The sequence below is a fragment of the Tursiops truncatus genome, chromosome 16, assembly GCF_011762595.2.
Source record: "Tursiops truncatus isolate mTurTru1 chromosome 16, mTurTru1.mat.Y, whole genome shotgun sequence".
NCBI lineage: Eukaryota > Metazoa > Chordata > Mammalia > Artiodactyla > Delphinidae > Tursiops > Tursiops truncatus.
Genome location: NC_047049.1, coordinates 23,219,796 through 23,291,884, shown reverse-complemented (window position 1 = coordinate 23,291,884; position 72,089 = coordinate 23,219,796). Strand labels below are relative to the sequence as shown.

At 41.2% G+C, this 72,089-nt stretch overlaps 1 long non-coding RNA gene and 1 pseudogene across 1 annotated transcript; both read right to left on the bottom strand.

Moving 5' to 3' along the window:
• Positions 1-35,928: 35,928 nt before the first annotated feature.
• LOC141276740 (uncharacterized) lies at positions 35,929-55,025 on the bottom strand. The gene is made up of 3 exons (XR_012326729.1): positions 54,964-55,025; positions 54,367-54,440; positions 35,929-35,963 (listed from the first exon to the last, which is right to left on the bottom strand). It is a non-coding gene; the product is annotated as an uncharacterized lncRNA (long non-coding RNA).
• LOC101320495 (cytochrome b-c1 complex subunit 8 pseudogene) lies at positions 54,003-54,347 on the bottom strand (annotated as a pseudogene).
• Positions 55,026-72,089: the final 17,064 nt, after the last annotated feature.

Below are 72,089 nucleotides of genomic sequence, written 5' to 3'. Positions count from 1 at the left end.
GCAGAAAACTATAAGAAACTGATGAAAGAAATTAAAGATGATACAAAGAGATGGAGAGATATACCATGTTCTTGGATTGGAAGAATCAACATTGTGAAAATGACTCTACTAACCAAAGCAATCTACAGATTCAATGCAACCCTAACAAACTACCACTGACATTTTTCACAGAACTAAAACAAAAAGTTTCACAATTTGTATGGAAACACAAAAGACCCCGAATAGCCAAAGCAATCTTGAGAAAGAAAAATGGAGCTGGAGGAATCAGGCTCCCTGACTTCAGACTCTACTACAAAGCTACAGTAATCAAGAAAGTATGGTACTGGCACAGAAACAGAAATATAGATCAATGGAACAGGATAGAAAGCCCAGAGATGAACCCATGAACATATGGTCACCTTATCTTTGATAAAGGAGGAAAGAATATACAGTGGAGAAGAGATATCCTCTTCAATAAGTAGTGCTGGGAAAACTGGACAGATACATGTAAAAGAATGAGATTAGAACATTCCCTAACACCATACACAAAAATAAACTCAAAATGGATTAAAGACCTAAATGTAAGGCCAGACACTATCAAACTCTTAGAGGAAAACATAGGCAGAACACTCTATGACATAAATCACAGCAAGATCCTTTTTGACCCACCTCCCAGAGAAATGGAAATAAAAACAAAAATAAACAAATGGGACCTAATGAAACTTAAAAGCTTTTGCACAGCAAAGGGAACCATAAACAAGATGAAAAGACAACCCTCAGAATGGGAGAAAATATTTGCAAATGAAGCAAGTGACAAAGGATTAATCTCCAAAATTTACAAGCAGCTCATGCAGCTCAATATCAAAAGAACAAACAACACAATCCAAAAATAGGCAGAAGACTTAAATAGACATTTCTCCAAAGAAGATATACAGATTGCCAACAAACACATGAAAGAATGCTCAACATCATTAATCATTAGAGAAATGCAAATCAAAACTACAATGAGATATCATCTCACACCAGTCAGAATGGCCATCATCAAAAAATTTAGAAACAATAAATGCTGCAGAGGGTGTGAAGAAAAGGGAACCCTCTTGCACTGTTGGTGGGAATGTAAATTGATACAGCCACTATGGGGAACAGTATGGAGGTTCTTTAAAAAACTAAAAATAGAACTACCATACGACCCAGCAATCCTACTACTGGGCATATACCCTGATAAAACCATAATTCAAAAAGAGTCATGTACCACAGTGTTCATTGCAGCTCTATTTACAATAGCCAGGACATGGAAGCAATCTAAGTGTCCATCATCGGATGAATGGATAAAGAAGATGTGGCACATATATACAATGGAATATTACTCAGTCGTAACAAGAAATGAAATTGAGTTATTTGTAGTGAGGTGGATGGACCTAGAATCTGTCATACAGAGTGAAGTAAGTCAGAAAGAGGAAAACAAATACTGCTAACACATATATATGGAATCTAAAAAAAAAAAAATTGTCATGAAGAACCTAGTGGCAAGACGGGCATAAACACACAGAATACTAGAGAATGAACTTGAGGATACCGGGAGGGGGAAGGGTAAGCTGTGACAAAGTGAGAGAGTGGCATGGACATACATACACTACCAAATGTAAAATAGATAGCTAGTGGGAAGGAGCCGCATAGCACAGGGAGATCAGCTCGATGCTTTGTGACCACCTAGAGGAGTGGGATAGGGAGTGTCGGAAGGAGGGAGATGCAAGAGGGAAGAGATATGGGGACATATGTATATGTATAACTGATTCACTTTGTTATAAAGCAGAAACTAACATACCATTGTAAAGCAGTTATACTCCAATAAAGATGTTAAAAAAATATGCAGAGTTTAAACTCCTTTTTTTTTAAATAATTTTTTTTTAATTTATTTATTTTTGGCTTCATTGGGTCTTCGTTGCTGTGTGTGGGCTTTCTGTAGTTGCGGTGAGCAGGGGCTACTCTTTGTTGTGGTGCACACTTCTCATTGTGGTGGCTTCTCTTGTTGCAGAGCATGGGCTCTAGTTGCTCAGGCTTCAGTAGTTGTGGCTCATGGGCTCTAGAGTGCAGTCTTAGTAGTTGTGGCTCATGGGTTTAGTTGCTCCACAGCATGTGGGATCTTCCCAGAGCAGGGCTCGAACCCTCGTGCCCTGTATTGGCAGGTGGATTCTTAACCACTGTGCCACTAGGGACGCCCTAAAATCCTTTCTTAAATGAAAATATTACAATGTTAAAGCACCTAGTTCAACACCTTGAACAGAGTAGGGGCTCAGCAGATGTTCATTGTTCTTCTTTTCTCCTAAGATTTTTCTTGAATTTCTTCGTAGGCCATCATTGTGCCCCATTTGAGTTTTCACTACTATTCTCATTGGGTTTCTGCATTTTCCCATCTGAAAGCAAAGACTGAGACATTTACTATGTCTCTCAAACTGATTGCTGAATAAATACATAAGTGAATTTTTGGACAAGGTTTCTGACCGGGATCTAGATCTCAAAGTTTCCTAGGTGTTCTTCTATTCCAGAAGGGACTTTTTTCAAACGAAGTTCACTGATATGCTCCCCAGCTTATTCGACGCACCCTTCTGGATATCCCCACTACTATCATAGCTAGAGGGAGAAACTAAAGTACTATATTCTTTCATACACAAAATAGTCATGTGAAATACAAATTTATTTGCCTGCTAATAAATGTTTCTACAAACCACTCTTTCATACCCAAACTGAGGCTAAGGGTTGATAATAAAGAATGAGACAGACAGATAGAGGAATTTCAAGTCACATCACCTGGGGTGGCTGCCGTTTTCCTCTCAATCCTCTTGCCTGGGCAAGGCCTATAGGAAGTTACAGTTCTGTGCATAATTTTCTCATCTCATATTTTGGTGATGCTGATGATAAACGCTTCAAAATCCTTGGCCTTTCCCCAACTGTTGTCATAAATGGGGGTTGTACATCTTGTCTTGCACTTAAACAGATTAAATTACTGATATTTCAAGAACCAGAATAGCTTACTCCTGATTTACTTTGCTCATAAATTCCCCACATTTGGGGTGTTACAAAGGCAAACTGAATTAAAGAAGATATAAAGTGGAAAAACAAAACCAAACAAAAAGTAACCTGTGGGTGAATCAGGGCATCACTCTTCTCTTTATGGTGACTGTGGGATTTATAGGCAATAAAAGTATAAGGAAAATCTCTCCCCATTTACTTACAGTATAATAATGTGTGAGCTGAATTACCCTCTCTGAGTATCAGTTTCCCTCTTTATAAAATGGTCTACAGCATTGTCCCCAACTCCCATTTGCAGAGTGTATGATTCTTCAAGATGCTGCCCTGAGGGAATTGTTAGAGTACCATTAAATAAGCACAATGCAGGCCCCCCCCCCCCCCACCAGCTGGCTCTGAAGATGAAAAGAGCCTCAATAGGAAAGTCCCTTGAAAAACGTTAAACATTTAAAATAACCACCCTTGTGAGGAGAGTTATGTGGCTCTGTGATTAGAGGCTGGAGGTAAGAAATCAGACCCCCTACAAACATGAAACTGCTCTCTGCAAGGAAAACCACTGGTTGTTACCATCGCTGTGATACCCTCTCTGAAGGCACTCCCTGAGGATGGATATTTCAAGAAACCTCTCCTTGCTCTTTTTTTTTTTGCGGTACGCGGGCCTCTCACTGGTGTGGCCTCTCCCGTTGCGGAGCACAGGGTCCGGACGCGCAGGCTCAGCAGCCATGGCTCACGGGCAGGCTCAGCGGCCATGGCTCACGGGCCGAGCCGCTCCGCGGCATGTGGGATCTTCCCGGACCGGGGAACGAACCCGTGTCCCCTGCATCGGCAGGCGGACTCTCAACCACTGCGCCACCAGGGGAGCCCTCTCCTTGCTCTTTTTATGCTCCCTCTCTCCCCCTTCTCCATGTCTAAGGATCTCATACTCCAGTATCTAATGAGGAAGTTAATGTTGCAAGCTGGTGGCATCAGACCTGTAAAAGGTCCACTAAGGATGTGTTTCCAAACCCTTTACGACCTTAGCGAGTGGTGTGTAATTGTTGCTATAAAGTAAGGCGTGGCAGTAACCTTGGAAATTTGAAATCAGTACGGGAAATTGAAAAGTAAATTCCTCTTAATAAGGCAGAGCACAGCAAGATGCCAGAGAAGCAAGAAATTAACTTGTGCAGAAGCTGTTGCTTAGGCAAGAGAGATCTCCACTGCCAGGAGCCATCACGGAAGGCTCTGGATACTTTTCCCACCGACAGTCCCCTGCCCCGTTTCAGAGGTGGCCTTATGACATTCTGGATGAAGACTTTTGAAAGCAAAATGATTCCTCTGGCTTAAGTAGCAGAGGCAGCGAGCTGGGGTGGCGAGGGGTGGCGCAGGGGAGATAAAGGCTTTGAGAAGCAGAGTCTAGTCTAGGGCTTTCCTCTCTGACTTGGTCTTTGATGTTGAGGACTCAGCTCATATCCCACCAGCCTCAATATCCCCGGGACTGAGTCCACCATCAGCATGCATGGCGACTTTTCTTTCCCCAGCACCTGGGGAGAAAGATAATGTCTGTTGTGTTAAACGTGCGAAGTCCACAAGAAAGAAAACATGTAAAGCTTGGGCAGAGCGGCAGGACATCAATACAAATTACAATATCAGTACCATACACTATCAGTATGGTAGCACTGCTGTTTGAAGCACTTTGCATCATGTTAGTCATTAATGATTTTTTTTTTTTCCATTAACAACTGAGTGCAGACAACCCGTCTAGGCAAAAGAAGGTGAAAACACCACTCAAGCGGAGTGATATTGCCCTGAAAGCACATGGTTGTGAGGTCCTGCTGGATGCATTTGCTGAAGGATTTGATGTGGTGAAAGACCCAGCCCCAGGGAAGGTTGATATTAGCTGGAGTTTGTTGTAGCCATTGCTTTTCAGGGACTGTCACATCCTTGATTATTCTACTGACTTGTGATTACTCATATTATCACTTCCCATCCAGACCGCTGTGTCTTCCGCGCAATACCTTACTAAAGTCTGCCAGTTTCTCCTGTTGAGCCAACACCTCTCTTTTCCTAGCCCTGATGTCCCTTGCCCTCCTACCCTAACCCGTTGGTTTTCTCCTGTTCTACACTGTCTTAGAAGCAACAGAAGGTTGGCTCTTAGTATAGGCTCTGGAGTCTGACGGGATATGGCCGAGTCTCAGTTCTGTTTTGTATAAGCAAGTTACTTCATTTCCTCCAGCCTCAGTCTTCTCATCTTTAAAATGGAAGAAGGATTGCTAGCAATATTAAATGAGTCCACGTATAGAAAGCATTTAACAGAGTGGCTGGTTTAAAATCAAAGCAATACACTTTTACCTATAATTGTTTTTGTTCCCGAGTACCTATTTGTACTGACTTCTGAATTGCTTTTGGAAGTTCTACCTAAAAATGTTCACCTACCCTACTTTCTGTCTCTCCTGATTTATCCAATAAGCTCTTGACTCAGACTAAAGTTACTGAAACTTTCTAGACCTCTGTTTTCTCATCTGTAAAATGGAGACTAATAACAGTTATTCTTTCATGGTTTTTGCCCAGTGGTCTCATCAATAACCCCCACCACAAGCCCCAACCTGACCTCATGCCACCTCTTCCAGGAGATTCCAAATACTACAGACAGCTTGTCAATTTCCCTGAATCTTATCCCCCCTAGAGTAAACAACCTAGTTTTATTTATTCATTTAAGTTGTAACTGCTCCTCATATGAAATTATTTCCAAGCTTTTACCATCCTGGCTTCTCTCTTTTAAATGATCTGATTGATTCATTTGTGACCTCACTATAAGGTGACAAAAGCATGTGGAATAACTTTTTCCATAAGCGGTCAGCTCAGATAAAGCAATGATGTCTCTTATCTCCTTTGTTTTTTACATTTTTTCCCAAATTCTACACATCTCAGAGTGAAGCCCAGATCTCATTAAGGTTTTTACATGTCACCTTCTACTGTTGCCTCATCTTGAGTTTCCTTTCCACAAAATTCCTTACATCAAAATACTGAGTGTCATCTCCCCAATTCTGTTTGTATACAGTTGATATCCCTAACTCAAAAGGCAAGGCTTCACTTACATTTGCATTACATTTCACATTATTAGATGCAGACCTTCGTTTCAGTTGGTGGGAATTTTTGTGAATACTGATTATGTCAATCAACATATTAACGCCTCCTCTCAGCAGCTTTCATCCGCAAATATGATGAACCCTCCCTTTTCATATGTTCACCTAGATCCAGTGACAAAATATTTTAGACAGGGCCAAGCTATTACAAACCTTCTTCCTGTTTGTGAACCACCAAAGAATCCTCTTTGGGTCTATTTCTTCAACCAATGATTAGTCTACCTAATTGTTCTTACATCTTGCCACCATCTCTCCATCCTGGGCCCAATTACTAGTGCATGACACAACTTGTGACTATTCCCATTGATTCTCACCACACCCACCATGTTTTGCTAAGGCAATAAGTCATCTGTAGTTATTATAAACTTGAGCACTGGCGTCAGACGGACTTGTGTGGAATTCATCACCCACTACTCACTAGCTGTATGACCATGGGCAGGTTACATAAGCATTCTTTCCAAAAGTCACAAAGGAGAAAACTGAAGGGGGATGGGAATACCTATTTGATAGGGCTCATACGGTATCTGTGTAGATATTATATGTGAAAGCATATCAAGTGCTAATAAGAAACCACTTGACACAGTAAGGACTCTAAACGTTAGCTCTTTTTACGTCTATAAACATTACAACTCCACTAAAGAGGATAAAAGGAAAAATGAGATTAACCTGGCCAGATCTTTGCTGATTTCTACCACATGTTTGTGACCTTATTTTAATGTCTATGTTCCTTTCCTTAACAACCCTGGTCTCTGTAATCACACATGGAATGTTGTGATATTTATTTACAATTATCTCCCTCGTTGAATGAGAAGCTCCATGAGGACACCACCCATGTCCACTTGTGCTCAGCCCTGCAACTCCAAGTACCCTGTACAGTGTCAGGCAGGTGTTCAATGCATATCTCTTAGATGAATGATCACAATGCAATTTGTACTAACGATGACTGAGGTAAAGAGACAAAAAAGTCAGCAAAAGTCATTGTTAACCACCTATGAGAGCTAATTTCCCCACCCACCAAGCCCACCCCATGGCTCTGTGCAGAAGAGCTGGTTCTGGTTGAAGACTAGCTCAGGGAATACATTTTACTGCTGTTCTGAGGAGCCTGTCATCAGGAACCTCACTGCATCACAACTTGGCTTTCTGTCCAGACCCAGATGAAGGTGGTTGTTCATAAAGGCCAGAGAGAGATTAGAAAGAGCGACTCTGACCCCAGTGCTGGTCAGAAGCAGGGCTGTGTTCATGCAGGGCTGGAAGACCTGGGGAGAGCAGAGGCAAAGGTAAGAGCAGAAAGTCCTGAGCAGGAGACGTAGAGCCGAGGTAAATGGAGACATTAAGTTAAGAAGAGCAGAGGATGTGAACAGGGTGCAGGCGATATGCCTAACAGGCACACCGCGGGAGACGGCATCATGTGTGATCAGGTGTCTGGTGTCTAAGTGACCAGGGTTTGAACTGAGAAGACAGTGAAATCCTGGCCCCACAACTTCCTGCATTTGTGACCTTGAGCAAGTCACTTGGCTTCTATCAACATCAACTTTTTAATCCACACGAGGGAAATAATATAAACCTCACAGAGTTGTTATATAAATAAAATTATATCACTGAAATCACTTAACTATCAAATGGTGAAAGTGGGTTCACATTTTGGGTGCTGATTCTTGGTTGTTAAAAATAAAAGGGGGGTGATCCTTCTAGTAGAAATTTGAATGTCCCTGGGATGAAACAGCACACCAAGAGAAAGCTGGAGATAGGTATCCACTGAAAACCTAGTCAATAGCTACCCCTGTGAGAAATACAGAGCAGCAGCATTAGGGAAAGTCACTATTGAAAACCACCTGAAAGATCATTTACTTAGTATTTCCCCCAATTCACTGATTACAACAATCATGAGGTTAAAACAAAAAGTCCAGACTTCTAGTAAAGAACAGCTAAGGCATCATCCCCAGGGCAGAAGCCTAGGTATTGAGATTAACAAGAGTACCAGGTGATTCTTATGATTAGATGAAATTGGTAAATCCTGCGTAGGTAGTTCAACCTTTGATAATTATTTGAATTTCTTTAAGCTTTCACTGCTCAAAGCGTGGTCCTTAAGCCAGAGCCTCAATATCACCTGGGAGGGTATAGAATCTTGTAGAACCTCAGATCCCACCCAGACCTACTGCATAGAAATCTGCAGTTTAACAAGCCTGCAGGTGAGTCGTATATGTGTTAAATTGTGGCAGCGCCGGCCTGAGACATCTTCACCTCCTCTTGGAAACAGTCAGTAGCAGAGAAGTCTCTTCACCAGGAAACCTTTTTCTACCGCTTGGCACTTCTGACTGTTTAAAATGTAGGAGCCACAGCCTTCCTTACAGAGTCAACATCATTAAGAGTATTTTGGGATCTGAGCCACCTTTGCATCACAGACCGATAAGAGCTGACAGTCCCAGATGCCAAATAAAGGTAGGTCGTAACTCTCTTCTACAATATTAATCCTCAAAATCTAAAGATGTTTGTGTTTCCGGTTTTGGGGAGATTTAAAAAAATATGGTAGGGGCTTCCCTGGTGGCGCAGTGGTTGAGAGTCCGCCTGCTGATTCAGGGGACACGGGTTCGTGCCCCGGTCCGGGAAGATCCCACATGCCGCGGAGTGGCTGGGCCTGTGAGCCGTGGCCACTGGGCCTGCGCGTCCGGAGCCTGTGCTCCACAACAGGAGAGGCCACAACAGTGAGAGGCCCGCGTACCGCAAAAAAAAAAAAAAAAAAAAAAAAAAAAATGGTTAAAACATATGCAAATTCACCATCTTAATCAATTTTAAGTGTACAGTTGAGTAGCGTTAACTATATGCACATTGTCGTGCAACAGATCTCTAGAACTTTTTCATCTTGCAAAACTGAAAGCAAAACGCATTGAACAGGGCTTCCCTGGTGGCCTAGTTGTTGAGAGTCCGCCTGCCGATGCAGGGACACCGGCTCGTGCCCTGTGCCGGGAAGATCCCACATTCCGCGGAGCGGCTAGGCCCGTGAGCCATGGCCGCTGAGCCTGCGCGTCCGGAGCCTGTGCTCCGCAACGGGAGAGGCCACAGCAGGGAGAGGCCCGCGTACCGCAAAAAAAACAAACCATTGAACAGCAGCTCCCCATTCCCCCCCTCCCCCAGTCCTTTGCTGTCTTTGGAGACATAAGCTGCCCTGTTGTGAGAGGGTCTATGAAAGGTCACCTGACAATGAATTGCAGGTAGCTTCCAAAGGAATGCAGCCCAGCTGACACCTTGATTGCAGTCTTAGGAGACCCTATGTTGTATATTGGGTGTCATTTTAAGATACTAATTTTGTGGGAATTCCCTGGCGGTCTGGTGGTTAGGACTTGGCGCTTTCACTGCCAAGGGCCTGGGTTCAGTCCCCGGTTGCGGAACTAAGATCCTGTAAGCCGTGCCTTGCAGCCAAAAAAAAATACTAAGTTTGTTATGCAACCACAGAAATCAAATACATCTGTGGAGTATTTGATTTCTGGAGCAGTACTTAGAAACTGCCAGAATGTCCCATTGTCTAACTTTTTATCTAATAATTTTATTATCTTGTTCCCTTTACATGAATGTTGAAAAAATTATTCTACATTCTTCTTGTTTTTGTTTTAGTTGATTTACGGTATTATGTTAGCTTCAGATGTGCGGCGAAGTGATTCAGTTATAAGTATATTTTTTTCAGAATATTTTCCATTATAGGTTTTATAAGATATTGACTATAGTTTCCTGTGCTGTATGGTAGGTCCTTGTTTATCGTATATACAGTAATTGGTTAATCCTAGACTTGTCATTTATCCCTCCCCCTCCCTTTCCCCTATGGTAACCATATTTGTTTTCTATGTCTGTGAGTCTGTTTCTGTTTTGAATATAGATTTAATTGTATTATTTTTTAGATTCTACATGTAAATAACATAAAATATTTGTCTTTCTGTGAGTTACTTCACTAATTATAATATTCTCTAGGTTCATTCATATTGCTGCAAATGGCAATATTTCATTCATTTTTAAGGTTGAGTAATATTCCATAGTGTGTGTGTGTGTGTTTGTGTATCACATCTTCTTAAGACAATTGTCTGTTGATGGGTACTTGGGTTGTTTCCATGTCTTGGCTATTGTAAATAGTGCTGCTATGAATATTGGGGTGCTTCTATCTTTTCGAATTAGAGTTTTCATCTTTTTCAAATATATGCCCAGGAGTGGGATTACTGGATCATATTGGTAGCTCTATTTTTGGTTTTTTAATAAAACCTCCATACTCTTTTCCATAGTGGCCACACCAACTTACATTCCCACCAACAGTATATGAGGGTTTCCTTTTCTTCACAGCCTCGCCAGCATTTTTATTTGTAGACTTTTTGGTGACAGCCATTCTGATCAGTGTGAGGTGATACCTCATTGTATTTTGTTTTGGGTTTTTTTGCAGTACGCGGGCCTCTCACTGTTGCGGCCTCTCCCGTTGCGGAGCGCAGGCTCAGCGGCCATGGCTCACGGGCCCAGCCACTCCGCGGCATGTGGGATCTTCCCGGACCAGGGCACGAACCTGTGTCCCCTGCATTGGCAGGCGGACTCTCAACCACTGCGCCGCCAGGGAAGCCCCTCATTGTGGTTTTGATTTGCATTTCTTTCATAATTGGAGATGTTGAGCATCTTTTCATGTGCCTGTTGGCCATCTGTTTGTCTTTGGAGAAATGTCTATCTAGGTCTTCTGCCCATTTTTTGTTTGGGTTGTTTGTTTTCTCAATATTGAGTCATATGAGCTGTTTGTGTATTTTTGATATTAACCCCTTGTCAGTTGCATCCCTTGAAAACATTTTCTACCATTCTGTAGGTTGTCTTTTCATTTTGTTGATGATTTCCTTTGCTGTGCAAAAGCTTATAAGTTTGATTAGATCCTTTTTTTTTTTTTTTTGCCGTATGTGGGCCTCTCACTGTTGTGGCGTCTCCCGTTGCAGAGCACAGGCTCCGGACGCGCAGGCTCAGCGGTCATGGCTCACGGGTCTAGCAGCTCCACGGCATGTGGGATATTCCCAGACCGGGGCACGAACCCATGTCCCCTACATTGGCAGGCGGACTCTCAACCACTACGCCACCAGAAAAGCCCGATTAGGTCCATTTTTAAATTTTTGCCTTATTTCTATTTCCTTGGGAGACTGACCTAAGAAAATATTGGTGTGATTTATGTCAGAGAATGTTTTGCCTATGTTCCCTTCTAGGAGTTTTATGGTGTCATGTCTTATATTTAAGTCTTTAAGCCATTTTGAATTTATTTTTGTGTATGGTGTGAGGGAGTGTTTCCCAATACGACTTGCTGAAGAGACTGCCTTTTCTCTATTGTATATTCTTGACTTCTTTGTTGAATATTAACTGACCATAGGTGTGTGGGCTTATTTCTGGGCTCTCTGTTCTGTTTCACTGGTCTGTTTTTGTTCCAATACCACACTGTTTTGATTACTGTAGCTTTGGAGTATAGTGTGAAGTCTTGGAGGGTTATACTTCCAATTTTATTCTTTTTCCTCAGGTTTGCTTTGGCAATTCTGGGTCTTCTGTGGTTCCATACAAATTTTAAGATTATTTGTTCTTGTTCTGTGAAAAATGTCATGGGTATTTTGATAAGAAATCAGCTGATAGCCTAATGGGGTTTCCCTTGTAACTGACTCTTTTGCTGCCTTTAGAACCTTCTCTTTAAATTTTGTCATTTTAATTTTGACATGTCTTGATGTGGAACTATCTGGGTTCATCTTGTTTGGGACCCTCTTTGCTTCCTGTACCTGGATATCTTTTCTTTCTTTGTTGTTTAAATTTTTTTAACGTATGTATATTTTAATTAATTAATTAATTAATTTATGTTTGCATTGGGTCGTTGTTGCTGTGTGCGGGCTTTCTCTAGTTGCGGCGAGCAAGAGCTACTCTTTGTTGCAGTGTGTGGGCTTCTCATTGTGGTGGCTTTTCTTGTTGTGGAGCATGGGCTCTAGGCACGCAGGCTTCAGTAGTTGTGGCACACGGGCTCTAGAGTGCAGGCTCAGTAGTTGTGGTGCATGGGCTTAGTTGCTCCACGGCATGTGGTATCCTCCCGGACCAGGGCTCGAGCCCACGTCCCCTGCATTGGCAGGCGGATTCTTTACCACTGCACCACCAGGGAAGCCCTTTGGTGGGAATTTTTAGGACTTCAAGCCCAGGAGGCAGCATCTCAAGTAACCGTGAGAGAACTGCTCCAAGGAGGTGAGGGGGAAGCTAGGATATATAGGGGTTTTGTAACAAAGGGTAGGTAGTCAGAACATCAACAGATTACTGTTAATTACAGAAAACTAGATTGGTTATCTGTTTCTTTCTTTAGGTTTTCAGCCATAATTTTATTCAATATATTTTTGATCCCCTTTCTTCTCTTCTCTTTCTGGAACGCCTATTATATGTAGGTTGACACACTTTATATTATCCCATGTATCTTGTATATTGCTTTCTTTTTTTTTTTTTCATTTACCTGTCTACTGTTCAGCTCACTTATTTGTTCCTCTGTGTCATTTAGCCTGCTATCTATTGTTACTAGATTGGTTTTCATCTTGGCAATTGAATTGTCTAATTTTGATTGGTTCATCTTTATAGTTTCTATTTCTCTGTTACAGTGATCTGCATTTCTATTGATAATCTTTCTCAATTCCTTTAGCATTTTTATTACCTCCTCTTTGAACTCGGGATCTTGTAGACTGGTGGGCTCTGTTTCATTATTTGTTCTTTCAGGGGATTTCTCTAGTTCTTTTCATTGGGAGTAGTTCCTTTTTTTTAAACGTAACTTTCTCTGTCTCTATGAATTTAGAAGAAACAGTTATCTACTGTGGTCTTGAAGGGGTGTTTTTATGTGGGAGCATCCCTGTGTAGACTGTGTGTGTGTCCAGTATTTTTGGTGCAAGGGCCGTTTTTGGTATGGATGCCTGCCGTATCTTTCCTGTGTGCTGGCCGTTATCCCTTTGATAGAGGGTGTAATTGGTATTGTAGTGTTTAGTGCCTCTGCTGAATGTGTGGGGGGCTTCCTCTTTACTCTGTGGTTGTCACTGCTCTGTGGCGGGTGGGGTCTGCTCCCAGTTGTTGGAGTCGAAGCCCTGAGGGTCGGGTTCAATCAGGCTTCATTGCCTTTGAGCGCATGCCCTGCTGCAAAGGAGGCGATTGCTGAAGCTAGTGAGGCCCTTGCCATCACAGTGAACCTGTGTACCGCCTGTGTAGGTGTCTGCAGTTCCACCTAGAAGCAGCCCAAGATTGCTTCCCTTTCTCTGTTGTGTTCATCCCAAATCTAGCACTAAGCTGTGGTGTGGCTTTGTGGTGCTCTCACTGGGAAAGGAATTGCTGAGTACTGCCTGGGACCCGTCTGCCCAAGATGCAGCACTATGCTGCTGTTGCGCATTCTTGCGGTGCCGCCTGTTGTGCACGTTGACAGTGTCTCCCCCAGCTGGACCCACTGCCACCCGCCTGCATGCACTGACGATGGGCTCCGGATCACACCCCAGGCCCTCCGGGTTGTCTCTGAGGAGCTAGACTCAGCCCTCTCCCAGGGCCTGTCTGCTCGTGATTCAGTGCTTAGCCACTCCGGGTTCTGGTGGTGCCGCCTGCCTGGTGTGTGCACTGATGGCATCTGTCCAGCTCAACCCGCTGCCCCTGTGTGTGTGCTGACAGTGGTCTCCACGGTTCTGCCTGGATCACACCCCAGGTGTCCCCGTCTCTCTCTGTGCAGCTAGACCAAATCTTTTCCCTGATCGCATGCCAGGCTGTGGTGAGGAGTGAGTCGGGCTGGAGCATTTGCCCCTTAGGACTGGGAAGTGTGGTGAAGAGGCAGCGGCCAGTGCATGGCTCTTTCTGTCCCGATTCTTAGCGAGCCAGCATGTGGGCACTCCTTGCAAAGAGTCTAGGCTTCTCCAGATCTTCCGTTGGTCTCAGCAGATTTCCCAGCAAGCAAGGGGGCTTATCTCCTCTGTGCAGGATCCCCGGACTGGGATGCCCAGATTGTGAGTCGATCCGTCCCCTCCCCAAGGTGAGGGTCCACATGTGTGGACCTTCTGTTTCTTACAGATCCCTCCCAAGGGTGCCAGACCTGACCTGATGCCTTCTTTTCCATCCGACCTGATTATCTGAAGATCTTTCTTGCACCTTTGGCTGCATAAGAGATCTGCCAGATTCCAGTTAGTTTTCTGTGAGAATTGCTCCACGTGTAGATGTATTTTTGATGTGTTTGTGGGGGGAGGTGAGCTCCACGCCCTGCTACTCCACCATCTTGATCCCCCTCTCCTAGTTCTACATTCTTAACTGCCGATTTTCCGAGTGCAGAATTGGGAGAAGTGTCACCCCCAGTGATAGTAACTGGCTGTTTCCTTTTATTGTTACTACGGGTTTTTATCTACTAAATATATTGCATATAATTACAGTCATTCTTTTTGTTTCACATAGCTTTTGAAGCATCATATCAGTCACTTAATTTAGATGATATGTTTATTTAAAAAAAACAGAAATTGTTCACTTAATTTGTAATTGAAGTCATAGTTCTTGTACTAATTTCTCTTCCTAGAAGAGAATAATGTACATTTTCTATTATTTAGGAACTCCAAGACTCTGGGCTCCATTTGACCTGCTAACTTCCTCTAAATGCAGGCAGACTTTTAGCAGATTTAGATATGAATCTAGCTATTTTGCATTTGTTAATGCAATTCTTAGTGTTGTACTTTGAGGAAGGTGAATAACTGTGATCAGATCACCTAGAGCAAATCTATAGGTCAGGATTTCTTTAAACAAGTGTTTCTCACAGCATAAACACTCCTACCTAGTTTCACAGAGCATAACTTCACTTTAAAACACACAGTAAGAAGTGGAGGATTGATTCCTATAGCACTAAACTTTGCATTGTTTTCCTTTTATAAAGGAGCCCCATTCGGAGCCTTAGTTCTGCCCTGTGTGGGTGCATGTTTTCTGGAGGTCTTCCTTAGACTCCTTGAAACACTGCCCTCCTTAAATTTACCCTCCTCTGCTCTTTCTAGCCCTTGTGTATTCTGCCCAAGGGAGTTCTCCATGCTGGAAAAGGGAGAAACTGGAAAACAAAACTCAGTATTTGCAAGTAGACTAGAAAACTTCACGAATCATTAACGGTCAAAATGCAGTAGGCAGTTTTGCACCAAACACAATTACTGTGTGTCTTGGGAAGCAAGCCTATCCTATTGTTAAACTAAGAAAATACTCACTTGTAGTTTCCGTGACAGTAGAAAGTAAACACTCTACGAGCTCAGAAGAGAGATGTTTCCAAAGAGATCTGAGAAATGCTCATAGAAGAGAGGAAAAAAATATATACACTATCTTCGCAAAATGTAAAGTCATTGAGAAAATGGAAAAGGAGATTCTTGTGATGTTTAAGGGATTTGTACTTTTTTTTTTGTTAAGTGAAAAGAGGCTTGGAGACCCAAAGAGCTCAGTAATGTCCCTACTGTTGATTAATGTGTCTAAGAAAGAATAGAAATGGTAGAAATAGTAGTAGAAATTGTCCTGGGCTGCGATCTAGGAAATCTTAGTTCGATCCTTGGGTTCCTATCTCTAGTTTAGTATTCCTCTCTTTATAGAACAGTATTATCTTTTCTTCCACTGTTCATTTTCATAAGCCCACATAGAAATTATTTTGCTAGATCTGTCAAAATAGTAAAACAAACAGAATTTACTGTGGAATAATAGAGCATTTGAAATAGAAAAGGTCTAATAAATCCATGAGTCAAATACGTGGTCCCTATTGGTATTTAATTTTTAAAAAATGGGTGAAGCAACTGGGTTTATTTTACAGTGGTCACTTAAATTATATTATTTCATTGCCTACATATATATACATATGGAAGAGTGTTCTTTATTTCCACAGTCATGCTATATCTAACTTTTCTTGAAATATATGGTCACTCAGACCTTCTTTGATGTTCTATCTTTGAATAGAGTCCTGGGAAAAGAGCCAAAATACCTTGCCTGGTATTAAATGACCTTGGTGTGCAACCTCAGAATCCAGGAGACGACTGAGGTTCAAGATAAACATACACTAAGCAAATGTGTGATAAACCTAGAACATAGAAAAGTAAAGGAAGCAGCAGCCTCTCCTCAGCTCAGCAAAATGTGGTGTAAAATTAGACATCTCTTGAAATTTTAAGATAAAGCCAGAAATCCAAATACTGATATAAAAAGGCCGTATTTTTTAAATGTTGACAATTAATTTCACTTTTTAAAGACACTGGGGAGGCCAATATTGCACAAGCTGGATCCTATCCAAGGGCAATTAACTAGAAATCTGATTTAATTTGCAGGTCATTGTCCCATTTCTGAAACGGAAATGTCCTCAATGAGTTAACTACAAAACCTAGAGCAAAACTTACTTCCCCAAACTCTCTCTGCAGGAAAGCGTTAAACACAAATGCCAGCTCAAAAGAAACAGTGTGAAACGCGTCCCCCGTGGACTCTGAATCTTGCTGGATGGTTTGTTCTTCCACTTTATTTTTGTTTGGAGAGATAATCTGGTAGATCGTGGAGCACAGGTTTTATTCAGTTTTTAAACTTTAATGTTGGTTAAAAAATAATAATGCAGGGCTTCCCTGGTGGCGCAGTGGTTGAGAGTCCGCCTGCCGATGCGGGGGACGGGGGTTCGTGCCCCGGTCCGGGAAGATCCCACATGCCGCGGAGCGGCTGGGCCCGTGAGCCATGGCCGCTGGGCCTGCGCGTCCGGAGCCTGTGCTCCGCAACGGGAGAGGCCACAGCGGTGAGAGGCCCGCATACCGCAAAATAAAAATAATAATAATAATAATAATAATGCATCTTTAAGGCATGTGTTACGGTGGTAAGCATTTAAAGTCTCATACATCCACCATGACGGGGATTCCCAAGTCAATAAAAATGGATAGCAACACTGAAATGTGCATATCCCCTTTGGAAGGGTGATCTAAGAAAGAACAGCCCTCTCTCGAAATCCTTCGTTCTCTTTTGCCTTAGGTCAGAATTCCTCATTTTTCTAGGTAGAAGCAATCTTGAATGTTCATAAGAGAGCTTCCAGCCTTCTTAAACGCTCCCCAATCTATGGAGTTTTCATGATAAAACATAGTAGGTGAGGCTTCTCAAATATAGTCCATAGGAAAGACTGATAGTCATTCATTGTGTTTTCCCTTATCCTTTTCATCTGGCCCGAAGGACACTTACATCGACATTTCTGCCTCTTTCCAACATACTGATCTGTGTATAATTCATGGTTTACTTCCATTCAGAGCTTGGCTTAAGTTAAAATTAATAGTATATGAACATACACAATATGATTTACATATAATTTTTTGTATATTTCATATATAAACATGAAATATTTAATATATACTTATATTTTTGCTCTGGTTTTCCTGTATATAGTGCATGTCAGTGTGTCTTTCCAAATGTTTCTCAAGTACCAACGTGAACTGTGGTGATTGTGGGGTACCTTAAGGAAGGGATATTCCTTTATGGCTTATTGACCGTCATACATGGTTCTGTACAAACTTAGAATCTTCCTGATAGGAAAAGTGATTAGAAAATGTGATAGAAGAAAATGTAATTGTTCCAGGCAACTTTTGAGGTATCTGTGCAACTTATAGAAACCATCTTCTTTGGAAAACAGTTCCCCCACATCCTGAGCCCACCACATCCTGAGCCCACCCCATCTACCAACAGGGATGAGCAGGGGCAGCCATAGACATGGGCCGTAAGTGGAAATTTAACCAAGTGGAAATAGAATTTCTCGCTTTGGAATTTTGAAGTGTGTTTGCTTCAACAGCAGTTGTATGTATCTGGGAGCTGTGTGGCATTATTCTCCACCATGGTCATGGAGAAGCAGACACAGAGAGAAGCAGAGAGCAGAGTTCTGAATGTGAAGCTGAGAGGCCTCGCCAGCTTCGTTTATGAAATCTCTTTGACTCCTTGTTTTAGTCTTTTGCTAAGGCCGGCAATATGCCTTGCCCTTGGGCTTTGTGAGATAGTCATTTGATCTTAAACATCTAAGTACAGAAATATATTTATTTGCTTAAACTTCCTTGAAATCACTTCTTTGTTTGCAACCAAAAATACATTAGGCCGCAATTACATATTATGTTTTATTTTTTAGGCCATGAAGACTATAGAATATCATTGTAGGGGTTCATAACAGAATTTGAAAAGTCTTCAGGACCTTGCCTTTTCAAAAAAGATACGTTTGTCAAAATGAAGTGAAAATAATCTGGGAAAGAACATGATACAAATTTAACATTTATATAGCAATGGGTGACTTAAAAAAAAAAAAACTCTCCCTAAGTTTCCATTCTAACCCTAAGTGTTCAAAATAGTTATTCCCATTATATAGAGGAGAACATTATGGCTCAAGGATGTCACATGAAACCCACTGCATGGTAGCTGCCCCTATGTAGGGTCTAATACAGAGAAAAGGTCAACATACATTAAGCAAATGCACAGCAAGCCCTCTGTATAATTATGTACTTTATTGCTTTTTCTTGGGTGGGGCTGTCGGAGGTAAGATGATGATACTCAATGGTTTTGTTGGCAGGAAGCCAGGCGGATGCAAGTAATATACAAAGCGGCAAAGAAAGATTTTTTTTTTAATCCTGTAATGTATATCTATTTGTAAATCAATAATCAAATAGTAAATAGTAATAAAATGGAAAATGTAGAAACTCATTTTTTAAATTACTTGGTACAAGGTGTTGTGTGCAAAAAACAACTTCTATCGTCACAAAAGATAGCAAAACATACAAGGCGTCATAGGTTAAGCCCTGGAGTTGGAGACAGAAGTAAAACGTTGCCCTACTTCAGACACACATGTCCTTCAGTGTACACAGGTAGAAGTATAAATTCAGGTCTGCCTAAACGAAACTTTTCAAAATAGTGGAAGCCTGTCCGTTGCATATGCTTAGATCTCTCCTTATGCAGAGTTGGCCAGTGAATGTTTGCATTTGCTGGGAAATCAAATGTTCACTTAACTTCTTTATTGTAAGGAACAAAGTAACATTTGTGTGCATGTGAATGAGGATGGGCCTTTTCTGGCAATGTGGCTTTGGCTCTGAGAATCCATGTAAGCTTTGTGGAAGTTTCCTTTCTGATGCACGGACTCCATGTGCTTCCACCAGCCATACATTCACTTATCTGAAAATGAGAAAAGAATATGGAAAGTTCCTGGTTAGGTTTGAACAGTGTAGAGCATAACATGGGTATTTGAGAATTCAGTGAGAGTGGGTGTAATCCAAACGTAACAGGAAAAACAGAAACAAAGAAAAACAACAACAATTTTTTTAAAAAGCCCAAAACACAAGAAGGAATGAGTGAGGGAATATTACATAATCTACGTTGTCTTCCAAGTAGTAGATATCAACTAAGAGTCCAGGAGTTTGAATTAATGATCTCTGCCCACCCTCCCCACCCTGCCCCAAAAAACCCAAACAACAAAAACCCAAAAACGTAACTAAGAACTCAGTGTGTGTGTGTGTGTGTGTGTGTGTGTGTATGTGTGTGTGTGTTCTTTGAAGCATGACTAACCTATAAATTGCAGAGGCTTTGATTGTGGGAGATGCATGGTAAGGCTTAGGAATAATGCCCAAGGATCCCATCAGGTTGACTGGATACGGCTTAGAAAGGGAATGAGGTAGAGGATGATAGAAAAGGCAGAGTGAGAAAAACTCCATTTCCTGGGCAAACATAGATTCTCTGACATGGTGGAGAGTCTGAATTGGAAACTATGTTCTTTGAAGACATTTTTTCTAAAACCAAACCCTCTACATATTTGAAGTTGAGAGATTAATGGACTCTAGAAAATAAAGTTAAGTGGGATTTTTAAAAAGTGTAATATATAGGAGTCCTATTGGATGTAATGATAGAGATTGACAATACGACATCTCTTGCTCAGAATTAATCTCTTCCCCATAGTCTTTTGTGGTACTTTGCACTTATGTTATGAAACTCATCATAATCTGTAGTATATTATAGACAAAAGGAGAACTGTTATTTGTTTGAGAGATGATGATATGCCCTGAACTTTCTTATATTGTCTCATTTTAAGTTACTCATAAAACAGGATATCTGGGATATTCGACTTAAAATTCCTATTTTACAGAGAAAGCAATTGAGGTGTGAGTGGTTAAAAAATGTCTTAACTAGTAAGTTTCACTGCCAAAACGTAAACTCAGTTTTCTCCGTTCCCGTTGTTCTTCATGGTTCTGCATATGCATGAGCATCTAGAGGGAGACAACTCATATATTCTTCAGCTTAAATAACCTACTGTGCTAAGGAGATGCTCAATACGTCTTGGGAAATTGACTCTAGTGAACACATGGCAACTAGATGTGTCATTTTTCAAGCTGAAGACTCAAGTAATAACCTTTAGAAGCTTTATTCAAATTGCAATCCAGCAATGAACTTCAAATTAGGATCAGCTCACTTTTTGGGGGATAGAAAAAATTCTGAAGGTTCACAAGAGGAATAATTATTCAGAACTTCTCAACATTTAAATCAAGAATGAACTTGCCTTACAGATAAGTAGAAGAGGCATTATCTGTTTCCCACTTATTTTGATGAGTTTGGAAATGTTTATCTGTCTCAAATTCCCTTCGTCTATGATCCTAACACCAATGGAATGCCTAACATTTCCACTGTTGGAGCTAATGCCTTATGCAAAATTATAGTCATCCCAAGACTTCAATTAAACTGCTCATCTGCACTAGGAATAAATAAAACATAAACCTCCATTTTATGGTAACACACACACACAAATCAAAAGATTAATTTACCCTAAAGAAGATCCAAGGATCATGGGAATTCACATGCAGATTTGGAGGGGAGAGGAGTGAAAGGGTTAGACAAGAAAGAGAAACTTACCAAGTTCACAGTGTTGCCCAAGGCAACCTTCTGAATTAGAAGCACATTTACCATGTCTGAATGATGTAACTAAGTAGAATCTAAATCAGTGTGACTTTAATATAAATGGTGTTCTGTGCCTCCTATGTAATACTATCAGAGTGCTAGGCCAGGCAAGTCTCCAGGGCCAGAAGACCTATTGGGTTCCTGAGTCGTCTTTGAGCTGTGGTTCCATTGGGAAATAAAGCTTTGGAGGTTAATAAAGACTGGGACCCTGAATGTTTCAGCGTTCAGCAAGTCTTCTTAGCAACCAATGTCCTAGCAAAAGTCATAAGCAAAGAAAAATTGTGAAAGCTGTGGGAGAGAAAAAAGGAAGAGACAAGAATTTCCCTGAATTTGAGACATAACCTAATTAGGTACAGACTGAGAGAGAGAGAGAGAGAATGAGAGGTACGAAAAATATTGGGACAGTGCCTTAAAATTACAAAATTATTTTATGTTTCTTCATTGGACCTTCATAGGAACTTCAAGAGAAAAATATTGTTATGGCAGAAAACTAGACCCAGAGAAGTTAAGTTGACCCAAGACAAACAGCTAGAACGTGGCAGCTTGAAACACACTTTCCCCTCCTGGGTCCACATCTCATGTTTTCTGGTGGCTTATGCTTTCTGCTGCATAGGAATGAAGAATATAGAACATTCTGTAATGTAGGTGCTACGTTCTGTCATGTGGGATATGACACATGAACTAACGTAGTCAAGACTGTCTTCCAGGGGAAAGTGAGATTTGAGTTGACCTGTGTGGGAATTGGGGGGCGAATGGTTGAGAGTGGGGTTTTGAACTAGATTGCCTGAGTTGAACTTCACCACTGCCACTTTTCAGCCATGTGAACTTGGCAAATTAATTACCTTCTTTGTACCTCAGATTTCTGATCTGCAAATCTTGGATGACTTTTTTGTATCATAAATGGGTTAAGATTTGTTAAGTGTCTAGAATAGTTCTCGACAATTGTACACCCTCAACATGATAGCATCGTTGTTAATCTCTAAAGGGAGAGTCAACTCCTGTATGAAAGTGTTTGTTTATGCACCCACCCAAGTTGTTTAGTATTTATTGAGAGTCCCTGGAAAGGCTAGACGAGTATCCTTGACCTTTATGGGAGCTAGCAACTTATATCTGTGACCTCATTTTATTTGAGAATCTTAGAATGCTTTACCTACAGAGAGGAGCTTATCGATGTAGGAGCCAGAAGAAAGATAAAGAAAATGAAAGAAAGACTGGAAGGTGGCAGGAGGAATGGGAAACACTGAATGGAGAAGTGAGGAGACACACACACACACACACACACACAACACAATGTAGAGCAAGATGGGAGGAATGAGGGAGGTATATAGGGGAAGAAGAGGATGAGAGATAGAGGTTAACATAAAGGTGAGGGCAGAGAACGTGAGCTCCAGGATTCAGATTCCTAACGCTTACTCTTTGCCAAGCAAAGAGAAGCAGAGTTTACTAAGGAGGAGGAAATAGCATGAGCAAGGTCAGAGAGAAGATCACAGCAAGGGGCAGGCACTTTTCTAGGTGCTTTATTTATTTAACACAACAATACCATAGAGTGTATATTATTCTCACAGTTTGGAAACTGAGGCACAGGATAATTTGACAACTTGCCTAAGGTCAAAGAGCTAATACGTGGAAGTCAAGGACTCAAACCCAGGCGGTCTTGTTCCAGAAGCTGCACTCCCCATTGCTGGATTGCCACTGTCAAAGGGTCACTAGGACATGGTAGTTCCTAATCAGACTACGTAATGTAGTGTGGGTTAAGTGTTGCAAGTTTAGATTTGCTTTTCTAACGACACCACTCCCCATCCCTGCCGTTCCACCCTATCTAGGAAGGCAGAGCGTGGGTGCCCAATGTCATAATGGGTAAGCCAAGTTTAGTTTCTTCGGCAGTCTGAGAGAAGACACACCCACCACAAGTATAGAACCATGGAGCGCCGGTGCTAAAATGTACTCCGATAATATATAGTCCAACTTCTTTTTAACACAGAAACCAAGATCCAAAAAGGTAAAGGGACTTATTCAAAATTAGGTGGCAAGTTAATGATACAAATTTGGTGAGAGCCTATGTTTTCTGACCAAGACATTTCCCCACAGGGCAGAGTCAGATATCCTAGGTACATCCTAAGTTTCACTGTTAAAGAAAAAAGAACCATATGATTCAGCAATTTCACTTCTGGGTGTATATTCCAAAGAATTGAAAGCAAGGTCTCAAAGAGATACTTGTTATACCCATCATTTATTTATTTATGTGTGTGTGTCTGCATTGGGTCTTTGTTGCTGCGCACAGGCTTTCTCTAGTTGCGACGAGTGGGGGCTACTCTTCGTTGCGGTGTGCGGGCTTCTCATTGCAGTGGCTTCTCTTGCTGTGGAGAACGGGCTTTTGGTGCGTGGGGTTCAGTAGTTGCAGTGCACAGGCTCAGTAGTTGTGGTGCATGGGCTTAGCTGCTCTGAGACATGTGGGATCTTCCCAGACCAGGGCTCCAAACCGTGTCTCCTGCATTGACAAGGTGGACTCCCAACCACTCTGCCACCAGGGAAGTCCCTGTTATACCTATTTTTATAGCAGCATTATTTGCAATAGCGAAGAGGTAAAAGCAGTGCAAGTATCCATGGTTGAGTGATGGAAAAACAAAATATGGTGTGTACATACAATGGAAGGAAATTCTGACATGTGCTACGACATGGGTATTGAGGGTATTGTGCTAAGTGAAAGGAGTTGGTCACAAAAGAACAAATATTGCAGGATTCCAATTATATGAGGTACTTAGAGTCGTCAAGTTCATAGAGACAGAAAGTAGAATTGAATTGTGGTTGCCAGGGACTTGAGTGAGGTGGTAATGGGGAGTTATTGTTTAATAGGTAGAGTTTAAGTTCTGCAAGATGAAAAGGGTTCAGGGGATGGTGATGATGGTAGCACAACAATTTAGATATACTTAATGCCACTGAACTGTGCATTTAAAAAGGGTTAGGGTGGTAAATTTTATGTTATATGTATTTTGCCACAATTTAAAAAAATATGGCCAGACTAGGAACTCCAAAAAGGTTAAGGCACTTTAAAAAGTTAATACATTTCAAGAGTCAAACCAAAGCCAACTACAAGAATTCCAGCTTTGTCCTGATATGTTACCTTGATTGCATTCAATTGCATCAGAGAAACAAAGGTTGTATGTTGAAAGAACTACGGAAAGTCATTCAACATCTGTAGACTACATATGCCTTTGGTCATTCCTACCATAAAAGGTAAAATGTTACCTTTTAACAAATATCTACAGGCTTTTGAAGGTATTTTTTCCTCTAACTGGAAGCCACCCCTTCTCTTCTGAAATGTGCTCTTGGGAAAACATACAAACAAACATAGAAGACCATATTGTCTGTTCCAAACTCCTATCTATCCCTCAAAACCCTACTTAAAGCCTTCTAAATCTTTCTGAGAAACCAGAAACCTTCATTATTACTTGCCTCAGATCAGGACAATCTCACCCTGCCCTGTGCCTCCATTAATGCTCTTATCTCAGTAAATTTCAACTTATTATTGATACGTTTTCTTCAATAATTACACTGTGAGCTCTTTTGAAGTAGATACTGGCCTTTGTCTCTAAATCTCTAATATTTAAAAAACTATACCTCATAGGATTAGTTGTAGCAAATTAACTGAGTGGATAAATGAAGGAAAATAAATTCCGAGACTGGGCATTGCATGTCGCCTTAGTGTCTGGCACTCACAGCCCTTAAAATGCTCTTGTCCTTTGAATCAATGCATTGGTGTCAGTTGAAATTATCTGTGACATCTAATAAACCCAGCATCCTGCCCTGTGCTCACTCAGTGCTGCCTTCAAATATGTAAAAATGTCGTGAAAGATCGCTTGCCCTTCTGGAAGAGGATGATTAAGTGTGTAATTAAAAATTGCTGCAATTTTCTCTGATGCAACAGTATTTTGTTGTTTCTCTTCCTGTAGCATATAAATGGAGCTGAACACAAAATGGATTGGTTCCCAGTTGCTGGTACCCCCTGCTCTCCTTTCCTATGCTGGAGGGAACAGAGACCTTGACTTCTCTCTCTCCACTTTTGGAAAGAACCATTCAGTTATTGGTTTGCAGGATCTCTGCTCAAATACAGCCTTATTCTGTACATGTGTCATGAGATGTGAGGTTTCTAGACAAGCATTATGCTATTTGCAAGCCACAGAGAGATGGGCAAGCTTTGTAATGGGCAAGGTAGAAAAAGCACAGCTTTTCTTTCCAGGTAGCCCTAATTGTTTGCAACATAGGTGTTTTTATAATTTGAAACTGGTAAATCAAATGTTGGGAATCCCAAGCATATAAAAATATAATAAAGGAGGAATTATTTAGATATAGACGTTGTTGTTGTCACATTCCTTCTATTACCACCTATGTTTTCCTTTTCAATTCAAGGTTTTTATCTACCAGATTCCTTTAAAGAAGAGAATATTTATTTTTCACTCTTGGAATGCTATAATCTGGGTAATAAAAAGGCAGAGATGTGGAAAACAAGGGTTAGGATAAAGAAATCATTATAATGAAAAAGTAATATCAGAATCAGTTAGAGAGGTTTTGTCTTCAACCATAGGATTCTGCCAGTGAGTGGTTCATTCATTGTCAGGATGGGGTTTCCCTCCCTCCTTCCTTCTGATGCTGAAAGCTCGGCCTCTGTGCACCAGTGCTGAACTGAATCTCAGAGACAGAGTTTTGGGTGAAGTAGAAAAGAATAGCTTTATTGCTTTGCCAGGAAAAGGGGATACACTGGGCTTCTGCCCCCAAAAGCTGTATGTCCCAACCCCGGAGGATTTGGTGAGGAGTTTTATAGCAATAGTTCAGGGGTGGGATTGCTGACAATATTATGGTGTGTGCAGGGCCTGCACCCCTCTCTTCTGGTCTCAGGTAATCTTCTTGATGAGCTTCCCTGGTTCCTTTAATCTGTTCTCAGGTGGTCTTCTCTGGTATGAAGAATGCTGACAACTTCCATTTGTTGGGTTTAATTCTATAAAGAGCTTAAAGACATTGTTATGTGTATCCCTTGAGGTGGAACCAGGACCCTGTCCAAAGGCTGCACTATTGTTTCTTGACTGCTTGACCCTGCATCCCCTCCCTTCCCTGATTAGCAACTGTTTGAATCTGCCCTTTGGAGCTCAGGGGAGGTCATGGAGGCTGGAGTCTGTTCCCTACAAGAAAGGTGGGACACGGAAAGGCTTCTGTGCCCAGGAGCACCACAGGGTCCTGCTCAGTTTCATTTCCTCCCTCCCTTCCTTCCTTCTTCTTTCCTTCCTTCCTTCCTTCCTTCCTTCTCTCTCTCTCTCTCTCCCTTCCTTCCTTCCTTCCTTCCTTCCTTCCTCCCTCCCTCCCTTCCTCCCTCCCTCCCTCCCTCCCTCCCTCTCTCTCTCCCCCTCTCTTTCTTTCCTTCCTTCCTTCCTTCCTTCCTTTCTCTCTCTCTCTTCTTTCCTTCCCCTTTATGCCTCCCTCCCTCCCTTCCTTCCTTCCTTCCTTCCTTTCCCTTTCTTCTTTTCCTTTTCTTTCTTTCTTTCTTTTCTCTCTCTCTTTTTTAAAATTAAAAAAAAATTTAGGTATAGCTAAGGTATGGGCTATCCTAGTAGCCTATACTTCAGTTCATCTCGTGTTGTTTGTATAAGAAACTAAATGAAGTACATAAAATGGTAGAAAAATACAGTCGAAATTAGACCTTAAGACTAACTTCTAACTCCAAATCTTGTGATATTTTGTATGCATATAATCCCTTAGGGCCTCACTTTCCTTGCCCATCAACTGTTGAATAACATGTTTGTCACACACATGAGTTTTGGTGATAGTCTTGATCTGAGAACACAGATACTAAGGAAGCTATGCTGAGGTGGCTGTGACAGAGGAAGGGGCATGACTTGCAGGTGGGACCTCAGGAGGCCCTTCACAGGGAGGCCAGCAGGGAAATTGGGCTTCCCCAGCTGGATCAGCTGAACAGAGGTGGAGAGGAGATAGGAGATGGGAGAGCACATTTCAAGGGCTGGAAGAGTAACTTCGGATACCATTGAAAATAGGCAACCTAGGAGTATGTTTGAGAATAAGTTAGTTTAAAATAAGAAAATGATGCTATACATATTTGCATGCCAGTTTTTCTTCTCATCTATTAAAAAAAATAACTCACTGTAGCTAAAATGAAAGAAATCACGCAGCTCTGTTATTAGTTCAACATATAAGGAGGAAAGGACGAAAAAGAGTATCATCTGGAAGCTCTGTCTTTAGTACAACATATGAGGAGGAAAGAATGAATGCAGTTAAATTGTCAAGAGAGCCCTCCCTGCATTTGGCCTTTCAGTACATCCCTCCCAGCCCTGCCTCTCTCTGCAGCATTGATTGGGTATAGTTAACCTTTATCTACCTCTTGTTTACGTTTCTCTTAGAGCCAAACATCAAAAGGAAGCTTTTAGAAAGGACAGCAGCAACCAACAAAGAGACATTGGGAAAAGGTCAATATCTCAGAGATGAGGTGAGCTGTTCTCAGCCAGGCCTGGGGAAAAACGCTCGGGCTAGGAGAGCAAGGTCAGGGCTCAGCAGCCAGCAGCCCTAGTGCCGGCCTTTTGGGAAGAAGTACCACGGCAGTACTTATCAGTAATTATCAGGCAGTAATTATCAGGGCCTCCTCTGTCAGGGCAGCTGTCAAAAGCAAACGCCCAGCCTAAAGAAGAGGGAAAAGCAGAGAGGGTTCATTGTCTTGAATGGGTGTGAAGGCGGTGAGGGCCCTGGATGGGGACTCAGGATGGGGGGAGGGACAGCAGGTGAGCCATGCCTACCACCGCCTGGCCCTTCACCTCTGCCCCCTTCGTCCCACCCCTGCTCTGTTCTGCAATGCTGGAGTGCAAGTTTTCATTTCGAATGGGAGGAAACTGAGGCCATGGGAGGTTAGGTGACTCGTGCAGGTCCCGCGGCAGCAATGCTACACTTGGGTTTCTCAGTTTTGAGAACCCACATCTGCACCTGAGAAACATAGAAAACACCTCCCATTCTGCATAATCTGGTCTGTGCAATGTCTCCCCAGAAACCATGAACATTTGGCAGAATTGTTCTTCTTTCGTGTATTAAAAAATACAGTATTGGGCTTCCCTGGTGGTGCAGTGGTTGAGAGTCCGCCTGCCGATGCAGAGGACACGGGTTCGTGCCCCGGTCCGGGAAGATCCCACATGCCGCGGAGCGGCTGGGCCCGTGAGCCATGGCCGCTGAGCCTGCGCGTCCGGAGCCTGTGCTCCACAACGGGAGAGGCCACAACAGTGAGAGGCCCGCGTACCGCAAAAAAAAAAAAAAAAAAAAAAAGGAAGAGTATATTTTTCTTGAAATCAGACCCCAAACAAACAAATAATCAACCAAATACAGAAAATACAAAAAGCCCACTTACGTCTGAATTAGGGTTACTGAGTTCTTGTGCTAGGTCCACCAGAAGATTCTGTGTGACCAAGCCACTCTGATCCTCATTTTCTTATCTATATAATGGAAGTGATAGCTTTGCCCTGCTTACCACATTAATTTGTTGTAATCAAATTTATATATATATATATATATATATATATATATATATATATATATATTTGTTTGTTTTTTTTGCGTTACACGGACCTCTCACTTTTGTGGCCTCTCCCGTTGCGGAGCACAGGCTCCGGACGCGCAGGCCCAGTGGCCATGGCTCGTGGGCCCAGCCACTCGACGGCATGTGGGATCTTCCTGGACCGGGGCACGAACCCGTGTCCCTTGCATCGGCAGGTGGACTCTCAACCACTGTGCCACCAGGGAAGCCCGTAATCAAATATATTTTTTTAAAAAGCATTTAAAATGCTCTGTCTCCACAAGATGCGTGACCTTGGGCAAATCATTTTACTGACTATAAAAATAAAACTACACTAGAAGATTTTAAAATTATCTTTTCCCTATTCAACATTATTGGGGGCAAAAACATCCCTTTGTTACATGGCCTTTGCTGAGATGTTTGCTGACATGGGACCATGCCTTTGTGTCCTGAGCCTCCCTGTACGGCTGGTAGCACACAGCCAGACTTGTCTATCCAGGGGCTAATCTGGTCAGGTAAAGACAGCTTCTTTACCTGCACGTAAGTACAGGAGAATCCCATGTCCACGCTTTTCCAGGAAAGTCTAGATTTCAATTGTCCTACGCTTATGTCACATAAATCTGCTACTTGTCTGATGATGTGGTCTGATTCTGAGTCTGGCTATATTTATATTCCTGGTTGTAGTGATGGCACTGTCTGGTAGCTCCCCGGGTCATGGGAGGGCCATGTGTTTGGTTGAAGAAAGAAATGACCAGGAAGAGCTCTTCCTCTGGCCCTCATCTTATATGGACAAATGTCCAAATACGTCTCATAGGTATATATTTCAAGTTGGCAGGGGTGTGCTACAGCTTGGTAACAGGTTTCTTCTTTTTTTAATTTTATTAAAAAAAATTTTTATTGGAGTATAGTTGCTTTACAATGATGTGTTAGCTTCTGCTGTACGGCACAGTGAATCAACTATACATATACATATATCCCCTCCTTTTTGCATGTCCTCCCCATTTAGGTCATCACAGAGTGTTGAGTGGAGTTCCCTGTGCTATACAGTAGGTCCTCATTAGTAAACTATTTTATACACAGTAGTGTATATATGTTAATCCCAATCTACCAATTTATCCCACCCCTACTTTCCCCTCTGGGTGTCCATACGTTTGCTCTCTATGCCTGTGTCTCTGTTTCTGTCCTGCAAATAGGTTCATCTGTACCATTTTTCTAGATTCCACATAGATGCATTGATATACAATATTTGTTTTTCTCTTTCTGACTTCACTCTGTATGACAGTCTCTAGGTGCATCCACGTCTCTGCAAATGGCACAATTTCGTTCCTTCTTCTGGCTGAGTAGTTAACAGTTTTCTTCTTGATCAAAGAAGGAAGAGAAGAGACTGCTTATAGACTTCTTATGGGTGTTCTGGCTTCTAAATGTTAAACTTAAATGTCTTGGGGATAGTTGGGTAGGTGATGGTTACGACTGCTTCATAATATAGAAAGATACAGCTTATAAATGCTGAGCCCTGAAAAGCCACCTTCACACACCTATCCTTTGGTTAAGGCACTGATTAAAATGCAAATATCTCTAAATGGGAAAATATAATAAACTGTGCTGGTCATTAGCAATTTAGTGCTAATGTGGCTGTGAAACTGCTTTTTCCTTTCCTTACCTAAACAGCCAGCTGCCATTAGCTTTCTATTAGGAATAAGACATATATCAGGTCTGATGACTATGGGAAAGGGAAAGTGAGAGACCAGAAATTCAGCCCTGTCTGAGAAGCTCTGTCATGAGCATATTGATAGAGTATCCTGGGGCAACAATAGAAGGAAGGACATTAATGTTTTTATTCAGATTGTATCAGTGCCGAGAAATGTACTGGTCCCTCTCCATTCCATCTATACCTTCAATATGTATTTTTGAGTGCTTGTTACTTGCTATGTTGGTCCCTGAGAGTCCAGTCTAAAAAGTATAAATTTCCCTGCCGCTATAGACGTAATGGCTTTCCCCTGAAATTCATATGTTAAAGCCCTAACCGACAATGTGGTGGTATTTGAAGGTGGAGAGTTTGGGAGGTAATTAGGGTTAGATTAGGTCATGAGGATGGAGCCTCCACAGTGGGATTAGTGTCCTTATCAGGAGACCAAGGGACTAGAGCTTTTTCTGTCTGCCAGGAAATGTCCATCTGCAAACTAGGAAGTGGGCACCAGACACTGGATCCGCTGGTGCCTTGATCTTGGGTTCTCCAGCCTCCAGAACTGAGAAATAAATGTTTTGCTGTTTAAGCCACCCAGTTGTGTGCTGGTCTCAGCCTGTTGATTACCAGTATGGCTGGTCCAGCCCTTGTGGTTCTTATTGTGATTGCAAGTGCCCTCAGCAGTAACCATCAGGAAACTGGGCTGGGGAAAAAAGTTTACTACTTAACAAGTCCTGGAATTTATAATGCACGTCTGGGAGCACACACCAAGGTAACAGGTGGAGAAAGAGAGTATGAGGGTCTGAGGTTCTGCTTTTATTAGGCTTGAGGGTGGGGTGCCTAGGGTTTCACAGGCTCACTCTTTTTGGTGTGTTTGAAACCTAAGAGCAAGACTTTAAAGCTTGGGAAGAGAAAAACAAGTGGCCCAAGTAGTCAATTATTGAGATCAATCAAGATCTCTAAAGCAAAGGAGTCTGGGGTGCCCAAGAAGGGGTTGGGGGGCTCTTTATCTAGTGGAGACTGGCAATGTGTTTTTTCAGATAGACTTCTTTGACGTGGATGCCTCTTTGAAGTGGATGTCTCAGCAATCAAAGCTTAAGTCAGGTACTGGCATTGCCAACAGAAAAGCCAGCTATACCAGCCTATGGTATTTTTGTTATAGAAGCCTGTGCCCTCAGGGAGCTGAGTGTCATGGTTGTGATCATAAGTACGCAACAACTGTGATAAAAACCGGAAAGAGTTCTCATTGGGGTAGAGGGTTCCATGAAGGGCCATGGGATGGGTACCTCGCCATGCAGCTGTAGGGAAGTTGCAGAGTCATAATGCATTATTTCAGTTAACCTTTACACTAGTTCTATATGGTAAAATTTTAACCTCAGTTTTACGGTTTTACAAATGAGGAAATCCAGGCGCAGGTAGCATGCATAGTTATAACAGCAAAAACAGAGTCATCATTCTTTAATTACCAGACCCACGCCAGGTGTCAGTGAGACGCCTAAAATTACAAAGGCAATAAGGTAGAAAGTCTAGATTTGAATTAATGGTGTACCTGACTCTAAATGATAAATGAATACTTGATCCCCTCAGTCTCTACTTTGAAGAGGAGAGTGAAAGGGAATAGGCAGGGGGAGGAGGCTGAACCAGAGAGCAGAGGGGTCATCTAAGGTCATCATCATTCTTTAGCCCTAACGATAGTCTTAACGAAAAATACGGACAAAGGGGACTCATCACCGGTCAACTTTTGTGCGGTGTGTTTTAAACAAAGAGCACGGCAAGACCACATTTTCAAAATGTCACAGATTCCCTCCCCACCCTCCCTCTGGCAAGAGCTTTGCTATTTTCCTTCATCTGCAAAGCCAATTGCCTGATTGGAGCTGGTTCCCCTGCTCCTTCATCTTCTCAGCTAAAGAGGCCAGGGGAACTGCCCTTTTAAAGTCCTTGAGACAAGGATTGGAAGGAGATATAAAATTTTTATCCTTTGCACAGAAGACATGGATTCAATAAAGGGTTTGAGAGTGTTTACCTGCCCCATGGACCACCCCAAGCCAGACACAGGAAGCTCTACATTAAAGAGGTTTTGCTGAGACTTTTTCCCAGACTTCTTAGCGATAGAATTTCTCTCTGGGCTGTTGAGAATCAAGTCTCAGGAGGACAAAGAACACAGAGTTATTATAAGAGGATTTGTGGATCTTAAGAGAAGAAAACCTGACCTCCCTCCTCTCTGGACTCAGAGGAGGCCCTATCCTTGTAGATTGCTGTTGATGAAGGAAGTGGAACCATTAAGTCAGTTCCTGCTGACAGAGGCAGGATGGCTATACTGCTGGTCTTTATGTGACTTAACTGGCTGGTTTCTGCCGTGTGCTTGCTCCCCAAAGCCAGCAGTTTTCCAAGGGTGGAATTTTATAAATCACAAATAAATAAACGCAACAAGCTCACCCAGGAGGCTGAACAAGTGGAGTTGTAGTTTTAGGGAGGTGACACAAGTGACTGCAGGTGTGCAGAGCTCTGTCCCACCCTCATCGTTATAGGCGTAGATCGTGCTCAAGGCAGGTATATTGGGGAAGCTCAGCTCTCATTCCCCCTGCACCCCTGCCTCACTGCTGCTCCATCTTCCTGTATGGCTCAGCATTGAAGACTGTAAAGAGTCAAGAAACAGGGCCATGAGGCTCATTTGGGTCTTCCTTGAGCCTGACAAAATAACCTTGGTTGCGGACCCATCTAATAATCATTTTAAATCATGGGAGGCAGGTCTGAGGACTGCAAAAGCAGTTACATATCAGGGTTGAGGCATCTCATTAAATTATGGGAAGCAGCCTTCTGCTACCCTGGGCTGCCTGACATACTTAGGCAGAATGTCACTCTCAGCCTGGCACGTTCATCAAAGGTACCATAACAGACAACATCAAATACAATACAGGAGTCTACAAAAAGGGATCAGTGTATAAGGTCTTGAGGCAAATGGCTGGAAAGATATTGTTCTCTTTGATTTTTTTGGTACCATCCTTCCCTCTTAATTCCCAAATCCAAAATCCAATTAACAGAGGGGCAGAGCCATCTGTTGGGTGGAAACCATGAAGAGTAAATAGCAAGGACTAAGGGATACACAGTCACTTTATGAAGTCATCTAGAGGTGGGGCCGTGTCCGCTTGAGATAAGAGAAAAAAATGCAAAGATTGTCAGTTTGGTAAAAGAGAAAGGGATTGACTGTTGAGAAGATAAACCCTGAAAGAAGGCTGGCTGCCTCTGGTTTCTCCTGATTGAACAAAAGCATCTTGCTAGTGGGGTTAATACTGGATTCCTCTCCTAGTGAAGAATTAGAAAATAAGAAGCTTCTGGGACTGAGTCAGTGTTTGCAAAAATCACGAATACAAACACAATCAAATTCATAATGCATTGAATATATATAGCCCTTTTATTTTGGGGAGCTATAGAAAGTCACAGAGGGTATCTCTTTAATCCTTCCTCTCTCTTTTGTAAGATCAGGTGATTAGCAGAAACGGAGCAAAGAATTGAAGTTCAAGCCAGTGGAAGTGTCTGTCCCCACCTTCATGGCAGAAACAACTAGAAAAGAGGCTTTTCTGGGTTTTACACTTTTGCCCAACGTAGGAAACGCTTGTATTCATGCCTCGAAATAAATGCATTTGCAGACAGCTTTCTCCTGTCCTATCATATTTTCATCAAACTGTAGCAAATGGAATAAACATATTGCTTTATAAACTGTAAAATTCTAACATTTCAGGAATAGGTTATTAAATATATGCAGTGTTTCTACAATAACCAAGGAAAATATCCCATAAGTGCATCTTGCCATAGGAAAATGGCAAATACACACCTGTCAAAGCTTTGGGGCTTTCCTCCCACCACCCCCTAAAAGAATAATTTTAAACAACTGTTTAAAGAATTTGAAGTGGTATATCCTGAGAGTTAAGTTACACAGAAATAGGATTACTTGACCCAAGGGAAAGAAAGACAGGAGAAACTTTATACTGTAGATCTTATGTGGAGAAAGATTTTACAGAATTAATAGCGATCAGGAATCCTTTATCCTTACTGAGCAAGGGACAAGGGATCAGAAAATAGACTTTTCCATGGCTGTGCGAAATATTCAAATGGCAGTGAGCTTATGGTTATTAATATTAAGATTGTCCATTTCTTTCCATCACCATCATGGCACCCTGAGGTTCAAACTACCACCATTGGTCTCCTGGATTGCATTAACCTGATAAATGGCTACTAGGCTTCCACTCTTTTCCTTTTCCATTCTCTGAATAGCAGTTGGAGTTGTCCTTTGAAAACACAATTCTGATCATTTTATTTCTTTCTTAAAATCCTTTAAGTGTTCAATTATTTTCAGGGCTTGGGCTAACATGTTGAGTGACAAATGGCCTTCAAGGTCTGACCTACGCCAGCATCCTCTCCATCCAAACATAGCACTTTTCTCCACGCTTCTTCTCTGTGCTCTAGTCATATTGGAAGTGTTTCAGTTCCTTAAGTATATCATGTACCTTCCTTTTTCAACTGCTTTGCATATGCTGTTCCTTCTTCATGTAATACTCTTTTATTTTTCAACTGACCCACTGCTACTCGCCCTTCATACTCCAGATAGATTTGATATCCCTATCATATGCTCCCATGATATACTTCCATGATATCCTTCCTTTATCTTATCTAACATTTATCATACTTGTAATTACCTGTCCAGTGAAATAGAAGCTCCTTGAGGACATATTTGTCTTATTTGCCCCTTTATCACCTTAGAATCTGGTTGGTGTCATGTCTCATAATATGATTCTAATAATTATTTACTGAATCAAGATGTGAATCGAGTTGATGCTCAATATTTGTGAAATAAGTGAACGGATTAGAGAGTGGGATTAGCAGAGAATCACAAAAAATCAGGTCAGTTGGATGTCCTCCAAATATACGAACTTGAGGTTGTTCTATCCAGTTCTCAGTCATTTATTTCTAACCCAAATTCTGTACATGGGATTCAAAGTAGACTGGTTAATGTATATAATTCATAATTTACAAATAAATATGTAGTAAATGTACATTAATTTCAAATTTGCTAGTTCAACTTTTATGATGATCCCAACCCTTTCACCATTTGTAAAAGGAAAGTTTCCTGGAGGGTTTCATTAATCGGGCCCTTTAATATACTGCCGCTGGGAGTTTGGATTGGTACCATCTCCTTGAAAAGTAGGTTGGGAATATCAATAGCATTAAAGAAGTGGGACCTGATAACCTTATTCTGAGGAAGCTCTCCTAGTAAATATTTTAATCAAAAACGTAGATAAAGATTTTCACATTATCGTGTTCAGTGCAACCATTTTTACAATGACTGAGAAGTTGAAACCCCTGAAACGTCAAACAATAGTAGAGGCTGTTTTAGTAAATTATGGCACATCCACATTGTGACTGTCAATAAAACAATGTGTTTAAATAATTTTCAAAGCTGGGGAGAGCTTATGATACAAATATTAGGTGAAATAAGAAGAATGCAGCATTATACATCAGAAAGACTTTGATGTTGCAAAAATTATACAATCATAGAAAATATTTGGAAAGAAATATACCAAAATGCTTATATTTGTTGGGGAGAGTTCATGGGTAGCTTTGACTTCTTGCTTTCAGATTTTTCAGTCTCCACTTTGTCAACTTCCACACCAGCCATTCCCTGACAACAAAATTTTAACAAATGAATACTATGTGCCTGGCACTGGTGGAAAACCATATGTGTTAATTCACCTTATCCTGACCACACTCAGCCTGACACATACTAAATGCTCAAAACATGAGCATTGATCAACATGTTAGAGCATGTATCACTACTGTCCTTCCTTTGAAAAATGAGAAAACTGAGGCAGAGTTTAGGTTAATGATATACAGCAAATAAGTGATGAACTTGGGCTTCATAGCCAAGCAGCCCTGTCCAAGAGCCCACACTTTGAAAAATGTGGTGGTCAAAGAAGTTACACAGAGGTTACCAGATTGGGCCATATGTGAGTATCATTTGGAGAGCTTGTAACTACTGCAGATGTTGGGGTCTGCCACAGAACTTCTGATGAATGGGTCTAGAATGGATTGTGATAATCTGTATATTAACTAGTCCCTTCAAGTGGTTGGGAATCAGGCAATCTGTAGGACTGACATCTGAAACCAAGAGCACTGGGTTGGGACTCGGACAGATGCAGGTTTGAGCCCTGGGCAGTTACTGTGTGATGGGGCAGATTGCATAAATTTTCTAACTTGGGATTTCTCACCTGTAAAATGGTGATAATAATAAACTCTCCTAGAGAAAGTATGAGGATTCAATGAAAACATTATATTGCTTACTCAGCACAGTGCCTCGCAAGTAGTAGTTAATAAATGAATTATCATAGAAACAGATGCCCCATTTATTTTAATTATTTATGGTTAAAACAAAAATATTTATTGTTAATGATAAATTTTTTTATTGAGGTATAGTTAACATACAATATTATGTAAGTTAAAGGTATACAACATAGTGATTCACAATTTTTAAAGCTTATACTCCATTTATAGTTATTATAAATATTGGCTATATTCCCTGGGTTATATAATATATCCTTGTAGCTTATTTATTTTATACATAATAATTTGTACCTCTTAATCCCCTACCCCTATCCTGCCCCTCCCCACTTCCCTCTCCCTACTGGTAACCACTAGTTTTTTCTCTATATCTGTGATTCTGTTTCTTTTTTGTTATATTCATTAGTTTGTTTTATTTTTTAGATTCCACATATAAGTGATATCATACAGTATTTGTCTTTCTCTGACTTATTCCACTTAGCATAATATCCTTCAAGTCCCTCCATGCTGTTGCAAATTTCATTCCCTTTTATGGCTGAGTAATATTCTGTTGTGTATGTTGATGGACATTTAGGTTGCCTTCATATCCTGGCAACTGTAAACAATGACACCATGAACATTGGGATGCATATATTTTTTCAAATTAGTGTTTTTGTTTTTTCAAATATATACCCAGGTGTGGAATTGCTTGATCATATGGAAATTCTATTCTTAGTTTTTTGAGAATCCTCCATGCTGCCTTCCATGGTGGCTATACCAATCTACATTCCCACCAACAGTATATACAAGTTTTCTTTTCTTCACATCCTCACTAACACCTGATGATTAACGATATCGATGATCTTTTCATGTGTCTGTCAGCCATGCACCTGTTCCCCCTGGAAAAATGTCCATCCAGGTCCTCTGCCCATTCCTTAATCAGGCTGTCTTTTTGCCGTTTAATTGTATGAGCTGTCTACTTACATATTTTGGATAGTAACCCCTTCTCAGTCATATCATTTTCAAATATTTTCTCCCATTCAGTAGGTTGTCTTTTCATTTTGTCCCTGGTTTCCTTTGCTGTGCAAAAGCTTTTAAGTTTAATTAGGTCCCATTTGTTTATTTTTGCTTTTGTTTCCTTTGCTTTAAGAGATAGATCCAAAATAATATTGCTATGATTTATGACTAAGAGTGTTCCACTTATGTTTTCTTGTAGGAATTTTATGGTTTCTGGTCTTACATTTAGGTCTTTAATCCATTTTGAATTTATTTTTGTATATGGTGTTAGAGAATGTTTAACATTCTTTTACATGTAGTTGTCCAGTTTTCCCAGCACCACTTATTGAAGAGACTGTCTTTTCTCCATTGTGTATTCTCTCCTTCTTTGTGGTAGATTAATTGACCATAAGTGTGTGCTTTTATTTCTGGGCTCTCTATTCTGTTCCATTGATCTGTGTGTCTGTTTTTGTGCCAGTACCATACTGTTTTGATTACTGTAGCTTTGTAATATAGTCTGAAGCCAGGGCGCATCATTCCTCTAGCTCTGTTCTTTCTTAAATTTGCTTTGTCTATTTGAAGTCTTTTGTTTTTCCATACCAATTTTAAAATTATTTGTTCTAGTTCTGTGAAAAATGCCCTTGGTATTTTGACAGGGATTGCATTGAATCTGTAGATTGCCTTAGGTAGTATGGTCATTTTAACAATATTAACTCTTGCAATCCATGAACATGGTATATCTTTCCATCTGTTTGTGTCATCTTCAATTTTTTTCATCAGCGTCTTATAATTTTCCAAGTACAGGTCTTTTACCTCCTTAGGTAGGTTTATTATTAATCAATACTAATTAACATTATTAGTAATAAAATATTGTTCATTTACTATAGACATACTTCATTTTATTGCTCTTCACTTAATTGCACTTCTCAGCTACTGCATTTTTTTATGAATTGAAAGTTGTAGCAGCCCTATGTCTAGCATATCTGTCCCAGTCATTTTTCCAATACCATTTGCTCACTTCATGTCTCTGTGTCACATTTTGGTAGTTGTCATGATATTTCAAACTTGTTCATTATTATTATATTTGTTATGGTGATCTGTGATCAGTGATCTTTGATGTTACTATTTTAATTGTTTTGGCATTTTTTAGAAATAATTTTTTATTAAAGTATGTATTCTCTTTAGACAAAAGCTACTGCACACTTAATAGACTACAGTATGGTGTAAACATAACTTTTATATGCACTGGGAAGCCAAAAAATTTATGTGACTTGCTTCATTGCAATATTTGCTTTACCATGGTGGTCTAGAACAGACCCCACAATCTCTGAGGTCTGCCTATATGTTAATTTATCATTATTGTCACTATGATCAGTGTTATTTTTACCATTGTGAAAGCCAGATATTGGCTCCAAATTGTGGAGCAGGATTCCTATAACAGTGACCTGACCTAGCTTGGCTCCCAGGGAGCACCCCAGAAAACTCGGGCTGCAGCAAAAATAACAGAGAAGGCTACCACTTGTTTACTTACAGCCCACGTAGCAGGCAGCCAGCACAGCCTCAGCATTATCAATATGGGTTTTGAAATCACCCAAGGCCAATAGCCCAAATTAACAGCCTCGGGGTGGCTCCAGAGCAATTGAGAAAGAAAATCCATAATGTCACTAAAGATGCCAGCAGCTGTTCAGGGAGAGAGGTCTATATTAATTAAGAGCTGTGAACACTAAAACGTGGTGCATTCAGGAGAAAGAGAAAGAGGTATAATTAACCAAACCCAAGAATCCCACAAGGCAATCCAGGTTAGGAGGCAAAGGGAGCCGCTGCTGGAGAGACTGGGCTGGAAGCAGCCCTGCCACACATGGCATCACCTCCAGGGAGTCAGCCGTGTTCTACTACCAGTCCTGCATCCCGTTACTCACAGCAGCCTCTAGGGTAAGCCTGGCCTTTTAGCATCAGCTCTAAACTTTAGGGAGGTTCAGCTTTGGGATGTGCGTAAAACTCTTTGGTCATTTCTTTCTGCAACAAAATCATTCAGCTCCAGTGGCCTCCTTTCTCGCGGTCCCTCCTGGGTACTTTGCAAGGCAGGGGACTCAGTGTGAAAGGAGATGGGCTGAGGATGTTAAAGCAATGGTTCTTATCCTTCAGCAGCCTCTCTCAGATGCTTTGCACATAAGGGGGTTGGTGCCTAAGAACACTTCCCAACTCAGGTGAGAAAAGAACATGTACTTAGGAGAAGCTGTGGTGTCCAGAGCACACGATGATTAATGCATTTACACTGAAGGAGTGTGGTTTGAAACCAGGGGTCTTGGATTTGAGATCCACTTTGTCATTTCCTACTTGAATTAATTTAGGTAAGTCACTCGACCTTGCTGCATTTCTCATTTGTAAAATGAGATGAATACCACCTACTTTGCAGAGATAATGTAAGATTCCTTAAGCTAATGTATATTACACATATTATTCACATTTTAATTATATTTTCTTTCTAAGTACATTTAGTGACGTAGCTTTAAATACTATCAGTACTCTAAAGACAAGACATTTTTATTTCTTGCCAGGACCTCTCTTCTAAACCACAGACTATAAATAACCTTGTCTACTCAACACCTCCTTTTTGATATCTGATAGGCATCTCAAAGTTAACACGTCCAAAACTGAGCTCTCACATTCCATTCCCCATCGCTGATGGCTCAGGCCAGAAATCTTGGATGATCTTTTCTTCTACTTTTCACAGCCAGTCCGTTGGCAAATCCTATTGGTTCTGTCTTCAAAATACATCTAGAGCTGACGCCTTTTTATCACCTCCATCACCACCAGTCTGGGCCATGACACCTTCATTTCTCATGCAGATCATCACCATCACTTCTTAACCGGAAACCCTGTTTCTGCCTGGTAACACCTCCCAGCTTGGGAAAGTCTCTTCCCAGCATAGCAGCCAGGAGGAGCCTGTTAAAATGGCAGATCATGTGACCACCCTGTTCAAAACCTTCAGGTCGTTTCCCATATGCAAGTAAAGGCAAAGTCCTTGCTTTGCCCTACAAAGCATCAGGTGATCTCCCTGCTTCCCCTGCCATCACTTCCCTGGCGTCATCCTCTTCTCCCATCTGTTCACTCTGCCTCCTTTATCTTCCTTGCATATGATAAGCAAACTTCAGCCTCAGGGCTTTTGCACTTGCTGAAATACTTCCTGGAATGTTCTTTCCTCGGGTAAGTATGTAGGTTTGCCCTTCACTACTTTCAAATTTCTGCCCAAATATATCAGAGAGATAGCCTTTTCCCGACCCCCTGTTTAAATAGCACCTGGCCTGGCTCTCCTGCATTTCTTTTTGCACTTACCTGCTTGCTTTTCTCCATGGCGTTTATCACTGTTAGACATATATTTAATTATCATATCACCTCCCAACTAGAATACGAGGTCCATGAAAGAGTTACGTTTTCTTCCCCACTGTAATCCTGTTTTGTTCCCCACTGTAATCTCCAACACCCAGAACAGGCTCTAGCTGATAATCAATATATAAAGCAAAATCAATGAATGCAGGAATGAATGATTCTTACCAGTTGAGTTGTTTTATCCATGAAGTCTTGAGAAGTTATTACAAATCCAGAAGCACTGAGGATATATATATTGTGCGTTTGTTTTATATGTTTGCTTGTTTTATGTTTATTCTTGCTTGTTTACCTAGTCACATGGAGGGAGGTCAAGATGAGGGCAGAGAAGTACAAGGCTCCTTGTCAGTGTACTGGGGTGGGGAGCCTTAGCACAGCTCTTGAAAGGAAAGTCGTATCACGCTCATCCAGAGTAAGGAGGAAAACCAGCAATTTTTTGGCCAGGGCCATGCCTGGAGAGGACTGGGGAACCCGCCTGTACCACTCACCAGGGGACTTGCTCTGGACCCAGAGGACTCTCTGAGCAGAGCCACACTCAGATGCCCTCATTCTGCCAAAGGTGACCTGGGAAGAGGGACTCCACCTCATACCCCTGCAAACTATGCACACAGAATTCATTTCTGCAAGTGAAGCTGTGTTATCTCCAGCAAATTACCTCTTTAGGACTTGAACATTTATCTGTCAAGTGAAGGTAACAAGAAATTATAATAAAGTTAGCCTTAGATGGAGATAACGCATGTAAAGGGCCTAGATTTAGGTCAGTCACATAATACATGCTCAATGTGTTTATTATTTATCTGATCATTTTCATTAAAAAGAACCCCCAATTCCTTGACATCTGAGTTGGCTCCCAGAATTTCCTTGTGAGACATAATTTAGATTTATGACTCAATCAAATGCCCTTTGTTTGAAATTCTGACCTATAAAAAAGATGATAGAGTTACAATTCTAAATTATCTCACAAGAAAAATTTGAAATATATATATGCAAATATATACACATAAATATACTACACACACACACACACACACACACACACACACACACATCTCTCTGCCGTCTCAAGATCTCCACTAGTTGCCTCAATAGAACCCTAAATAAATATATCCAAAACTACATCCTGTCTAAAAAGGGAGCTGTACATGGTGATTAAGATCCTGAGCTCTGGTCCTGTGATCCAGGGACAACTTCCCCGGGAGAACGGACGGTGCGCCTCAGGCTGGTGTAACGTCCCTCTGGCCTCTGCTGACGCAGGCTCGCCCCGCCTCCGCACCCCTCCCTTCCCCCGGCCTGAGTGAGCCAGAGCCCCCGAGTCAGCTGCTCCTTTAACCCCGTCCTGTCTGAGCGAAGAACAGACGCTTTCAGGCTACCTACACGCAGAGGCGGGGCCAAATCCAAAGCTAAGCCCCTGTGAGCCGTGAGAACAAAGAAGAGAAAGGGAAACCTCTCCCAGCAGCCTCAGGAGCAGCGGATTAAAGCTCCACAATCAACTTGATGTACCCTGCATCTGTGGAATACCTGAATAGACAACAAGTCATCCCAAATTGAGGAAGTGGACCTTGAGAGCAAGATTATGACTTTTTCCCCTTTTCCTCTTTTTGTGAGTGTATATGTGTATGCTTCTGTGTGAGATTTGTCTGTATAGCTTTGCTTCACCATTTGTCTTAGGGTTCTATCCATCCGTTTTTTTGTTTAAAAAAATTTTTTTTTCTTAATAATTATTTTTTACTTTAATAATTTTATTTTAATTTATCCTCTTTCTTTCTTTCTTCCTTTCTTTCTACTTTTTCTCCCTTTTATTCTGAGCCGTGTGGATGAAAGGCTCTTGGTGCTGCAGCCAGGAGTCAGTGCTGTGCCTCTGAGGTGGGAGAGCCAACTTCAGGACACTGGTACACAAGAGACCTCCCAGCTCCACATAATATCAAATGGCGAAAATCTCGCAGAGAGCTCCATCTCAACACCAGCACACAGCTTCACTCAATGACCAGCAAGCTACAGTGCTGGACACCCTATGCCAAACAGCTAGCTGACAGGAACACAACCCCACCCATTAGCAGAGAGGCTGCCTAAAATCATAATAAGTCCACAGACACCCCAAAACACACCACCAGACGTGGACCTGCCCACCAGAAAGACAAGATCCAGCCTCATCCACCAGAATACAGGCACTAGTCCCCTCCACCAGGAAGTCTACACAACCCACTGAACCAACTTTAGCCACTGGGGACAGACACCAAAAACAACGGGAACTACGAACCGGCAGCCTGCAAAAAGGAGACCACAAACACAGTAAGATAAGCAAAATGAGAAGACAGAAAAACACACAGCAGATGAAGGAGCAAGATAAAAACCCACCAGACCGGGCTTCCCTGGTGGCGCAGTGGTTGGGATTCCGCCTGCCGATGCAGGGGACGCGGGTTTGTGCCCTGGTCCGGGAGGATCCCGCATGCCACGGAGCAGCAGGGCCCGTGAGCCATGGCCGCTGGTCCTACGCGTCCAGAGCCTGTGCTCCGCAATGGGAGAGGCCACGTCAGTGAGAGGGCTGCATACTGCAAAAACAAAAAACAAAGAAAACAAAATGAAAAAAAAAACCCACCAGACCTAACAAATGAAGAGGAAATAGGCAGTCTACCTAAAAAAGAATTCAGAATAATGATAGTAAAGATGATCCAAACTCTTGGAAATAGAATAGACAAAATGCAAGAAACATTTAACAAGGACCTAGAATAACTAGAATAAAGATGAAACAAGCAACGATGAACAACACAATAAATGAAATTAAAAATACTCTAGATGGGATCAATAGCAGAATAACTGAGGCAGAAGAATGGATAAGTGACCTGGAAGATAAAATAGTGGAAATAACTACTGCAGAGCGGAATAAAGAAAAAAGAATGAAAAGAACTGAGGACAGTCTCAGAGACCTCTGGGACAACATTAAACGTACCAATATTCGAATTATAGGGGTCCCAGAGGAAGAAGAGAAAGAAGGGGACTGAAAAAATATTTGAAGAGATTAGAGTTGAAAACTTCCTTAATATGGGAAAGGAAATAGTTAATCAAGTCCAGGAAGCACAGAGAGTCCCATACAGGATAAATCCAAGGAGAAACGCTCCAAGACACATATGAATCAAACTGTCAAAAATTAAATACAAAGAAAGCATATTAAAAGCAGCAAGGGAAAAACAACAAATAACACACAAGGGAATCCCCATAAGGTTAACAGCTGATCTTTCAGCAGAAACTCTGCAACCAGAAGGGACTGGCAGGACATATTTAAAGTGATGAAGGAGAAAAACCTACAACCATGATTATTCTACCCAGCAAGTTCTCATTCAGATTTGATGGAGAAATTAAAAACCTTACAGACAAGCAAAAGCTCAGAGAGTTCAGCACCACCAAACCAACTTTACAATAAATGCTAAAGGAACTTCTCTAGGCAGGAAACACAATAGAAGGAAAAGACCTACAATAACAAACACAAAACAATTAAGAAAATGGGAATAGGAACATACATATTGATAATTACCTGAAATGTAAATGGATTAAATGCTTCCACCAAAAGACACAGACTGGCTGAATGGATACAAAAACAAGACCCATATATATGCTGTCTACAAGAGACCCACTTCAGACCTAGAGACACACAGAGACTGATAGTAAGGGGATGGAAAAAGATATTCCATGCAAATGGAAACCAAAATAAAGATGGAGTAGCAATTCTCATATCAGACAAAATAGACTTTAAAATAAAGACTATTCGAAGAGACAAAGAAGAACACTACAGAATGATCAAGGGCTCAGTCCAAGAAGAAGATATAACAATTGTAAATATTTATGCACCCAACATAGGAACACCTCAGTACATAAGGCAAATACTAACAGCTGTAAAAGGGGAAATCAACAGTAACACATTCATACTAGGGGACTTTAACACGCCACTTTCACCAATGGACAGATCATCCAAAATGAAAATAAATAAGGAAACACAAGCTTTAAATGATACATTAAACAAGATGGACTTAATTGATATTCATAGGACATTCCACCCAAAAACAACAGAATACACATTTTTCTCAAGTGCTCATGGAACATTCCCCAGGATAGATCATATCTTCGGTCACAAATCAAGCCTTGGTAAATTTAAGAAAATTGAAATTGTATCAAGTATCTTTTCCGACCACAATGCTATGAGAGTAGATATCAATTACAGGAAAAGATCTGTAAAAAAATACAAATACATGGAGGCTAAACAATACACTACTTAATAGCGAAGTGATCACTGAAGAAATCAAAGAGGAAATCAAAAATACCTAGAAACAAATGAGAATGGAGACACGACGACCCAAAACCTATGGGATGCAGCAAAAGCAGTTCTAAGAGGGAAGTTTATAGCAATACAATCCTACCTTAAGAAACAGGAAACATCTCGAAGAAACAACCTAACCTTGCACCTAAAGCAATTAGAGAAAGAACAAAAAAACCCCAAAGTTAGCAGAAAGAAAGAAATCATAAAGATCAGATCAGAAATAAATGAAAAAGTAATGAAGGAAATGATAGCAAAGATCAATAAAACTAAAAGCTGGTTCTTTGAGAAGATAAACAAAATTGATAAACCATTAGCCAGACTCATCAAGAAAAAAAGGGAGAAGACTCAATAGAATTAGAAATGAAAAATGAGAAGTAACAAATGACACTGCAGAAATACAAAAGATCATGAGAGATTACTACAAGCAACTCTATGCCAATAAAACGGACAACCTGGAAGAAATGGACAAATTCCTAGAAATGCGCAACCTGCCAAAACTGAATCAGGAAGAAATAGAAAATATGAACAGACAATTCACAAGCACTGAAATTGAAACTGATTAAAACTCTTCCAACAAACAAAAGCCCAGGCCCAGATGGCTTCACAGGAGAATTCTATCAAACATTTAGAGAAGAGCTAACACCTTTCCTTCTCAAACTCGTTGAAAATATAACAGAGGGAGGAACACTCCCAAACTCATTCTACAAGGCCACCATCACCCTGATACCAAAACCAGACAAGGATGTCACAAAGAAAGAAAACTACAGGCCAATATCACTAATGAACATAGATGCAAAAATCCTCAACAAAATACTAGCAAACAGAATCCAACAGCACATTAATAGGATCATACACCATGATCAAGTGGGGTTTATTCCAGGAATGCAAGGATTTTTCAATATATGCAAATCAATCAACGTGATAAACCATATTAACAAATTGAAGGAGGAAAACCATATGATCATCTCAATAGGTGCAGAGAAAGCTTTTGAAAAAATTCAACACCCATTTATGATAAAAACCCTAAAGAAAGGAGGCATAGAGGGAATTTTTCTCAACATAATAAAGGCCATATATGACAAACCCACAGCCAACATTGTCCTCAGTGATGAAAAACTGAAAGCATTTCCACTAAGATCAGGAACAAGACAAGGTTGCCCACTCTCACCACTCTTATTCAACATAGTTTTGGAAGTTTTAGCCACAGCAATCAGAGAAGAAAAGGAAATAAAAGGAATCCAAATCAGAAAAGAAGAAGTAAACCTGTCGCTGTTTGCAGATGACATGATACTATACATAGAGAATCCTAAAGATGCTACCAGAAAACTACTAGAGCTAATCAATGAATTTAGTAAAGTAGCAGGATACAAAATTAATGCACAGAAATCTCTGGCATTCCTATACAATAATGATGAAAAATCTGAAAGTGAAATCAAGAAAACACTCCCATTTACCATTGCAACAAAAAGAATAAAATATCTAGGAATAGACCTACCTAAGGAGTCGAAAGACCTGTATGCAGAAAATTATAAGACACTGATGAAAGAAATTAAAGATGATACAAATATATGGAGAGATATACCATGTTCTTGGATTGGAAGAATCAACATTGTTAAAATGACTCTACTACCCAGAGCAATCTACAGATTTAATGCAATCCCTATCAAACTACCACTGGCATTTTTCACAGAACTAGAACAAAAAATTTCACAATTTGTATGGAAACACAAAAGAGCCCGAATAGCCAAAGCAATCTTGAGAACGAAAAAAGGAGCTGGAGGAATCAGGCTCCCTGACTTCAGACTATACTACAAAGCTACAGTAATCAAGACAGTATGGTACTGGCACAAAAACAGAAATATAGATCAATGGAATAGGATAGAAAGCTCAGAAATAAACTTGCACACATATGGTCACCTTATCTTTGACAAAGGAGTCAGGAATGTACAGTGGAGAAAGGACAGCCTCTTCAATAAGTGGTGCTGGGAAAAGTGCACAGCTACACGTAAAAGAATGAAATTAGAACACTCCCTAACACCATACACAAAAATAAGCTCAAAATGGATTAAAGACCTAAATGTAAGGCCAGACACCATCAAACTCTTAGAGGAAAACATAGGCAGAACACTCTGTGACATAAATCACAGCAAGATCCTTTTTGACCCACCTCCTAGGGAAATGGAAATAAAAACAAAAATAAACAAATGGGACCTAATGAAACTTGAAAGCTTTTGCACAGCAAAGGAAACCATAAACAAGACCAAAAGACAACCCTCAGAATGGGAGAAAATATTTGCAAATGAAGCAACTGACAAAGGATTAATCTCCAAAATTTATAAGCAGCTCATGCAGCTCAATAACAAATAAACAAATAACCCAATCCAGAAATGGGCAGAAGACCTAAATAGACATTTCTGCAAAGAAGATATATAGATTGCCAATGAACACATGAAAGAATGCTCAACATCATTAATCATTAGAGAAATGCAAATCAAGACTAGAATGAGATATCATCTCACACTGGTCAAAATGGCCATTATCAAAAAATCTAGAAACAATAAATGCTGCAGAGGGTGTGGAGAAAAGGGAACCCTCTTGCACTGCTGGTGGGATTGTGAATTGGTACAGCCACTATGGAGAACAGTATGGAGATTCCTTAAAAAACTAAAAATAGAACTACCATGTGACCCAGCAATCCCACTACTGAGCATATACCCTGATAAAACCATAATTCAAAAAGAGTCATGTACCAAAATGTTCATTGCAGCTCTATTTACAATAGCCTGGAGATGGAAACAACCTAAGTGTCCATCATCGGATGAATGGATAAAGAAGATGTGGCACATATATACAATGGAATATTACTCAACCATAAGAAGGAATGAAACGGAGTTATTTGTAGTGAGGTGGATGTACCTAGAGTCTGTCATACAGAGCAAAGTAAGTCAGAAAGAGAAAGACAAATACCGTATGCTAATACATATATGTGGAATCAAAAAAAATGTCATGAAGAACTTAGGGGTAAGATGGGAATAAAGACACAGACCTACTAGAGAATGGACTTGAGGTTATGGGGAGGGGGAGGGGTAAGCTGTGACAAAGCGAGAGAGTGGCATGGACACATATACACTACCAAACGTAAAATAGATAGCTATTGGGAAGCAGCCGCGTAGCACGGGGAGATCAGCTCGGTGCCTTGTGACCACCTGGATGGGTGGGATAGGGAGGGTGGGAGGGAGGGAGACACAAGAGGGAGGAGATATGGGAACATATGTATATGTATAACTGATTCACTTTGTTATACAGCAGAAACTAACACACCATTGTTAAGCAATTATACTGCAATAAAGATGTAAAAAAAGAACAAAAAACAAACAACAACAACAAAGAGATCCTGAGCTCTGAGAGCTTAAACAACTTGCCCTGTGTCACATGGCTGGCCACACAGAATTTAATTTCCATATCTGGAAAATGTGGTAACAGTAATATGCGAGACTGGCTACCTAATTTGTGTAACTTAGTGCAGAATGAAGTTCAAAGACCATTGTTCAAAGAGCAGGATCAAGCCATTAACGGTACTAAGATATAAAACTTTCTTCTGCAGTCTGTCTCTTAAATTGTCATGGCATTGTTTTGTGTGTTTTTGTTTTTTGGTTTTGCTGTTTCCTGTCATGCTCCCTCAGGGGTGGAAATCCTCATGCAGGCTCCACAGGTGGCCTAGGGTCCCACCCTGTGAGGGCAGGTGGCAGCAGGTCAGTCAGCTGCCAGACGAAGGCAACATGTCCCAGTCAATCTCCTGTTTCTGGGCCTGCCGACCCAGCCCCGGGCCAGTGGTGACCTCCAAGAGTTTTCATTCTCTGTGCTAGGATGTGCTTGGTGCCTGGACTGGGGCAGGTGAAGGGCTCATCCCTGAAAAGTCACCCGCGAAACACCCCGTGGTGCTGCCAGCCCTGGACAGCGGGCAGGGATGGCCAACACGTGTCTGAGCTCCATCCTATACTCTTGTGGAGGGGAGGGCCCTGCTGCGGGCACAGGATGATGGTGGAAAGCAGGCCTTCTCAGGCCGACATGACTCCATCATTCCCCGGGGGAAAGAGTGGCTCTGGTCATGGGGCAGGGATGGAGGGGGGAGGTCTGGTAGGACCCAGGGTGCCAGGGTACTGGGAGCAGACAGCTGAGAACCCATCTGAGAGGGGCAGAGAGGGCAAAGGAGGCAGGACTAAGCCCCGGGCAGTCTCCATTGTTCCAGCCACATCTTCAATCATGCAATGATGAAATTATTAGGAATTTCAAAACAGACAACACAGAGCCTTAAAACCCCAGTGCAGAGCTCTTCCGCGTGCCAGGCACTTGCTGACTGAGCTGGCCCTTTGCAACATGCCCACAAAACCAGCCCTGAATCCCAGCCACATAGAGTGAGGCAAAGTGAGTTCGCATACGTCAAGCGCAATGCCTGCCACATAGAGTGTTCTCAGTACAAACCAGTCGCTGAGGTTATCTTCCGATGGCCCCTGTTCCTGCTCTGCTACCTGTGACCTGTGCTCGTAAGACAACATCCAGTCATGTTGTTCCTTCATTTGAAATGCTGAAGTTGCTTCTCTTTGCTCTGATAAGAAAGTTCAAATTCTTCATGTGGTCTGTGAATCCCTGGCACAGTCTTCCTAAGACACCCCCGACCCCCTCACCTCAGGTCCTTTCTTCCCCCTTCACTGTCCTCTAAGCATGCTACTCTTCATTCTGAGGGTCAGGCTTTTTCCCCCCTAGGCTCTTGGCCACAAGGGAAGGGAGGAGTTCCAGGCAGAGGGAACAGCCTGTGTGAAGCCTTACTCACTTTTAGGTTTGAAAATATCACGTCCTCAGGGAGGTTTGCTTTGAGCTTTCTGGCTAGCTAAAACAACCCTGCCCCATGATGTGCTCTCATAATACCCTGTATTTTTCTTTATAGAACTTCTAACACTTCTAAGTAGAATAAACTATCAAAAGATTATTTATTGAATGTGTCTCTTTCTAATTGAACTGTGAGCATCTTGCAGACAAGTTCCATAATTCTCTTGTTCACTGCTACATTCCAGTGCCTAGTTGAGGACCAGACATGTGGTAGATTCTCTGTAAATATTTGCTGAAGTACTTAACATCTAGTGCTTAACTAAGATGGCCTGAGGTTATTATTTGGTAAAGAATGCTCTTTATATAGGTGAATCCTGGTTAGGTTTTAGAAGGAGGATAATCTTAGGTTTCTTTTGATTCTTGCTTGCTCTCCTGGACCTTCTGGATATCACCTCTTTTGGTCTAAAAACCTTGTCTTCAGCTATTTCCCGGTACCCTTTCCTGCTGTTCCCCTGTATTTTCTTTCCTCAGCAAAAGATATGTGCATATTTCTTCTCCACAGTCTTTGATTCTCAACTTCTTCCCCCTGTCATTTGTGCAGGCCCTGACCCCTCCTTATATATTCAGTTGTTACTGTCTTTACATCAACATTTTCTATAATTTTCCTGTAAGCTGTCTCATTTCAAGGTGGGAAGGGTACTGTGATGCAGCTTGCAGAAGAATCTCTGCAGAAGGAAATGGTCTCATAAATAAATATAGTGTTTTTTAAATAACCTTGTCATAACAATGATGAATTAACTTGTGAGTTTCAGCTGTCTGTATTACACAGTTTGATAATCACAGAACAGGTGCAGAAAGCAGGGCCCAGGGTACATAGCCACTGAGTTTCAGGAGTTTTTTTTTTTTTTTTTTTTTTGGCTGTACGCGGGCCTCTCACTGCTGTGGCCTCTCCCATTGCGGAGCACCGGCTCCGGACGCGCAGGCTCAGCGGCCATGGCTCACGGGCCCAGCCGCTCTGCGGCATGTGGGATCCTCCCGGACCGGGGCATGAACCCGTGTCCCCTGCATCGGCAGGCGGACTCCCAACCACTGCGCCACCAGGGAAGCCCTCAGGAGTATTTTGAGATGGTCCAGGATATATTTGTCATTGTCTACATCCTAATAAGACTGTGCTTCTTTTTCAACTCTCATTTTATCACTGCCTGTAATAAAGGGGTGGATTAATTTCATCTGTAAACACAGATATGATAGTTTTATCCTGTGGCTATGAATGGTGCTTTAAAGAGTCAAAATGACAAACCAGTGTAGTAATTTACCATAATTACAGCCATGAAATATTACTTAGAATTAGTCATAGCAGTAATACATGGCTCAGGAAGTTCTAGTGAAATCTGGGAAGTGAGAGAGAACAAAAGGGAGGAAACAAGGTATGAGGACAGGCAAAGTTTGTAGCCAGTAATCCAGACAGTTGGGGAAAATAAATGCAAGCTGGAGGACTCCGGGAAAGATCTGTCCTGGGAGGAGATGCCCTTGTTTTCTCTGGAAAGTCCGCCAAGTTTAGGAGACTTGCCACAGTTTAATTAAAGTCTGCAGCTGGTGTGAAAGCAAAGGAGAAAAGAAATTAGGGCAGTGCAAAAACTAATGAAAGTCTCATTTTAAACTTTTCTCTCTATTATGAAAGAAATGTGACTCGTCAGCTGTGGCCCCATTCACCGTGACAAAGCCCTCAGGGAAGGAATGTTCTGGACAACAAAGAGAAAAGACCTGTAGTCAGGTCTCTTTGGACTTGATTGCCACTGCCTTTTTCAGTAAAAACTCATCAAAATCCTTGTTTGTTTTTTAAAAAACAAATTGGTAAAAGAGAGCAGTACAGATTGAACAGCTTTTAACGACAGGAACTTTGAAATGAAGAACTGACCTTTGCAATCAGAGCTGGATTCACATTCAGACTTTATCAACTGTATTAGTCAGAGTCTTCAGAGAAACAGTACCAATAGGATACATCCTATTATGGGAGCTTATGAGTCCAAAACCCATATGGTAAACCAGCAGGCTGGAAATTCAGGGAAGAGGTGACCTAGTCTTGAGTCCAAATTCCACAGGGCAGGCCAGGCAAGCTGGAAACTCAAGCAGGTTTTTTCTTTTCCCCTTAAATTGCTTTATTTTTTAAAATTTTCATTTCATATTGGAGTATAGTTGATTTACAATGTTGTGTTAGTTTCAGGTGTACAGCAAAGTGATTCAGCTATACATATACATCTATCCATTCTTTTTCAAATTCTTTTCCCATTTTGGTGATTACAGAATATTGAGCAGGGTTCCCTGTGCTATACAGTAGGTCCTTGTTAGTTATCTGTTTTAAATATAATAGTGTTTATATGTCAATCCCAAACTTATAGTTACCAAAGGGGAAAGGTGGGGGAGAGAGATACATTGGGAGTTTGGGATTGACATCAAGCAGAGTTTCTATGTTACTGTCTTGTGGCTGAAACCCTTCTCCTTTAGGAAACCTCCGTCTTTGCCTTAGCCTTCAACTGATTGGATAAGGCCCAGCCACATGATGGAGAGTAAACTGCTTCATTGAAAACCTACTGATGTGGATGGTAATACCTCCACAGCAACAACAGCTAGACTGACATGATACCAAACAAGTGGGCACCATGACCTAGCCAAGTTGATATGTGAAATTGACTATCAAACCAACTAATGTTAAGAATAACATGTTAGTTAATGTTTCTGTAACACTTCCTTTTGGCCAGGCACAAGGAACTCATTTAATTCTCACAACAACCCTATGATCTGGGTAATATTATTATTCTCATCTTATGGATGAGATAACTAAGATAAAGGGAAAGTTAAATAACTTCCCAAGTTCACAGATGGTAAGAGGCAGAGCTGGGATTTGAACTCATGGAACCTAACTCCAGAATTTGGGTTCTTAGTCACCACAGTATGTTGAATTTGGGCGATTGAATGAACTTCCCCGACCTTTGTTCCTTTATGGGAAAACACATATAATAGCAGATAATGTGTGGTTTTAGGGGAAGATTAAATTAGAAAATGCATGTGAAGATCTAACCATAATACATAATAGATAGTAGGTTCTCAATAAGACTTAGCTCTCTTCCCTGACTTTAAAATTAATTGCTTTTATATTGTGTCTTAAGTTTAGAAATCCCTTCATTCTAGAGAGCCTCACTAAAACATTGAGGTCTTAATTTTTGTAATTATTTACTTACTATTAATTTCTCTGGGTAATCCCCAAGTTTCACTTGGGCTAGAACCTGTGTTACCCCACGCGGATCTGCAGCACTAAACTCAACCCTTGGCATATTGTAAGGTCTTCAATTCATGCACTAAATCAGTAAACAGATTTAGAAATTAATGCCTTTTATTGTCAGTTGATAGACAAGAAACTGAGGCACAAAGTGGTTAAATGACTTGCTCAAGGTATATGCAATTTATAGACTGGTATATCCAGGTCTCCAGAATTTCATTGTTTTTGTTTATTTGTTTGTTTCCTTCCAAAAGGCAGTGTTGGATGTAAGCAGAGGCATAGGCAATCTTAAGGTTCATCACCTCCCTGCCCAGTTGGAGTGTGAGAAACTTTCAGTAGCCTCCATGCCTGCTTTGGGTCACGATCAGTATCTGAGAGTTGTTGACTCCACGAGCCCTCATTTGGAGTGGGCTTCTTCTCATCAGGCAGATGAACAGCTTTAGAACTCAGTAATTAAGGCGTCAGTGATTCACGCAAAGCGTTCCACATTTTTTTTTTTTTTTTGCGGCCTCTAATAAGTTTATTGTGTCTTCGAGACACTACAATGTAGACTCCTCTCCCAGAGAAGAGTCTTTCAGAGACAAGGGACCATTATCCAGATGAGTTGTTCATTTGTCATTTTCATAGGCAGCTGGATTCTTCCTCTTGGATTTCTCAAACTCCTGTGTTCCCCATGTGTAGACAAAATAAAACACTACAAGTGGTGGCACGACGCGAAGGATGCACGCCTGAGTGCGGTGCAGCATGTTGGGCACGCCCTTGCTGAAGCAGTGCGGGAAGGCGCGCTGCTCCAAGGGCGACAAGCTGTAGGTGATCACAGGCCGCACCCGCATCAGATGCCCAAACTCGCGGCCCATGGTCGCTGCGGCGCCGAGGTCACCTCTCCCTCTGCAGCGCAGAATCCACCGGCCTCCCATTCCACATTTAGACACAGATAACAGGCACTTCAAAAAAGAGAGAAAAAACCCTCACCTTTAACCAACTTTTATTCCTCTTGCTCTCTCACTTTCCTGGAAACTGATGAGAAGTACCTCTGTAATTTAAGCCTAATGACAAAGTGCAAAATCATTACCTACTTTTATTGAATTGTCTTCTGCTTTATGGACTAATTGAAGGAATGACGCACTGCTACACAAACCCATGTGCTCATCCCCATTCAGCCCAGCTTTCTCCTGCCTAGGATTCACTGTCTTTGCTGTAGGAGACTGATTGTGGACTTGAAACACAACCACGGGACCAGTTCTGCCTTGGCCATTTATACTGAGTAGCCTCAAGTAAATGACTGAACCTCTCTCTGCCTTGCTTTCCTGACATAGAAAATGTGGGTGATAATTTCTACCCTAACTTCTTCATGGATAAGTGAGATTTCAATTAGGTAATTTATTTAAGAGTCCTTTGAATAAAATAATAAAACATATAAATAAAAAACAAAGTGTATAGACATAAGCTATTATTATTGTCACCAAGGGTGTTTTGAAAGGAAAATGCATCCTACTCAGTATTTGTTTCTTTTACACTATAACTTCAAAGTCAAGATTTTAAGCAGGGGTAAATAGATGACCAACTCACATTCTTCCAGGCGTTACCACCTTCTCATCATTCTGAATTTCCTCAGAACGCCAATGTTCCAGTCACCCTGTGTTTCCTGATCTCCTATAGAGTCTTGGTTCCTATTATTTATACTTTCTTTTCAACACCTCAAGTCAAAACTTTATTGTTTTTCAAGAGGTCTTCCTGTTTCCAGTCTGTCCTACACTGATCTTCATAATGGCTTTCCACTGCCTGGAGAAAATTCCAAATCCCTTAGAACTCTGCAATTTGGAACTGTCAAGACATCACTGCTTTATGTTTCCAGGTTCCATAAGGAACCCCCCTGCCCCGCCCCATCCACAAATTTGCTCGTTTTATTCCTTTGGAACTTCAGTGAGGCTTTTTAGAGTCCTTCACAAAATCCTTCCTTCCTTAGCCTACAAGCCATTCAGTACACTGGGGTCTTACACGTGTTATGAAAACTCTAGGATTATCATTTCTCTCCCTCTCCTGAAAACTTCTGTCAGACCACACTGTCCTTAGACCAATATCCCTGAGAGGATTGTTAAGGTCCTTTATAACATTCTTAGCTTATGCACTTCACCCCACACTTCTTCCCCAAACAAATCATTTCTTATCAAACTTCAACACCCCTTTGTTTCCTGATACTGCTCCCTGACCAATCTCTTTTCCTGGTTCAATTTCTCTTCCTGCCCCTTCTCGGCTTATCAGATTCTCAGCAGTCTTTATAAAAACAACTCATGTAAAAATCTGCTCACAAACCTTGCTCTGTTGCTGCATGTTTTCCTTCACTGACCTCCAAGAATACAGAGGAGGTAGGATGGTGTAGGAGAGGCAATAAGGTATTCTAGAAATAGAATTGCATTTGGGGTAACACAGAGCTGTGGTTGGAATCCCAGTTTGGCTTTTAATATTGGTGAGTCCTTGGGAAAATTTCATAACGCCTTGAGCTTCCTTTTCCTTATCTGTAAAATAGAAATATTAATTATAACCTTACTTTGATGGTAGTGATAGAATGAGGCAATTTATATAAAACATCTGCCACATAATAGTTCTTCAATAAGTGGTAGCTACTTTCATTATGAGTACTGCCTCTGTCGCCCATTTGGCATCTACCATATGCCACCTTGTGTTATTGTTCAGCTACTTTATGAGTTTATATGTCTCCTCTAAATATGGTTTTCATAAACGTGCTGTGTATTACACTTATTTTGAATGTCCCAGAGTGGTAAGCCCAGTGATGGTATCCCCACATTTATTAGAAACCTAAGAAGCCCATCTCTTGAAAACTTCATTTCAATCGTATGTCTTGCAAGTTTAAGTACAACGCTTATAAAGTGTCGGTAAGTAGAAGTCCTTTAGGGTTAGTTTGGCATGTTCATTGAGCATCACTTTATAGTCCTATCCTGTTGTCTGTATGTCATCAGTTGAAACTTAGGAAGGGACTCAGACCAACTCTGAGAGTGATGATAGATTATTGAGTCCCCTCACCTCAACCACACTGAAGCAGTTTATAATTTAATGTACTGAGCACATTGAGTGATTCATAATCACTCTGAAGTCTGAGAGCCCTTGATATAGGGGAAGCTGAGCAGCTTTGAGCCACACTATACCTCTCTGAACCATAATTTATTTTTTAAGTATAAATTATCATAGTTATTTCTCATAGAGCTTGTATAAAAAAGAAGCTCTTAACCCATTGTCTGGTATGTGGTAGTTGTCTAAAAGCCATAGCTGTTATTATCCTTGTTAGATTGGAGGCTGTGATGATCGTGACCCAAGGAAGATGACTCAAAGACTTTACCAGCTAGATCCTTCTCAAAGACTAGTCTTGGACCAGAACCATGGGTGTCCTCTGAGAGCTTATTAGAAATGCAGAGTCTTAGGCTCTGTGACTTAACAACTGAATTTAAATCTGCGTTTTGACAAGAGATCCAATGTTACTGGAAGGCGCATTGAAGTTTGGGAAGCAGTGGTCTAGATCAGATTCTGAATCAGTAGGTCTAGGAAGGGACCCAGCCCTCGGCATTTCTGACAAGCTCCCAGCGCTAGTACCAGTGCTATTCACCACATACGACGCTATGAGTTACCAGGTTGGATCACTGATCCCAAACGTGGCTACACACTAGAACCAACTTGGGAGGGGGCTTCAGAAATACAGATGATTAGTTTTCACTCTCAGAGGTTTCATTGGAATGGGATGCAGCCTCAGCCTCCAAACTTGTAAAATGAACTAGTTTATTCTAATATACAGAGAAGTTTGAGAACTGCTGCTGTGGATTAATTTGGTTGGAAACTTTTTTTTCATGCATTAATCAGAAGCAGCATTTCCGCCAAGATATTGCATAAATCCAAAAATTTAAAAAATCCTGAGATTTTACTAGGAATATTTCTGACAGGAAAAAAAGTAAACATACATATGTACAAACACAAAGACATATTGATCAATTTAAATCCTTTTAACTCCTGTCTTGATTCTTGCATGACAATAACAAAACAAAGTTGAAAGCCTGTGAGAGATTGTTCCAAGGTATAGTTAGGGTGGGGCTTGAAGGATTTTGGAAGGAAGCGTCACAGAACACTTGAAACATTAGGGAATTTGTTCACTGAGTTTCTGCCAGATTTTCACTTGTCAGTACATCAGAATTAAGGTTGAGCCAGATAAATGGTTAACAACGTCAAATTTGATTGTTTCAATATGTTCTAAATCATGGCTGCCAGGGTGAATCTTGCTGGCTTTTGTATCTTCCTCCCTAAACCTCAAAAGAATGATAGATGGACATATTCTTTTTAAAGCGTAAATGATACCTTTATTTAGAAACAAGTGGTACTTTAGTGAGTGGGCTTGTGTGAAAATATTCCACCTACTGGTAAGACCCGTGAAAAATCGTATCGGGAGTTTCGTCTTTAAAAAAGATGGTAGCATCTCATCAGGGTAGATGTTTGTCCAATTTTAAGCAGAAGCGATATATTTTAAAGAAATTTGTTAGATCATACATCATTACTCTAAAAAATTCAGTGGTTGACAATACTCCAGATACGCCCCTCGTGTTCAAAAACAAACCAACCCTGAAGTTAAAAGTAAATCCCTAAATTTTGGTTATTCACATTAACTAATAATATACCAAAAGGCAACTTGGAATATACCTAGTATGTTTTCACTTTTTAATAACTTCACTGATGCTCGACTTTACAGGGAAAAGAAATTACCAAGTAAGTTGTACCCATTCATTCAAAAATATTCATTGAATGTCTACTACATGCTGGACATTTTTTAAAGACCTTAAAATAACACTCTCTTCTATGCACTTAAACTTCCTCATGCAAAATGATTTCATTATGGGTAAAAGGTGATGTTAATAATGATGAAGATTTGTTGAGACCTGAAATGTGCCAGGCACTGTGCTTGGTCCTTTATGGCCATCATCTCTTCAGTGGTCATGGCAACCGTGTGGGGATGGAACTAATATTATCCAAGCCTTAGGATGAGACAACTAAGGGAGATTCAGGGACTAGAAAAATAGTAAGCAGTGGGGCCAGAATTTGAAATCTGACAGTGTGAATCTGAACCCAACTTCTTAATCATGATGGACGAAGCAAGTATATCTTAATTGGTGGTGTTAACTGGACCATGGTGTTCAAGCTGAAGGACTCCTCGTCCAAGTCATACTCTTATTTATTGTAAAATAAAAGTGACTCTTGTTCTCATGGAGAATTGTCTCTACTCAGTCTAGAAAGAACTCCATAGTATCAATGCCCTCCAGCTAGAGCCCATCCTGAACACAATGGTAGTTGAAAAAAGTCTTGTTTATTACTCGTTGCTGTGAGCAAAAACATACATGGGACCAGTGGGGTTTCTCAGTAAGACAGTGTTATAAAGAACCTATTAAAGAATTTGGGCTTTGGTTGGGTAACAATAAATGAATGCCTATTGTTTATTAATATAATACAGTAACAACAACAAAAAAACTTCCCAATCAAAAACATCGTGGTCTTTGGACATCTGTTTGAGCAATAAAACGTATTGACTCCAAGAGCTTTGTGGAGCTTGTATCACCAGAATGCCAAGTTAGCTTTGAACGCTGACCAGAGTGAATGACCCACTAGTGTTTTCCACATTTAGTACAATGCAATTATCATGCAGTATTACAAGCATGAGGCTGGATTTCTCAGGCTTCTGGGCATGGCTGAGTGTTGATGGTGGTGTGCCGGAAAATGAGAAACAGAATGAAAAATCCTCATCCCCTTAGCAAATATTCGTCCTGTTCTAATCTGCCACGGTACCTCTGGATTTCTCTGATATTGATAGTCCTCTTTATACAAGTGAATTCTGAAAGCTGTCTCATTAATGCAGTGAACGGATAGTGGTGTTTAACCGATGCCATCTTCCTGGTCTCTCTTATCAACGTGTAATAATCCATCATGGAGGTCAATTTTATTCCTAGGCATTTCTCACGGCAGAACGTTTCTTCTAGAAACCAAAGCTTCCCTTCCACTTCCCTTTATCATCACTCTTTCCCTCTTTTACAGAGGAGTTACTCCTGCTCTGTCTCTCTTCCTCTCTCCCTCTCTCTGAATTAATGCCCTCTGGGCTCATCTTTATGCTGCTTATGACGTGTTTGACAATCACTGATGCCTCCCTCGGCTTCAGCTCATGGGTTAAGCGATGGAAGCCTGAGCTTTCCTGACAGATTAGAAGGTGCTTTGTAACAAGGGGAAAATCAAATCAAATGCTTGTCATAGGGCATTCCAAGCTATGTTAGAAGGCAGAAAGGGCATGAGAGAAAAGGAGTAGCTGGGAGAAAGTGAAAATGCAGTCTAATATATGAGAAGAAAACTCCTGAAGAACGGCATCAATTGGTGAAACAATAGAGACACTGCTCTATTGCGTAGCAAGAAAGCTACGCAGATTTAGAAAGTACGAGATAGAGAAGTGGTTAACAAATGACAGTATCACCAATCAAAGGAATTTATGCAGCCATTAAAAATGGTGACTATGAAAAAATTATAATAGTATGAAAAAATGCTTATTAGGTCATGATAAGTGGGAGAGTGATATAAAATTACAAAAGCAGTGTGACTACAACTAGGTAAAACTTCTGCATAGAGAAAAGGATGAATCTATACCAACGAAGTCAGTCTAGCATAGTTAACTGGTAGAAATTCATATATATTTCCTTTTTAAAATGTCCTATAGTTTCCAGTGTCCTTTAAAGTACCTGCCACCCTAATCCTTTTGGGGAAAAAAAGCCATGTCTATTTTCATGCACCAGCCCTTAACACTTCCACACAGGGGGTATCTCACATCTGTTTCCTTGTATTTTATTGGCTGAAGCAAGTGACACAGTCAAACCTGAATTCAAGGTGTCAGGAAAGTAAAATCTTCCTGCAAAAAGAGGAACTAGATCATGGTAAGTGGTAATACAGTCTACCAGGAAGTTAAATGGAAGTTTGGAATCCTTACTGGGGCTTGATTTGTGAAACTACACATATATACATACACACACGCATATGTACAGTGAGTTAGTGTGTGTGTGTGTGTGTGTGTGTGTGTGTGTGTGTGTGTCCAAGTATGGAAATAATTCACATTCCCATGGCCCAGTGAACAATTTTGGTGCTATGTATTTTTTTCTTTTTGTATATCCATATTTTAAACATTTTCTGTAGTGAAGTTTTATTGTTGTTTCAAGTCTTTAAAAACATCGATTTTGTTGTTGTTGCAAAACAACTGGTTAAATAGTTGAACCCAAAGTCTGAGCTTAGATTCAGTCATCCCCATAACTGAAACTGATGGACAATGCGGTTGCTGGGATACGGCCACCCAGATGAATCAGCTCAGCTCCTCACATGGTCAGCCATCTTTGAAATAGACACCTTTCCCACACAGGGCAAGAGGTACTTGCACGAGCTTGGTATGAACCAGATCTCTCAGCACAGTTTAAGCCATGTGCTCTGGGGGGCTGCTACTACTGGTTGCTCAAGTTTTCACACTCTCATAACACACCTGAACAACCGGACAAGTGTAGCAAGGAGGAGTAAATAGGACAACTGCAAAGTGCTCTCTGGAGAGAAATGCTCATGTAAATGGAAAGCGGCCATCACATTACTCACTCATAGCAATCTCTAGATTGCCGTCTCAAGGTCCTTCCTGAGTCATGCTAACTGGAATGAATTTTGGAAATGCAGTTTACATTAACTACCTTTTACTTATCTGTCGATGACAAACTGGACTCCTGACAAACCTTCTCCCCTGCAATGCACTGTATGCTAATAGCCAGCTAGGCTTAGAGCTCTCTAGTAAAGAAGGTATGTTTATGACTGGAACTCAGTTCTGGCTCATTTTCATCATGATACTTTATGATGATGCAGCTGGAGAAAAAAGGTCTGCGGCAGGTAGGGAACGTATAGGAAGTACCAGAGATGCAGTATGTTTTGACCAGGCTACCTTGTATTTGTGTAACATATGCACAGCATACAATGCAAAACAATTGAAACTGCTGAGACGCAAAATGAGGCAAAATGAGTCAAAAGGAAACTAAGTAAAAATGTCAGATGGAGCCGCTGTAAGGTTGGTCTACCACATGCATGCCTTCTTCACATCTGCTGAGCCAGGCTTTGGGCTGGAGCTGTTTGGGCATCAATGGGAAAAGGAAAACAAAACCATTTCATACAACATAGTGAATAAAGTATTAAAACAAAAACGAAAGTGTTTAGGAATCAAGTTATTTCTAGTAAAGAAACACCAAGAATTATCCATCATGGGTTATTTTAGACATCGAGTTCGTGGGATGGTTACGAGTGTGAGCCCAGGAGCCAAGCTGCCTGGGTTTGAAACCAGCCTGACATTTCCTCACTGTGTTGTCTTGGGCGAGACTCTTCAAACCCCTTCAGGCTCTTCTCATCACTAATTTGTAACAACAGCGCTATAGCCTCATAGGATTGTTTTGAGGATTATGTTGACTAGTCCATGAAAGGAGTTCAGCATTATGCTTGTTCATAATAGTAGCTAAAACTTAGTTTATTTTTTATTTTTATTTTTTTGCGGTACACGGGCCTCTCACTGTTGTGGCCTCTCCCGTTGTGGAGCACAGGCTCCGGACGTGCAGGCTCAGTGGCCATGGCTCACAGACCCAGCCGCTCCGCGGCATGTGGGATCCTCCCGGACTGGGGCACGAACCCGTGTCCCCTGCATCGGCAGGCGGACTCTCAACCACTGCGCCACCAGGGAGGCCCTAGTGAGTTTATTTTTAACGTAAGCAAAATTTTTCACAATTTTCACTAATCAAAATAACATGATTCAAAGTGCATTGATATAAAGTGATAGTGTTGAAAAGGCTTTCGGTTCAGTAACTGCAGTTCTATAAAGTAGCAGGAGGCTGGGCAACACAACAGGATTGGGTAAGAAGTTTGGGAGGTATAACCTAGGAGCATCTATGGGAACAGCTGGAGCAACATTTCCCTGAGTATACTACATTGGGTTTTGTGTCAAAGTGGTTCCTTACCAAACAGATTGGGAAAATTCTAGGTTAATAAATTGAGGCGTTTTTCTCTACTTCACAAATTCTCAGATATTTTTGTACACCCTTTTGTATTCTGAATCAATGGACGGTAATATACATAATAATTTGCCAAACTTGATTGACCAAAGAATTCTTTCTTCACTGGACATCTTGTAGATTTATGTCCCAAAAGACACACTTAGGAAACGCTGATTGAAGGAGGTGACAGATTTGCACTTCCTCCAGGCAATTGTTCATAAATATTGTTTCTGTCAACTGAGATTTTGAGTTTGAATTTAGGGTTTGGGCACAGCTGCAGTCTGACTCCAGTTAAACATCTCATTTCTCAGCCTAGTTGGAAGAAGTGATTGACATTTTCCTGTAAATATTGAAGAAACTGAGGAAGATGTGTCATTGATTAATCTATATCATTTTAAACCAACAAACTGGTCTGGGTTAGATTTGTAAATCACTTTCTTTTCCCCCTGTGTTCTCTGGGATTTTGGTGGAATCTTATGGAACTATGAGATACCATTACCGCACAAATGTTCCATGTTAATGATATACATCTATATAAGTTTATGCCATGAATACACGCACACATATGCTAATTGTAAAAAAATCCCAAATTTTGAAGTATACAAAAGAAAAGAAGGTAAAAAAGTAAATTTTCCTTTTAATTAGGCCTTATATTTTTGCTGTCCATTCCTTTAACTGAATGAGTGTATGAACAGGTAGTTTAGAAAAAAAAATAACAGAATTGTATGGTATATATCTTTCTATACTTAGCTTTTGTACCTTAAAATATTTCCTGTGGATCTTTCTTTGTCTTTGTCTCTGTCTTTTTTTTTTTTTTTTTTTTGTGGTACACTGGCCTCTCACTGTTGTGGCCTCTCCCGTTGAGGAGCACAGGCTCCGGACACGCAGGCTCAGCAGCCATGGCTCATGGGCCCAGCCGCTCTGCGGCACGTGGGATCCTCCCGGACCGGGGCACAAATCCACGTCCCCTGCATCAGCAGGCGGACCCTCAACCACTGCGCCACCAGGGAAGCCCTCTGTCTGTCTTTTGATCATGGAAAAAAGAGGACCCGTGGAACTATAAAGCATGATTTCATAAAGAGAAGTTTGCATAGGGAGGTATGAATTGAATAAAATTCTGGGTTGAGGACTTTTGAGATTTTTATAGGAAATGGGAGTCACCAATAATTCCTAAGCTGTCACAAAGCATCAAGCAGCAGAGTTTTAGCCCAGTTCTGGCAGTGAGAGGTGTGATGAAATAGCGTTTTTTATGATGCCTGTTCATCCTTTTATGCACTGAGGATCGTCATTTTTAAAATAAGTAAACACAGTTATAAATTGTGAAATGACGGCCGTCAAAGTCACACTTAAGTTTTTGTCTGTTTCTTGTTTGGGAGAATGCTCTCTGTTTTCAAAAACATTGGAAGGTTACAAACTTCCATGTTCTCTGAAAGTTAGCTAACATGTCAGTCTTTTCTACTAGACAGAGTTCAGCCTGGGGATTCTTCTGGGAAGCGTCTTCCCTCTTCCTGGACCAATGAGTCCCCTGAGATGTCCAGGATGTTTACAGACACCTTCTGAGTTCATGCTTTGAGGCCATAATACACTTAGAGTTTGCCTGGTTATTTCACCTGGTCCAAACATCAGGAGGTTTTATCCTCCCCAATGCTGTTTGTGGCCAATCACATTTTCGGCTTCTTCAGCACCTCTCCGTAACTCACGGCCTGCCATCCTTGATGAGCATCAACAAAGGCAGTGCCGTGCGTGCCGCTTGTCATGTCTGAAGAGGTGCATGATACCCTGTGGTTACCGCCAACTGGGGTAAGGGATGACTTTCTTGCACAAGAGCTAATTGATGTCAAATCACATCACCTCGCATTGTGGAGACAGGCACACATCAGAGCGACCCAGGCTTGTCCCCGTCTCTGCCCTGCCAGGGCCCAGCTGGTATTTCAGAGTTGCCACAATTTAGCATTGAGCCCCCCCCCAACCCCCAAACTTCAGAACCAAAACAAATTTTGCTTTAAATTGCCTTAATCTTCAGGTCAAACAGATTTCAGGGACTCAAACAACTGAGCCCATATAATTACCGCAGATGCCTTCCTCTTTTCAGTAGCCGACTCTAGGAGGAAGAGGGCTGAATGTCGAACTTAGAACGAAGGTTAATTAAGGTAGGAGAACAGCTTTGCTCCCACGGAGTGCTTTTCCACTGGCGTTTTTTGTTAGGTGCCTTGATCCGTGTGCACTCAAGCTACTCGTGTCTTAAACTTACAAGAAAAGAGGATAAATGAGTCACTTTGAAAGCAACCTCTTCATTTCAGAGATTCCCTTACAGAGCTCTGTGAAATTTCTACTTAGAACTCTTTGAAAATGTGATTTCTTATTGAAAGGAATGACGAAGAATAGAGACAGTGATCTCCAAGAGACAAATAAGTTCCATTCACATTCTGGGAGCCCCATCCCAGGAGCCTTTCTTCCAGGACCACTTTCTCCAGCTCTCTAGGCTCCTTCTCAGGCTGCATGTCTAAATTCCAAAGCACTCCTCACCATCTCCACCCTGTCTAGTGCCCCTGTCTTATCCTCTGGGGCAGAGGGTGTGTCCCAATATTTATTTTCTTTATTAATTGTTCTCATTGCGTGTGATCTGTTTCCTCCACTAGGATGCAAGCTCCCTAAGGGGACAGGGAATTTGCCTGTATTGTTCACCACTGATTGATCAGGGCCGAGCCTGTGGTGGGTGCTCAATTAATATTTAAGTGAAGTGGAAGAAAGGGGTAGAGGAAGGAAGGACAGGAGGGTGAAAACGAGGGTGAGAGGAAGGAAGGACAGAAAGAAAGAAGATGGGGAGGAAGAGAGGAGGTAGGAAGGAAGAGAAATTCACGTTTGCACTTTTGCTTTAGTGCCTGGTGTGTAAGTCAAGATTTTTCAGAGAAACGGAACCGGTGGGATATATCCGTACATAGAAATATATGAGATTTATTGTAAGAATTGGCTCACTTGATTATAGAGGCCAAGAAGTCCCACACTCTGTCGTGTGTGAATTGGAGAATCAGAAAAAAAAACAGTAGTATAATTCAGTCCAAGTCCAAAGACCTGAGACCAGGAGAGCTGGTAGTATAAGTCCCAGTCCGAACCTGAAGGTCCAAGAACGAGGAGTGCCCAAGTCTGAGGGCCGAAGAAAGATGGATGTCCCAGTCCAAGCAACAAGAGCAAATGCGTCCTTCCTCTGCCTTGTTATTCTCTTCAGTCCCTCAGTGAATTGGACGACGCCCACCACCCAGTTCATTGACGGATGCTGGTGACGTGCATCTTCTTTCCTCAGTCTACTGATCCATACGCTAATCTCTTCCTGAAACACCCCCGCAGACACACCCAGAAAAAATGTTTCACCACCTCCCTGGGCATCCCTTAGTCCAGGAGAAGTTGACACATGAAATTAGCCATCCTAGCTGATGTTAATGGCAGCTCAGGACCACCTCTCCTTGTGATGCGGGCAGGCGTCTCTGCTGTCATTGGCCTGGAGGCCCTGCCTTAAGCTGGTTTTGGATGATGAGATGAGCTGCAGCTGTTCGTGCTGTTCGGCTTCTGAGTGGAAAATGGCCAAGCTTCCTTTTTATTGCCCGTGCGTTTGTCTTAAGTTTTATATAACAGAAAAAAAAAAAGTCAGCTGTGGGACTCAGGGATGAGGCATCCAACAAGGAAGGTCGTGGCAGCTAGTCCTGTGTGTGTTGAGGGGTGGAGGAGGGGACAGAAGAAAAGCAGGCCAGCTCCTCCCGCGCAGCTGATTCTAACTTTTGTTCTAATTTCACCACTGACGCCCAGCTTGCCACATGGCTTCCTGTGTCAGGTTGGCTGCCAGCTTTAAACACCAGCTTAATTAATTTAGTTGGAGATTTACAAGAAGAAAAATGAAAGAGAACTAAGCCAAGTGCTTAACTTTAATTCAAAACGAATAACCTGATTTCTTTTTTTTTTTTTTTTTTTTGCGGTACGCGGGCCTCTCACTGTTGTGGCCTCTCCCGTTGCGGAGCACAGGCTCCGGACGCGCAGGCTCAGCGGCCATGGCTCACGGGCCCAGCCGCTCCGTGGCATGTGGGATCTTCCCGGACCGGGGCACAAACCCGTGTCCCCTGCATCGGCAGGCGGACTCTCAACCACTGCGCCACCAGGGAAGCCCTGCCTGATTTCTTTTAAGGAAGAGCTCCTTCAGCTTCGCAGAAGTATTGGCAGCTTTTTTTTTTAAAGATACATCTTAATCCGTGGTTATTTCCACGTGACTTGTAGACGCTGCAGTTCGTTCAGCATGAGCCTAAAAAGCTTGCATGAGGACCTTTTGTTTTGTTTTTTAACTGTTCTGACAAAATATTGTTTTAGGGCTGATGCCGCACATTAGGAATTCTGTGTTTGAGATGCTGGATGCATTCAGATTAGAACCCATCGTGGCAACCCAGAGGTTTGGTCCGAAAGGTACAGACCCAGTTTTCTCCGAGATGCTCTGGAGATACTTTGCTCTTTGTGGCACATAAGACTCACTTGAGAAACTTGTTAAACTCTAGATTGCTGGGTCCCACTCCAGGGATTCTGATCTAGTATGTAAGGAAGGAAGCCCAGGAATTTTTACTTTTCAATATGCCAGATCATCATGGTATGATGTATTTTAGAAACACTGCTCTGGGGGATTAAAAGAAAACAATATAATATAAATCTTGTGTGTATAAATGTAATAAGTGTATTCCTGAAACTGCCTTCTAAACAGCCCCCAAACAGGCAACTTCTTCTCAACAAGTGGACCTTGTCCTTCTTCTACTTAAGACTCTTCAGTGGCTCCCTGAATCTTTCAAGGTCCCTTTCAAATGTCTTTGCTTAGCATTTGCTCTTCATGCTTTGTAAAAAGAGTTTATTAAACATGTAGATTACTGGGCCTCACTGAATCCGGTTTCCTGGATCTGGACAGAAATCTCTTCCTTTGTAAATTTCCTAGGTGATTTTGATGTATATCAAAATTCGAGACCTTCTATTTGAGATTTTCTCTGGCCTGTTTCCCACCACTGATTGCATGCATTTTCTGCACAAACATCCTAACCTGCTTAAGATGTCTCTAATACCTCAGACTGTTTCAAGTCTTCCAGGAAGTCCCACCATATCTCCCAAGCAGGTAATTCTTCATGTTGCTCACAAACTTAGCCGAGGCCCCATATCCTCCAGGAAACCCTGTGTTCCCTCCCCAGTCTGAAACCCATGCATCTCTTCTGTGTTCTCATAGCATCCTCTAAATATCTCCAGCTAGAACTTCTCCTGCTGGATCGACATTGTCAGTTTATTCAGAATTCCTTGAGATCTGGGAGCATATATCATTTTCATGTATCTGTAATCAACACAGAGCTTGTATGCATATGCAAGTGTTTAGGTTAACGGCTGTGGAATGAATGAACTAGAACTATAAGGCAGAACAGTAGACAAATAGCTGTACATAGAAAGATGTGGTTTTACATTATAAAATCTCAAAGTATATTTGACTGGAGAAGTTTTTATTATAGGATGGAATGGATTGGAGATCATTGCTTGAAGGGGGTGAACACTGAGCTTGGCCTTGACCAAAGAATATGGTGAGAAGAAAGGAACCAGTTGACATAATCAATGGGAGGCAGTTTGAGGAACCTAGCATGTGGATACCTCGAGAAGAGCTAAGTATAAATGAAGTAGCAAGGTCAGAATCTGGTCCAGAGAGTCAGAAGTCTAGAGGAAGACTTTATTTAGACCATGGGCGCTGAGGATGCTGGTTTGCCTTAGGGGGCTTAGTTTTCACTCTGAGAATGTCATCTGAAGATTAGCCTTATCTGTGCAGCCTTAGCTCACATGGTACTTTCCGTGAACTGTGTGATTCCTGGGCAGAAATCAGTGACAATGATCTATTATCTTATAAATCTTTCCTTTTCTTCTTGCTTACCTTGAGGTAACTCAGCTCCATGATATACAACCTGTTTTTATCTGTAGAATATCAAGGAACGATGTCAGAATATGAGGATTTCAGTTTGTTTATTATGTAAAGAAAGCCAATATCTTGATCTAGAAGATTGAGAGAGGGATTGAGAGAGAGAGAAGTGCAGGAGAGGCAGGGATTAAAAACAATGAGAGAGAGAAAAGTTTAACAAACTCTTGGCATTATTTATTTCAAGCATGTTTATTTCTTAAAGAAAATTAGAAGTTCATGTCTTTCACTTTTCTGGGAGAAACCCAAAACTTTGAGATGAGAAGTTTTGAGAAAGAAAGAAGCGTTTTCAAAGAAAGCAAAGAGAAATGTATATTAAAGGTGGTCAAGTGAATTAACAAGTGAATCCATAATCTAAAGGTGGATTGTTTCACATTTTTCTAATTTCTTTTGTAAATCAATGGTGCCGTTCTGTATCTTTGACTGTGAGCCAACTTAAACTGCATGGTTTCTCCTGCCAGCGCCTCAAGTTTGCTTCTGTCATGTCTGCAGGAACTTTTTTGTCAGGATCTCTCAACCAAACCTCTCCATCAGACCCAGGATTAAAATCAGACCACTTAACAGATCACACCATTTTAGGTGGCACTGATTTTTTTGGACTTAACCTTACTTTTAGCTTAGGTCTTAGTTTTAGATTAGGTCTAGTGAAACTGAGATTTTTGAGGGTCATAATATTGAATTTCATAATCATCAGAAGATTATGGAAAAAATGAGATATCAACTACCTTCAGAAAATAATCCTTGAAATTCTGTAATGCTGGAAGACCAGCTGGTTTGTAGAGTAGACTTACAATAAATAATGGATCAATATTCCTCCCCCAGCCTTCTATATCTTGATTCTAATCTGTCATTCCTCTCTTCATCCAGATCAGAAAACTTGAAATCAATTTAGGTATTCTATCAACCCATCCAGTTTGTCACTCAGTTTTATCCCTTTGAGCTCCTCCAAAGCTCTTCAGTTCAGGTCCCCTCCCTACTGCTGCTCCTCCCTTTAGACTTTCACTGAGGTCAGTGCAGATGCCTTTTGACAATTCTCCATGCCCTCCATTCCCCTATCTCCACATTCATTCTTCCTACTGTTCCTAGACTTATATTTATTAATATATAAATATGATTATGTTATAGTTTTTAATGTTTTCCTACAACAGGCCATTTTTATGGTCTTAAATTTTAGTCTTGAGGATCTAGCCTTTGTACCTACCCATCTTCAAGTTTCTCTGTCCTCCCTCTCATGCACCTTCCTCTTTGTCACCAGAACTACTTACAGATCGTAGACTGCAGCAGGCTCTCTTGTCTAACGTTGTCCTCATGCTTGTACAGTTATTTGCAACATGCACATCAGTCTTCTTCATTTGCCAACCCCTAAGCATCCTGCAAGATTTAACTCCTCCAGGAATCCTTTAGGTAACACTCCTCTGACTGGCCTTCATCTGTGCTCCAAGAACACCCTGAGCTTAATGCTATTCTGTAATTATCACAACAAACTAGAATTGTCTTGTGTCTGCTTCCTTCACTAGCTACAAGTTCCTTATAGGCATGTCTTTCACCTCTGTGTGCCCAATGTCTAATATAATGACTTGTCCATTTGTGTAGTGTGTTGCCTAGAATAGAACCCTTTCTTTCAGAAATCACATAGGTATCATTTTATATGATTCTGGTGTGTCTGATCTAGGGCCCTTTAAATTTAGTGATGGACATAAGCCCAGGTCAGGATAATCAGTAGCCTCCCCAAGACTGTTATGAGAGAGCTTTGGGGGAGATGTTCTCCTCTTTTAGAGTCCAAAGCTCTAAGGACATCCAAGCTGAACATCTGATGGCTATCTACCCCTTCTGAATGGAGAAAATCATCTTGAAGAAGACACTGAGGCCAATACTCCAAAAGAAATGGAACCTACAATCACAGGAGTTACGAGAGAGAGAAAGAGAGGGAGAGAGAGAGAGAGGGAAGGCCATTTGACCTTTTTCTTCAATACCCTGTATGCAGCCACAGATGAGATTATTCCATACCTCTATATTTCTCATTTATATAAGCAAATAAACACTTCAAATACTGTAATTAGAAAACAAAATAAATGAGGAGATCTATTAATACTTATAAAATGGATGAATTTAAAAAGACATCTTTCATAAGGTGAAGTGGGGGGAAAGACAGGGAGGGTTAAGAAGGATTAGGGCATCAGAAGGCATATGGCAGTCAGGATAGAATCCATATCCTAGAAGAGCTTCTAATACAGAAAGGAAGACGCACACACAGAAGGGAAGGACATGTATAAATCAGTGGCTTATGGACTAAGGATTTGTAGTTGAAGAAACCTAGAGCAACCTGAGTGGCATGAAGTTCGGGGCATAGACACGCTGCTTACAGACTGACAAGTCAACGATTCTTCTGAAAGGGGGAAAATTAGGATTTAACATCATAAAATGCATTTAGTTAATTTATGTCATAATTCTATTTCTAGCATGTACGAAATTTAGGGTTAAATTTGTAGCATCTCTGTAGAAGTGTATCCTGACAGATATATATTCAGAGTTACACTTTCGGTCAAAGAACAAAGTGATGCAAACCACCAGGAACGGGTTCAGAATACAGCGAGCCTGACTGGGTCCCATTTGTCATGGTGAGTGAACAGTGGTAAAAGAGGCACAGACATTACACTCCGAAGCGAACTTCAGCTTCTGACCCTTTGTGACCACAAACAGCCAAAGGAAGGGCACAGCCAGAACAAAGGGGCCAGTGTCAGCCGTGGGAACTGTGTCCTCTCTCTGCCCTCCACATGGCAATTCTGGGAATTCATATCCATTTCCTGACTCTGTCAGCTTATAATTTGCACACACAGAGGATAGGAAAACCCTTTTCCGCCTTTAATAAGGCTATTTATGGGTAATGAAAATGAGTTGATTCTAGCAGATACTTACTTCGCATGAGGAAGTCAGTTTCTATCTTAAGACTAGGATACGAAATGTGCTTACAAATCACATGGGGGTACTAATTCTAACCGTGATTCATCTGGTTAAGGAGCTAGTTACAAGACTAGCAGAATACATATCTTTTCCACTAAGAACTAACCTTGCAAGGAGAGGGTATCTGTGGGGAACAACAACCAAAAAAAAGGGTAGTTCCACAGGTAAATAGCCAGTTAATTCACTTTTGAAAATCATAACATCTTCCATCATCAGTTCTAAAAACATAGTAAGGAATATAAACATTCATTTATTAAAAAGAAAAGCAGTAAATATATTTTTCTAACACACGATCAGTTGAGGAAGAAGAGAGTCCTGAAACAACATAAAATTTTGAAATTTGTCAAAGTTTTAAGTGACAGAGGTAAGATAGTATCACACGTGTGATACTTGCCTAATATTGCTCATTTCCTGGGGGAGAAAAGCCAGCAAAGAACAGCAACCACTACTCCAACCAATAAAGTAAAAATAAATAAAATTTTGGCACACAAAGTGAACAAGTATTGTGAACATTTATTTTTAAACATATTTTAACTTTTCCCTGAATTTAAAATCTGTAAATAGTTATTATTTTCATACTTTTAAAGGAGAAAAACAAAATGTTTTCCCATTTTCTAAAATGTTCTATAGTGTACACAGTCATGAAGATAAAGTTCTTTTCTCATGGGGCAGTCATC